The 61,957-nt window shown below is 37.5% G+C and overlaps 1 protein-coding gene across 1 annotated transcript; it reads left to right on the top strand.

Annotated features, from left to right (window-relative positions):
* Positions 1–8,207: 8,207 nt before the first annotated feature.
* On the top strand, positions 8,208–58,539 carry pax7b (paired box 7b). Its single transcript, XM_079803072.1, has 9 exons — positions 8,208–8,731; positions 9,599–9,834; positions 10,109–10,253; positions 10,489–10,617; positions 27,598–27,794; positions 35,493–35,658; positions 36,207–36,403; positions 52,439–52,688; positions 56,499–58,539. The coding sequence occupies exons 1-9, from the start codon at positions 8,647–8,649 to the stop codon at positions 56,612–56,614; spliced, it is 1,521 nt and encodes a 506-aa protein (XP_079659198.1). The 5' UTR covers positions 8,208–8,646; the 3' UTR covers positions 56,615–58,539.
* The last annotated feature ends 3,418 nt before the right edge of the window (positions 58,540–61,957 follow it).

Below are 61,957 nucleotides of genomic sequence, written 5' to 3'. Positions count from 1 at the left end.
CGCTGCTGAACAGTGAATGACACCAAATTGAGACAAATTTTGCAGAGTAATTTGATTGGATTCATCGTCGATGAGTGAGTTGGCATGCATTAAACAGGGCAGACTAATGGGTAAAACTGAGGATTAAATCAATGTTTAGGCTTTCTAGACATATTGATTTAGCTTAACAATTGCTTTTTTATTTTATCGTTGTTACTGTGCATAATGTTATGACTGAATTTACTCTGAGTACACGTTTATCATAAACATTGATTCATCTGTGAAATGAATTAATAGTTTTTTAGTCTTTTTGAAAGCAACTTGAAGCTGAGGAATATTGGTTGCTTGTTTCAGTCGAAGGTTTCTGAGTTTTAAACAGGAACTGACAAGTCATTTGATAAAAGTTGGACACGAATATCATACGTTCTTTTAATGCCCTCGTTTTCTTTTTTCCATAACTCTTCATTTGCCATTTTTAAAAGAGCAAGTACACACGCAAGGGGCAAAAGTCACAGTTAAGGAGAGCCACAAGGGGCATCAAATGATTCTCTGCATGCCCCAGTCTTTCAGATTGATTTAGTGAAACCAATCGGGGCAGCATGTAAAATTGGGGATGTTACTTTCATCTACATGAAACAGACCTCTTTCTTCTCTGACATTTTCTGGGAAGGTCCAGACAAACTGATTATCACAAAAAACAACCAGTCTATCACATGCTGATAAACCTTGAGACATGACTTGTTAGAGGAGGTATAACCTCCACGCTCATGCTACTGATTCCACTCATACAGAACTGTACCCTTACACAGAAGAGATTCAGATGATACGTTTTCTCAGTATTTAATTAAGCCAATTTTGGCCAATTATGTGACACTTATTTGTGATTCTTTTTGTCCTATCTGTTAAATGACTCAAAAATGCATTAAAAATGCAATTCTCCCATACAATGAAAATAACAATGATCATGTATTTCATTTCTGATTTAGAATTGAATATAATTGTATTATATTCAAGGTCAAGGTCAATAAATCTCAACATAAAAGATTAGTTCAGGTGGCAAAATGTCATGTCGTGCAGGGCTATTGTATCATTAACCAAATCTAAAACCAAAAAGTTTTTGTGACTTGAAATAAGAATAATAAATATAAGCTATTACAGTTAGCTATAGTTGCCAAGGCAACGTATCACATTTTCGTTTCGTTTCGTTTAACTAAATAAACTAAAAATATTGTATATAGACATAAAACTAATACAGATGATAAAAACACAGAACTAAATGACTAAAACTTTAACTAAAATGGAAGTGAAATATATATATAAATAAAATCTAGTTTTATGAGTATAAACAAAAACTATGATGGTATATCAATGACACTAAAACACTAATGTGGTGTGACACTAAAGCGCAGTTGTGGGGAAAATAAGACTGAGATGTGTATACATTAAATGTATTGTTTCTTGATTGTTAGACCACATGACATTTTAAAACTTTACTTAAAATTGTATAAAAGGTTATTATTTTTATTATGCTTCACAGCGTGTCATTGACCCATAAACTTGTGTGGTATTATTTTTTATGGGATTTTTTTCCTTTTCCTTTCTCCATGGACACTCATACTCAAATGTGCCTGTAACTTGTCCTAATTTACAATATATCTGGCAGGTGTTCATCCAAAGTGTGTCAAATGCACTGGTCTAAATCTCATTTCCTAGATTGTTTCTCAATTAGTCATTAGACCTCTGTCTACTACATGGTATTATTTATCAGGTTATGAGTGACACAAAGTGATTCCAAATCAGCTACTTAAAATGCCTGCCCATGACCCCTGGTTTGTATGTAGTAAGGAGTTAATAGTCTCAGTGTATTGAGGTTTAAGGGAGAAAGAAACACCCCATGCAGCATGACCTTCCTGGTCGCGACCTATTCACGCTCACACATGCCCCCCCTCCATCAGACTTCACAGCACTCACCAGCACATGAAAGAGTTCGACAAAGGGGAGGTATCATGGCAGAAGACGAGACACAAGAGTTCATAGTGCAGTGGTTTGGTGCTCCATGAAAAGATCACATGCTTGGCATATGGAGGCATCCTGAGAGCCTTCATGGTGCATTTTATGTCTGAATAAAAAATGAAAGGAGAGAGAATAATATATCTGCCATTGTACTAAATTTAAAATTACATACTTTTTTTGTAAGATGAGAGTTTTGGACCTGTAAGAGAATATCAGCACAGACAGTAGTATTCAAATACAGTGTAATGTTTGAATTTTAAAGGAAATGTATTTAAATAAATGTGTGGTTGTTTGAAAATAGTGGCACTCTTCATTGTGTACCTCGATTTAACAGTAATTTGCATTATTTTATCAACCGATCTACTGACATATGCTTGTGATGGAGTATTAGTTCTCTGTTTATTGTAATTTTTTTTCCTGTTTTATTTTAACCTTTTGATTTATCTGTTTTTGCCTTAAAAATGTTTTATGACTTACACTACCGTTCAAAGGTTTGGAGTCTGTAAGACATTTTCTAATGTTTTATTATCCTTATGCTCACCAAGACTGCATTTATTTGATCAAAAGTACAGTAATTATTGCATACAGTAATATACATTACAATATTGTGAAATATTATTACAATTTAAGATAACTGATTTCTATTTGAGTATTTAAATGTAATTTATGCCTGTGATGGCAAGTGTCACATGACCCTTCAGAAATCATGCTGATTTGGTGAAAAAAAAGATTTTTTATTATTATTATTATTATCATCAATGTTGAAAAAAGTTGTGCTGCTTAATATTTTTTGTGGAAATCATTATCCTTTTCCCCCATGATTCTTTGAATAGAAAGTTCAAATGAACCATATTTGAAAACTTTTAATAGTATTAATAGTACTGAATAAATAAATAAATAAATAAGCTGAATAGTATTAAAATATATGGGATAAATAAAATGTACATAATATATATATATATATATATATATATATATATATATATATATATATATATATATATATATATATATATATATATATATATATATATATATATATATATATATATATATATATATATATATATATTAGGGCTGGGCAAACGGGCGATTAATTTTTTCAGCTTAACGCAATTAAAATATTTAACGCAAATAACGCAGCGTCCGTTTTTATATCCATTTTTACTTAGCGTTACATGATCATCACGCTCTTATTCATGTAAATGCTTCCAAGCGTGACAAGACACGAGCGAACGCGCTGTATGCCAATGTCCTGTGTGTGTGTGTGTGTGTGTGTGTGTGTGTGTGTGTGTGTGTGTGTGTGTGTGTGCAGAGGTGGACAAAGTACACAACTCCATTACTCGAGTGAAAGTAAAAGTATTACTGGTCAAATATTACTCTGTTACAAGTGAAAGTTGTTAAAAACAATTTTTACTTAAGTAAAAGTACAGAAGTACTTGCTTTTAAAAGTACTTAAGTATCAAAGTAAATTTCCTTTTTTATGTCAATGCATTATTTTATTATTATTATTTTTTGTATAAATGCACGCTATGCCATGGTAGTTTAAGCCAGTTAGTGATGCTCCATACGACTACCTTGAACTAATTTAAATGCTTAAAAGTTAGAAAGCTTTTTACAAAGCTGCTGTCACTTTAAGGCAGAATGCACAAATCCTACACACTGATACACATCCGATATTCCCCCAACTGTTTACGTTCACTTAAGACATAATCAACTTTGTTTACGTGAATACTTTCCAAAATGAAAATGTTTACATTTTGTGTGTATTGGTCTGTTTAAGTGCGAAAAAAACACAAAAGAAGGCTCTATTCAGTACTCGTGCTCTGGCATTTGAGAGGCACAAAAGCCAGACTGAACTGAGCTCTTTCATCATGCTTTTTCAGATTCATCCATATGTCTATGCTTCTCTTTCTCCCAGACATTTACATTTTGCAAAAAAAAAAAAAAACTTTTAAAGAAGAAACAAAATCATCCACTGACTTGCAAAGCTGCTACAGAAACGACTTTTGACTTTGAGGACCTTGATAGAAATGTAGTGGAGTAAAAAGTACGATATTTGTCTTTCAAATGTAGTGAAGTTAAAGTAAAAGTTTCCCTAAAAAATAATACTTCAGTAAAGTACAGATACTCAAAAAGTGTACTTAAGTACAGTACTCAAGTAAATGTACTTCGTTACTGTCCACCTCTGTGTGTGTGTGTGTGTGTGTGTGTGTGTGTGTGTGTGTGTGTGTGTGTCCTGTCTGTGTGGATGCGTCTCATGTCAGCTAATCAAGGGACACACACACACACTCGACGCATAGATAGACTCGCGTCAGTTTCCTGCTCACATCGAGTTCTTTTTTGCTCTTGAACAAACAATAACACAGAAGATTTTGAGTATTCTCATATTAGGAGTCTTAAATTAGTTAAATAACGTCTTAAATGAACTTAAAGAGTTGTGAGGAAATGAGATGCGCGGGACAGCATGTGAGATCCGCGGCTGTTCTTAAAGTGACAGGAGCACTGATGATGATGTCATTAATGTTCATCAAAGAACAACGGGAACAGAGAAAATTTTAGCTTTAATGATGATTCATCTATATTTAATTTATTATTTATGCAGTTAAGAAAGATAACTATTACATTTCTGTATATGTATAACAGGGAAGGCCATGGGTAAATATAACATTTATTATTTTGGGTTTATGTAAAGATTGTTTTAAGTTCACTTAAATTAAAAGTAGTTTTTTTTAAGCCTAATAAATGTTGAAATTGGGAGCTTTCAGTTATACTGTAATGTAACGTCATTAATGTTTCATAGACACTTTAGTATCAGTGATAATGGCCTTCATTCATAAAAATATGACAATGCAACACATATTTAAAATATGATGTCTTTAAATTGTTTATACATTAATTTGGAGAGTAACTGAAATTATTACAATATCAAAATATTAAAAACGTAAAATATTAAAAACTTGCGTTTAATCGCGATTAATTGCAGAAAAAAAGTGTGATTAATTAGTAAAAAAATTTTAATCGATGCCCAGCACTAATATATATATATATATATATATATATATATATATATATATATATATATATATATATGTGTGTGTGTGTGTGTGTGTGTGTGTTTGTGTGTGACCCTGGACCACAAAACCAGTCATAATTTGCATGCATATTTGTGGCAATAGCCAATTGTATGGGTCAAAATTATTGATTTTTCTTTTTTGGTTTTGTGGTCCAGGGCCATTATAAATAAGTATATATATTATAAATAAGTATTAATTTATTTAAAAAAAATCTTACTGACCCCAGAACAGTAGGCAAGTACATAATTTAGATAATTGTGGTTTGGTTTAAAGGCTGGATTCGTTATTTGCGATAGCCGAGTAGAATAAAAAGGGCTTGAAAAGCTGCACCAGACCTCATCTGTTTTGCTAGTTATTATGAAGCATATCTACATTCATCTACGCTACTGTGCAGTGGAAATAGCTAGGAATGCCTGAGAAAGACAGGACTACCTCACAGACATTCCTTGCCTCGCTTTCAGTGATGTATGGGGACAAAATGTCATTACCAAGCCAGTGATTTAACACTCTTAAATGTTTCCAGCTGGAATGTTATTCTGCCCCAATGCTAAAAGTGTCATATGGAACTCAACCATAGTCTGCTGGGCTTTGTGTGATCTGGTGCACCTGCTCGCTTTCCCTCTTCCTCTCTCTCCTGTCTCCTCTTGCATTCATGCTTCAGATATGCACTTTCCTTTGCTCTTCTTCTCACTGTCTCATAGGACAACAATACAAGACTTGTGAGATATATTATGATTTAAAACCTTTTACTATAGAAGCAATGGCTAACTATGATTACAGAACCACAGTATATCAGTAAGTCAGTACAGTAAGTCAGCTCTTTGTATGACTGTGTATGCTGGGACATAAAGTGGAGTGAAATCCTAGTGAAAACTGAGGAAATCCTGAGGAATTACATGGTTCTTTATCGCCATCTTGTGGCATATCGGTTAAAAGTAGAAATCCTATGATTTATGTCATTCGTAGATGACGAAGACGTAATATGCAACATGGTTTTCACATTAGACCAACAATGGCCACGTGTGAATCTACATATATTTGCATACACGTCGTGTATCTCCTTGTATAATTCTGGAGAAAGAAGTCAAAAGAAAGAAGGGTCTTCAGGACATAGTTTCTAGCAAGTGGTGTGTTTCTTAGAAGAAGTTTATTGTAGACCATATTTAAATGATATTTAATGCAGGCACATGCAACCTAACTGGAAGTTATACTTTTTCAATCTATTTTGTAGGTTTGTTATCCATTCATGCAGTACACGTTGTTCACTAATTGATTACTGAGTTGGTAACCAAAATGTATATATATATATATATATATATATATATATATATATATATATATATATATATATATATATATATATATATATATATATATATATATGTATATATATATATATATATATATATATATATGTATATATATATATATATATATATATATATATATATATATATATATATATATATATATATATATATATATATATATATATATATATATATATATATATATATATATATATATATTTCAATAATGAATGACATGGACCAGGCCATATGAGCGATGTAAAAAAATAAGGGACACATTAAAGCAAGTGTCTTTGAAATGTGATGATGATCCCCAGACAATATATATGTCTTCTACTCACAATTAAAGTAGATGTTGTTACACCTTAATCTCCTCACTCTTTATAGACTGATATGGGGAAGTCTTTGCCAAAATGACTCGTGGCAACAGCAGTGCTGTCTTGCTTCACCCCGATCTCTGTTTAAGAGACCACAAAGGCATTCAAACGACTGGTCCCTTGGGATGTGACATGCTTAGTCATGTGGAAGTAGCCTATGCCTATATATTAACCAGCAATGCACACAAATTAACGATGCCATTATTAACACCAAAGCGAAGTTTTCAAGTCATTTCTGCATGCATGTTCTTAAAGTTGAATTCCAATGTCCTTGCACACAAAGGGACGCCTATAAACAATCACTGATCATTTAGTGTTTCATCACAGGGACCCTAAACGTTATAATTCAATGCGATTCTCCCTGAACAAGAAGGTTGATTTTGAACAGTCAATGTATGTTTATAGACATGGATGAATTTATGATAATGAATAATCTGATTCAAGGAAGAGCTATTTCAGGAGACACTTCTAACCTTTAAAGATACCATTAACATTAGATTTATACAATTATATAAATAATAGGCCTATATAAAATGTAATGGAATATTATTCCAATTTGAATGTAAATTAATTGTTGATGTTAAGTTATGATTTAGGCTATTATTGAAAATTATTATTAGGCGTATTCGCCTTCATGACCCGCACATGTTTTAAAATGCAATTGCTCTAACTGTTTTCTTTTTCACTGTTTAATCTGAAGACTGAACATGATAATTGTGACATTTAAATGGTCCCGATAAAACAAAACAATTATTGTCCACAATACGAATTCTTGTACTGTCTTATTTTTTGTAAAGTATAATTTTCGTTTAGTGCTGTTCTGTTCAGTTTCTGCTTATGTTTTTTTTTTTCAAACATAGTTTTTTCTTGGGTTTTCAGTCGTGCTAAACTATTGTAAACTGATTAAAACGACAGCTAATCATTGCTGTGCGCAATTCCCGGTTCGAACGTTCAAGTCCTACCGGGAACATTAGCTTATCTGTAGCCTACTTTAATTAAAGGTTCTATGTTACTGTAAAACAGAACAAATCAATTAGCACAGACACCAGATTTGTTTTATTCGACGGACTAGGTAAACTAACCCATGAGCCTGTTGCAATTGTCCAAGTCCAAGTGATTTGAGAGACTATGAATGACCAAAACACACTTATCTATAATTTTATTTGGAGGTTTATATGGAGGGAAAAAATATTTAAGTATAATTATCTAAAGACGTGATTCTTTATTAGCTTATGACTTTTAGGCCTTGTCAACAAATAGCAGGCGATCAATCAAATGTTTGCTTTGTATTCTGCTCAAAGGCAATCTGATGGAGTGAATAAAAAGCTAGGCACTCCGCGTGTTCGTGCGTGTTTGTCTTACCCTGTGCTTTTTGTGATTGGTCGAAAAAAAACTTGCTTGTTCCCCTCCATGCCCACATGAATAAAAGAAGCCTGCGAGAGCCTATCGGCGCGCGCGACACCCCTCCTACACCGCGCGCTAAAGTTATCCACTTCAACTACTCCCAACCCCTAAGCAGACTTTGTCATCCAAAACTATCAGACCTTTTAAGAAAACACTGCAAAGAATTAAGTAACCTTTGTTCACTCGAGAGCGTTTGGAGTACCCCCTCCCTGGCGCGCGCTGCATCTTGTTCTTGCGGTAGTTATTTTGCTCATGACCCCCTCCACACGAAACGACAGTGTTTATCTTTGTTTGATTTTTTTGGAGCTTTCACATCCCCGCGATAGTCTGGCTGGATATCAATTTTTTTAAATCATTTTCCCACTTTTTGAAAAGAGGACTTCGGTGCATTTTTAGTCATTAAGGAAACATCCATCAACAAGTCTGGACTTGCTTTCGCAGTTTAATCATCAGCCTCACTGTGCCTCGTCATTTCTTAAAAGTAGAATGTCATCTTTACCGGGAACAGTACCGCGAATGATGCGACCGGCTCCAGGACAGAACTATCCCCGCACTGGATTCCCCTTGGAAGGTTGGTCGGACAGGTGTAGGGTAGCTACTTTGTTTTGTTGTAAATATTTGTTGTAAACAAAATCAGGCCTGCAAGATACAGATTTATTCTAGCCAAAAATGGTTTTAAATACTTTAAAGTGTCTATTTTCACTGGCGAGAAGGCTATACCAAATTATCGAATTAGACTGTACGCAATTTCCGAGATTTCGATTCTGGAAGTTGTTTAAGTTCTAATTTTGTGGCTTTATTACATTCTGATGTATTTAGTGCATCAGAATAAATTATTTTTTTTCAGGGACATTTTCTTGCTGGCAAAATTCGTCTTAATGTGGTTCAAATCTAATGAAACTTCCAAATACTAAGCCTACCCGTCACTGTAGGATTTGTTGACTTGATCTAATGGCGCAAGTGAATGCAGAATGCACAAAGGATTATACATAATAATTGCACAACATGCGAATGAAGCAGGACGCATGCAGGACACATCAGGCCGAGAGGACCACTCAAGAGAGATCTGTTAAATTGCATTAAATGCACAATTCTCTGGTAGATTTTCTTTCAGTAATTTACAGAAAACACAATTCAAAACAACTAAGAATTTGTCAAGAAATTCAAGTAGCAAGAGCATTAAGTTCAATTTATTCAATTTGGGGTTATTTTTGTTTTAATTGGAAGAATAAAACAAATATTTATTATTGTGTTTTTTAAGATATTTAGGCTAAACTAAAAAGTGTGATTCCATAATTCAAAGTGCTTCTCATGTAGGCTATTTGTTATATTTGTATATCAAATATATTATTATTATTACCCTATTATTTGACTCGTTTTGCCTGGATTTAGTGATAGCTTGCCAGAGTTAGATTTAATTCCCATTTCTCTACTGCAGTTTCAACTCCTCTGGGTCAAGGTCGAGTGAATCAGCTTGGCGGAGTATTCATCAATGGCAGGCCTTTGCCAAATCATATCCGCCACAAAATTGTTGAAATGGCTCACCACGGCATCCGTCCCTGCGTGATCTCCCGACAACTTCGCGTTTCCCACGGTTGTGTGTCCAAGATCCTCTGCCGGTATCAAGAAACTGGTTCGATTCGTCCTGGAGCAATAGGAGGAAGTAAACCCAGAGTAGGTTTATTATTATTATTATTATTATTATTATTATTATTATTACTATGCAGGGTATTTTGTATAATTTTATTTGTCTAGCTTATGAATGATTTCATTTTAAATCCTACGTTTTGAGATAAGATGATAGCCTAAAAGTAAAAGGAAGAAAAGATACACTGGGCACGTTAATGTAGCCTAAAATTTGTCCTGCGTCTTTTTTCCCCTCTTCACCCACACTTTATGTTTTCCCTTTCTTTTTGTATCTCCTCGCCTTTTTAATCAAACACAAAAGCAGGTGGCAACACCTGACGTGGAAAAACGTATCGAAGAATACAAGCGCGAAAATCCCGGCATGTTCAGTTGGGAGATTCGGGACAAACTGTTGAAGGACGGTGTGTGTGACAGAAGTACAGTTCCCTCAGGTGAGGCCTCATCTGGTAAGCAACCCCCTTTTTTTTTATCATGTCCTCCAGCTTAATTTCTATCACAATTATTTTATACATAATTTAACAAATTGAACAGAAAATAAAATAATGATAATTGATTAGATAACTAGTTTTATTATTTGTATCATACTTATATTAATTATAAATTACAGGTATAGCTAATGTTAGCATTATTATTATTTCCCTACTATAATTAGTATTTTTGTTTTTTAAATTATCCCATCAGTAAGTTCTATCAGCCGGGTTCTGCGTGCGCGTTTCGGCAAAAAAGACGATGAGGACGATTGCGACAAAAAAGATGACAGTGGGGAGAAAAAAACCAAGCACAGCATTGACGGCATACTAGGAGACAAAGGTAAATCGTTTAAATTGTCTTCTGATTGTAGGCTATATGCAGAAAAAAAAAACTGACTACTTGTTTAAGTAAACTTTGCGCTTGAGTTCATTGGGCATCTGCACGGTGTATGATTTTTGTGTCAGTGCTCAGCGTCTTTCCCAATCGCTTGAGATTTCTGCTTGTTCAACTGTCATTTAGTCATTTGATTTAGTGTGTATTTATACTGGCTCTGACGGATGGTATTTAGGCCTTGATCTATTTGTATAACAGACTCATTTGATTTGACGCTGAGGAAACGGTCCCTTGAAAACGGTAACTGACAGATGACCGATGTGGCAATCAATATCAATTACAGCCCATAAGTTCAACATTGCCGGCTGGTTCTCGCGATAATTCGGCACGCTTATTTCGCACGTTAACAGACCTTTCCATCTGGCAGCGAGTAATGAGCATTTCCCCTGCAATAATTTGAATCATTTTTAGATGTTTTTTGTCGTGTCTGATGACTCATCTCGGTAGAAAAAAATGATCTCAATAAGACAAGAGTCGAATTGTTTGCTTAAAATAATAGGCTACTACAAAACGTTTTCGTTTTGTGACAGTCACTTTTTTAAACTTGAAGATGAACCTCAGTCCAAAGATCTCTGCTTCACTGAAGTTCTTTTGGAGCGAGGAATCTAAAGCAAAGCCTTCGATAGAAGGAATGAACCCTTCCTTTCACATTCAAAAATCCGTAAAGGGGGGAAAACTTTTAACAAAGAGCCAAGAGGAGAACTATGGAGAGATGAATTATTCAATACACCCTGCTGGTAGATAGTTTTGTAATATTATGGAATCGTCTGTTGGAATAGAATGAGATTTGGAGGGTGCAAAATGTTTTATTCTTGTTTGGAAATGCCCACTGCTCTTTTTGGAATCACTATTGTGTTTCTTAGCTGACGTTTAGAGAGATGGTTTATAGAGGTGCTCGGCCCGTCATTACGTTTATGTTATTCCAATATTAAAATTATTTTAGCATTACTACGCGGTTATGGGAAATTCGCCGTTTTTTATTGGTATTCAAGAAACATGTTTTTAATACATGGAACAACAAATTGGATGTTCTCGGGCTTTTCTCTAGAGAATGCGTCCTATTTTGCACTATTTAAAATGGCCTTTAACACGACTGTGTGCACGATTGAACTAAAATGTGTAGCTCTATTGTTTTAGAACCCATGTTTGTTTGTGTGTACGTGTATGTGTGCTTACGCGCGCAAACTCAGCCCTCATGCAACCTCTGTGGACTTTCTTCAGAGGCCAGCAGGAGCCACAGCTATTGGATTACGGATATGCGAAGTGACAATCCGTGATTAGAAATTTTTGCCATTGCCCTAAACGTTGTGCGTTGAGAATATGAATATGCATAGCCTATTTCAAACTTGCATGCATTTCTGCTAGGATTCATGAATAATTTGTGTAAATATCCGTGATGTTTATTTACATTCCACATTTGTCTTACGTTTTGTGAAACGTCCTTTCACATTTAGCTTTATATACAGTGTCATGCAAGAGAGCTGGAGCTAAAATGCAATCTTTTTCAAGACTTTTTTTTTTCTCGGGGCTTGTTTCACTTGATCATCCAACTGGCATTTAATAATGTTAAGACTTATTAGAGTTCGTAATGAAAACGTGTCTTTTGAACAAGCGGCTGTGTTGGAGATGGGTGTAATAGCTCACAGGCATAGCAAGAAACTTATTTATCCCCAATCAGCTCTCACTCCCTGAGTTCCAAGCACAACGTTATTTTGAAAGGTTTTTAAAGCAGATTAAATTGAGCCTTTTCTTTCTCTTCGCTTTCATCTTTAAACGGCCCTCACTAGCTTGCCTTCGGCACAATTTCTTGTTAAAAATTTTTCTCACACTTGTTCGTATATTTGTTTTATTGTATTTTTGGTCTATTTTAGTTGATTTGACGCACAAACACATCGAAAATGAATGAGACCCCAAGCAGACTATTTGTGCACAAATTGGGCAGTTTTGTATTACTATGGGTGTGAAATTATTGAACAAAGAGAGAAGAGCCCTGGCTTCATAACCAAGCCAAAACTCCACTCTTTGTTCATAATCATGCTGGTTTAAAACACAAGTCTGTCTATTTAACTTCTGAAATTACCTGTCAGATCTACCTGTCATTTTGTATTTAACGAATTTTCACAGTTGTTGTGCTCCTATTTTTCATGTTCTGACATTTATGCCCCCCTTAACTCACAGTGTTTTGATCCGAGCACGAAAGGCGGGCGCACATGCGGTGCTTTACTCGACCAATAAAGTGTCATTTGACCCAGAGAAAAAGTTGTCGGCCAATTAATGGAGATTGACTGATTTCCCCATTTGGCGTTTAGGGACTAATCCCACAAGAACGAAATAGATTATTTAAACGATTCGGTGCATTTCTTACCTGATAGGGCCTAAGTGTGTTAGATTTAGTAAATGACTAAAAATTACTATGACTCTTTCAACACGACCCTATGGGGTGGCAGTGGCACTACCACCTCAATAAATCAATTAATTCGTTAAGTGATCACGTTGAACGTAAATCGTTTGGCTGGAGAAGCACATTTTCAAAAATACAATATTTATAGCCTACAATATTTTTTCCGTGTGGCGGATATTTCATAAAGGCTTAATGAGCATTCGTCATTCGTTTCGAGAATGCTGCAAAAGGCTAATTGCATCGAGAGAATGAAATGCAAACGGGTAGCTCTCAGATATTTGTAGAGAAACAAAGTTATATACTGTATATTTGAGACTTTGAAATAAGCCTCGTTTGAAGAAAGAAGACCATAGGATGAGTCGGGAGACCACTTCAAACAAATCCATCTGGAATGGGCAGAGAGAGAGAGAGAGAGAGAGAGAGAGAGAGAGAGAGAGAGAGAGAGAGAGAGAGAGAGAGAGAGAGAGAGAGAGAGAGAGAGAGAGAGAGAGATTTAGTGAAAGTATGGGGAAGTTATTTAGCTATTAATATTTTTTCCTCAGGCATCGAGAGTCACTCCATCTGCACTTTCTCGCAGCTATTTGGCTGGGCTGAAATTGAGGGAGACCCAAATGTTGGGAAGAGATAACACAATCATCACAGCCGCGGTCCTGCGCTCTGCATCAATGTATTAAACTCGGATTAACCTCCCCTTTCCCCAACACATTTCATTGGAATTTTGAGGTGGGGGGCGTTTTGTAGTAGTAGTAGTATAGTAATAATAATAATAATAATTAATATTAGAGTATTCAAATAAATGTGTATTCACAGAATTATAATTTAATGCAAAATAAATTAGAATTAGTTAACGTGCAAGCATTTTGTGGAGCTTGGTAATTATAGCCAATTTTTTTCACTGTAGTAGACCAAGCCTAATTAATCAAAGTAAAATGTAATGTTGCAACTTGGACACTGCTATGTTAAGCGTTTCCTGCTATTATTTAGTTGAATTAGCTGTAATTAAAATGCACAAAACTGTTGTTGGGCAGTAATGGAAGACAGTAGATTTCTGCCGATTAATAGAACAAGTCTGACGTTTGTATAACCAATCGCTTTGCAAGGTCATCGTCTAACGACGAGATCCTGTGAAAATGCTAATCCAGAGATCATGACACCAGAGCGCCTGTTTAGTGTCAACGGCGTTGCCTCGTGAAACATTTGCAGTGTAACTGAATTACATGCTAGTTAACTTCAGTCCAGCACTTCGCTGAGGAAATTATTTTTCCAAACGTTCACCCAGGATGAAATTCATACAAAAACTAGGCCTGCACCAAATGCAGGTCCTTAATTCGTGGAACGAATCGAATGTCGATTCCAGTATTAGTTCTGTTTTTTCCTGCATCTTTTGACAGCTTTTTAAAACCATGTCTTGCACCTCTCTCTTTGAATTCGTTTTGGGACAGTTTTGACAGATCTATCATTGATTATGTGGAGTATTATTAATTTACATATAGTCGTAAATATTCGACTCAAAGTGTCTGAATAGCGACGAATAGTATTTGACGTTAATCATTAAAATGTCAAAAGATTGCACTAGAACAGAATATTAATATGCAATTATTTTCAACAGCTTTGCTGACCTGTTAACCTGGGGCGGATCAATGAAGAGGATTTTGTGTGTTTCAGATGTTTAAGGGAGAGAGGGGAAGAAAAAATAGAAAGTAGGTGCAGAAAAGTAGAGGCGTCTGGAGGAAATTGAGAGGCTTATAGTCTTTGATCCTTGGGTGCTTTTTCTTATCGGAAACATTTGTGGTGACACCACGACAATGGGAGTTCATCATATTACAGACTGCCAGTGCTGCTTTTAAGACGGCCTGTCTATTAATTAAAATATGTATTGCCATGTGGGACAAGGACTATCTCAGTGCACATATTACTGTGCGAATGGCTTTTAGATATCAGCCGGGTTTTTTTCCCCCTAATTCATTTATTCATTCATTAAATCATTCATTCATTTTATTTATTTATTTGGTTGGTTGGTCCTGACATGCAACATATGGGATGTTTTGGGCAATCATACAATTAGATTTAAGAGATTTGCACTGTGCTGTAGAGTGGGGGGCATCCTGTTAGACCAGAAGAACAAAACGAACAAACGACTAGGGAAAACTCCTGCTGACACTAATAAAAGTATTGGCCTCCGGGCTTCCTATGTAATGTCACAAAAGTGTTTTTGATGCCCTGGACTCGCCATCGCTTTAGTGCTGTATTTGTGCCCTGTATAATTGAAAGAGCACGGAGCTCTTGGTGGCCCCATATAAAAACCCATGTTAAAAACCTAGATGTTTCATTCGTTAGTCTAAAATATGTTAAATACCATTTCGAACGCGGATTGGTTGCGAACGGTTGCGAACGATTAGCCTAAATTAAAATAAATTAAGCCAATTGTTATCCGAAACAACGTGAATGTAGCATTATATATTATAGCAGGCTAGCCTATCTACAAAATACTAGACTAAATTCTACCAGCGCATTGTAAAATAAACGCATTTCACCCAACAATATAGGATATAGCTACGGAATATGCCCAAAAAAAAGAAGAAGAAGAAGCAATTAGCTAATATATGTAGCCTATACTTTAATTGCCCGGAAACAAGCAAAGACTAGCAAACGTTCAACATACGACTCGACTTGTTGATTTTGATCGTATTGTTCGTATCGCTTTCAAACCAGCTTTAATGGCCTCTTTGGGAATACAAATATACGAAAAGAGGAGTTACCAAAGTGGAAGAGGGGGGTTTGAATCGGGGGAATTGCTGCCCACTCCTTTACCATGGAGTGTTCAGTAGCCATTCCTTAATCCTTCTTTCATTTTTGCCGACAAATGCCAAGAATCCTGTCTGGAGACCCAATGGGAGACTGATCATCTAACAAAAGGGAATCCTTCCACAAAGAAGGAGTGCCAAACGTGGTTCAGGGCACTCATAAACAGACCAAAGGAAAAGTAACCTTTTGCCGATAGATCTTATAACGTTTTGAGCACAAATGTCGAAACGTATAGGTCCATATGTGTGTTTGTGCAAATGATAATTTGCTCCGGCAGTTTTTATCCACTGCAGGTGTCCGTGTACAAATACGATAAATAAACACTATTAATGTAGGGTCATTGAATAGACAAAAATAACGGGATGGGCTCTGTTTGAAAATGTAAGTCAAAACAGCCCATTGGCCATAATGTGTGTAGCCTATATTTATTTTTAATGAAAAAAGTAAGACAAAAGTAGAGTGAATAAGATTGAAAGTTATTTTAAACGAATAAAATGTAAATATTTCAATTAGCCTAACAATTTCAATGTTGTTGTTGTTTTCCTGGCCTGAAGACTACTGTAGTAAACGTTTTTACTTGACCTATTAGACAAAACGTTCTAAATAAAGTAGCCTACTTGAATTTAAGCTGCTCTGACTAAAATCCCATCAAGATTTACATAATGTAGGCCATTAATTATCATTTAGCTCATTAATTACTGTAGGAACAAATCTACCATGTGATGTCAGAGAGTTTAAGCTATGTTTCAAGGTGCACCTTTATCAGTTTAATTTAAAAAGTCAAGTCCTCCATTCTTCTGTGAATTAACTTTTGTTCCTGCTGTGGTTTGTTTTTTTGTTTGGCCAAAAATTATTCTGGTGTCTGACAGCCCTTTTTCCTTATTTAAAGACAGTCACTTCAAAAGGGAGAAAGAAAAGGGGAAAGCCAACCGTCTGTTATTTTGTGTCTTTGGCCTCTCTGCGTTGGCTATTCAGGCAAGTTGATGAACTCCTCCAAAAGTTTATTAAGAGGAGCAAAACAATGGTGTCTAAAGCCTTTAGGCAGCCAAAAGAGACAGTTTATAAACTAGCTGCCATTGTTCCTCAAAAGCAGATGCATGAATACCTTTGAATGGGCTCCCTCAAACTGACACGATCAAGCTAGACAACAGCATGTTAAAAGGAACTGCCTTCCTTTCTGCTGCCCAGATTTGTATTTTTCCTGCATTAATGTACATCTGCGGTTGGAGGGGTCCAAGCTGGACTAGCTCAGGGCAGTCAATACCCAAACCCACAGCCCTTTGGGCTGTTTGAAGTAAAGTCCTATGTTCTGCACGCCCTCAGTGGGCTGCAGGTGTCACAAGCCTGAGAGAAATATGGTAATCTAAGAGCAAAAGAAAAGAGTCACCCTCCTTTTGACGTTTTAAACAGAGCATTTTCCAAGTGAATGACTTGAAATTGCCTGTTTGTAGGATTTGAATTTTGTCTTAATGCAGTCAATGGGATTTATAGGGCCTCCATGTAAAGGTTTAAGGTTTCAAAACAAGGCTGTGTGTTTAATTTTTCAACTTTAATGCCATATGGTTAAATAGCACTGTTTGAATAAAATAGGAATCTACATTTTCCAAAATAATTTAAAACCTGCATTCTGCTTTATTTTCATATGCTTAAAGAGCATGAGACTACTTTTTATTTAAAAAAATATTTTATTTATTTATTTACTGGTTTAGATTATTGGTAGTGTTTAATGTTCGTCTTATTTTGAGTTTGTTGTGATGTGCTACTAAAAGTTTACAGATCAGGTTGATGTTGTAAACACAGAAAGGGCCAGATTAAGGAAAGCTTAAAAACATAAACTATTATTTTTCTATGTAACTTCATCTTTGTTTTATACTAGCATTCATTCATACCATCTGCTTGTCTTCTCGGTCTCATTGTCAAGCAGCCTTGTTTACTTGTTCCTTTACACAAACAACATATCATGTCTATAATGAGTTATTTATTGAGGACCCATAAAGAGGCTAGTGAAAGCTTAGGGAGCATGCATTGCTTTCTGTCTGGCACGAGAAGTATAATTGCATTCTCCTCCGGTCCACAATGACTCTGTTTAGACATGAATAAAAGCAATTTAGTTTTGGCTGAATATCGAGAATGGCTTTCACACTGCCAAATGAAGTCTTTCAGATGCAGAGCAATGTGTACGAACAAGTGATTTCTAGGTTTTCCTCATTACTGCCCTAATTTGACCTAGTTACATCGATGATAAACCTGTTGTTTTAGTTGGGGTTTTTTTTCTCGTGATTTTGTGTAACTTAATGGATATTATGCTATATTTCTAAGAGAACTGATATTGAAAGTAGATTTATGCCTTCATTGCAGCAATGTTTACATCATTATAATTTAATAGCTGTCTGTATCCACAAGTTGATGAATCTCTCTGGGATGAAATAACTTATCTATTGTGAAAATATAACACTATGCACTATGATAATATAAGGCTGTTGATTTGATCATTGTTTTAGTCTTGAGCAATAATTTAGTCACTTGAGCTTGAATATGATTGTTTACAGCATGTTATAGTCTGGCACAAGATAAAGTAAGTCAAAGGGAAGTAAATCAAAAAAAGTAATCGAAGGGTACATTTACATGACAACGATGAACTAAAAATACTTTGCGTTCTTTGTGCACAGACGACAACGTTGTCAAAATGATCCTCATTCAAACGGATCCGCAAAAACGACTAAAAACGCTGTATTCTGCTGTATTCACAAACTATGCGCCTAAGACGTCACCATTTTCACAAATTCATCTTTTTGTAGTGTACACGGAAACGATAACAATATTACATTCAAAAACCTGACATTTGAGGTCTCCAAAATGCTGTTGACGTGTAAATTAACGACCAAAAGGCATAAAAAAATTTTCATTTTTAGTTGAAAACAGTGTAGCGTTAACACCTCCTAAAAGGTCTCTAACCCTAAATGTCTCATGGTGGAAGTTAGATTTTCAATCTGAAGACCATGATTATTTCCGTAATCGGTTCTGGTAACACAAACACCCTTAGAAAACTGTCCAGTTTTGATGACTAAAGCATGGCCCATTTTATAGGTAACAGTAATTAAGTGAGGAGGGCAATTGCGCTGCATCCGTCCAATGATTAGTGCCGAACAACATGGTCCAATGGCTTAAAAATCACCATCAGCCCACGCTACTTATGGCCATAAAATTTCTCATTTTATGCTCTTTAGCGGCTTCACCCCGAGATTCTTCATTAGCTTTATTTATATGTGTGTTTTGCACTCGCACAAAGACAATAAACATGTTCCTAGAGTGTTGCAAATCAGAAATTTGCTCAGATTTTTTCCACCAACTTAAATGGTGAATGTGCTGGGCAGTGTGAGAGCTGCAGAGGGGCCAGGCAGCTGTGAGGGAGTCTACCCCGCTCCCCTCTCCCCACACAGGCTTCAAACAGGGCACTTGTCGTACATTTTTAACTAATGGGCTTATTTATGCAGCCATTGTCAGTTTTTCTTCAGGCTACTCTTTCCACATGGACTTTTTTCTCTCACCCTGCAGTATACAAAAGGAAGTACCGCTCACAGTTTTTTTTTGGCATCCCTTGATATGAGATTTGTCATTTAAAAACAACTGTTCTGGATGCAGCGTTGAGCTATTGCGGCCCCCATTGAATTGTGTTTAGCGGGTTTGCACGTTAACACATCAGAGCCCCTCATTCATGTTATAGGGTCTGTGTTTTGACAGACCGCTCAAAGAAAAGCTTACCTCTTCTTTAAGATGCACTATATGGATGCATTTCAAATCACTTTTTCTCCATCTCTGACTATTTATTTGCTTTTCTTTTGGAAATATGATTATGCCTTTTTATTTATTTTCACTTTTGGCATTTGTATTTAAGCCCTAGGCTGTCCACTTAAAGCTCACATTGATATATTAAGATTTCCCATAAGCTAAGTCAGTGGTAAAATTGACATTCAGCATTTTTTTGTTTACGCAACTGTTTTATCTCAAGAAGAGACACACGCCACCGCTGTGGGAAAAGCGGATAAAGGCTTTGCATTTAATAAATGGTAGTTTGCTAAGACATAAAGCCATGATAACACAAACATCTTTGTGAGGATGGAATTAAGTTCAGCCTCAGTTTTACTCTAAGTATTTACAGGGAAGGCCTCACATGGAGAAGCATAAAGTTTTCTGCAAATTTACTTTATTGCAGTAATGCAAGGAAACTTTTATCTGAGGCCAACCCCGCCCCACGCACTTTTTTTAATAGATCTGTAATGGTTTTTCAGTTCAGCCATTCATTTGACACAAGACAATGGCTATTAACAATAGCATTTTGTGCTTCTAATATTTATCACTGTATGTGGAACATCTGGATAGTTTATTCAGAAACTGAAAATTCATTTATTCACTAAAAATGTCATTCCAAACCTGTATTACTTTCTTTTTTCTTCTGTGAAATAAAACAACTGGGCCCAAAATGACATTGTACCAAATTGATTTTCAATGAATGAACAAAAAGGATATTTTTCAAAACTATCTTCATTTGCATTCCACAGAAGACAGAAAGATTATTGGAGCACGTTTTATAAGAAAATACTATTATAGTCTTTCCACTGTTTCACTTGCCATTTCTTTGCAATTATTTGTAGAATTTACTAGCAATTTCTGGGTGAAATTTGTTTTTTTAAGTTTGAAACAAAATGACGATGAGTAAATTAATTTTCTGCTTATAATGTATCATGTGGGGCACCTTACATGGTGCACAGATTCTTGTTCCAACTGAAATGTGCTAAAGGATAAATTATGCTCATCTTTTTTGTCCTCACACACGCGCACGCACGCACGCACGCACGCACACACATTGTAGTTTAATAAGCTAAAGGCATGGAAGTTTAAATGGCTGATTTTGTCGTCTTTCTCACCTTTTAGATATTTGATTAAGTTCCACAGTGCTGATTGCTTTTGACCTCAATTAGCAAGATCTCAATCCCAGGAAATGAAAACTCAATATGAAAAAGAAAGAATGAGACGGGAAGTAAACGAACACCTGCCTTTCAGTTTCTCTCAGCTAGAAACTAAATTAGAGCTCTCTCCGGCTTCCATTGACCAAGTTAAGTCAGCACTTCCCACCAAATCGACTGCGCTGCACATATCTATAAAGAATCCCAACTGCCTAAAGATATTTTAAGAACCATTTCAGAGTTGTTCTTAAACAGCAGTGCGGTGAAATTCAGCTAATACAGCAGAACAGATGCGATCTTCACATTCATGTCCTGTGTGGATCTGATAACTTTGACATGACTTCCGAAGTAAGTCTTATTATCCTAACATATTCCATCTTCCACATTCTTTATCCTATCTGTCAATAGTTATAGTTTCGTTGTCAAAACATCTTTTCAGTCACCACATTCCAGAACATTCAAAACCCAAAAGACACAAGCCATCCTTAGAGTGTCCCTCTCGCTGTCTCTCTGCACTGCCACCCCCTTTTCCCTGCCATTAAATGGATTCATATTCAGGCAGCATTTTCCAGTGGTGCTTGGGCACAGAGAGTCAATATGTCAGCATTTATTGATGCCCTCAGAGCTGCACAGGGTTGTCAGGCCTCTTTTCAGGCTTAAATGGCCCCCTAAGGTGCGTCTTCTATTGGGCCTGAAAGGCCACGGAGGCCCCTGAGTCTCTCTGTTGTTTAAGGTGAGCACACTCTCACACAGGCACGGTAGACAAAAAGCCCACTGAGCCTTCATGCACATGACAAGACCTATAAAAGAGCATCACCCATCACCTCTCCTTCACATCTTCCCTCTCTTTCTCTCAAATGTTTTTGAATGCTACAAAAAGAAAGGAGGGCTAATTGTTTGTTGTGGGAGCCAAAATGACGCCGCTTTCCCTCCTTTATCCCATGGAAAGAAATTAATGAATGTGGAGCAGAAAGCAAATCTGAACGGAGCGCATTTTAGCACAGGACTATTGTGTTTTGGTTTTGTATGTATTATTTGGTTTCATTCTAAACACAAATCTGAACGCATTATGGTTAACAGTGTTATATCTTTAATGTTGAATAATAAATGCTATTAAGTTTGAGCATCATCAGATTTTCTGCATTGTCATGTATTTGATTTGGCTCATCTTTGGAATAACGCAAAAAAAATGTATTAGTAACATCACCATTACTTTACTTTTGCTCATACTTATGCTAAATTCCTAACCAGGCATTACACTTTGGCACATAGCTCATGCTATACAAACATGAATGATTAATCAAATTGTGTGGCTTTTTAAATCAAATGTATGATTATTGGACAATAAGGCAGTGAAAACAATCCCTTTGACTGTCCTGAGACTTATGTATGGCCCACAATATCATAGAAACTATGGGATAGCATCTTTTGACTTAGGTCAGTAAGTATACCACATAGCAACCGACTTACAGCTAAATTAATACACCAATTTATTCTTTTAGCCAAAAACTGTAAAGACATTTTCTTTTTAAATTTGGGTGATTGGGTAATTGTACTCATGCTGTTCAGGTTGTCATATTTAAAGGTGAGAAACCATTTACAGTTTTCAGCAATGAGCCGCCTCTCGATATTGCATTTGAACAAATGTTATTGCGATTCAAGCATCATTTTTGGTCACTGTGTAGTGTGTCTACACTGCTAACATGTTTACTTGTTTTCCGTATCCATGTTGTGTGCACAAAATGTGTCATTTTTGTTGCTGTTGTTGCGGTCAAATATTTTTGGCTACCAAAATTTAGGTGCGTCACTAATGGTAACTACCTAGAACCTCCTTGCATTGTGGAGATTGGCCAACAGAAAATGGGAAGTTATAGTTTTTTTTTTAGCCTTGCAACTCTTAAATCACAAAGATTCTTTGGAAGCAAGTGCAAATAAATGTATAAAATAATAGAATATATCTATACAGTATTTTATTCATATGGCCCGAGAGTGCAGATATGTTTGGATGACAACGTGAATGATAAAGTAGATGTAAATAGATCCACAAATGAATTTATACCTGTAATAATTTAGAAATAAATGGGACAATCATTGGTGTGATTACCCAGTTAGACTCTCAAAGATGAGTACATATGTTTCAGAAACAAGGAGGCCAGTTGTTGCTCCTCAGTAAATACCGGACCGACCTGAGTATTATATTGTTTTGAGAGCCAACTCTGATGAAGACAAATGTGTAAATGTGTGCTACCATGCTAAGCTTAGTGGAATGTGCAGCTGTGGACGAACACTTTACCCCAGGCCCTTTAGCTCTTTACACAGAGACTGTGGCAGGAAAGGTTAGGAGGGGAGAGAGAGAGCGAGAACGAGGGAATGAAAATAAAAAGACAACAGAGAGGAGAAAGAGGTCTGAGTGTGGCCGTGATGATGAATATCCCATCTGCTCACAGGCTCATCGGTGATGGAAGTGGTCTGAAGGCTTATGTTGGGTGGTCATGACTTCTCTTTGGCCTCACTCCTCACCCGTAGCGGTTAATCACTGTCCGCCATGTAGCCTCTCTCGGTTTTACGCCCAGCTGTCAACAAAAAGCTCAGTCAGGTTGGCTGCATGGAGCGAAAGTGTTACAGCGACTCTTCTGGTTCAGTTTGTTTCACCAAAGGCCTTTTAATCAAATTCTTATTCAAGATATATTAGGCCAATTCTCCTCTGATTAACTGCCTTTGATGTGTAAGTGCTACAAATCAGGTTGATCCCATGGGGCACGTTCACTCTTAATAACTGATGGGATGCAAAGAGACGATTTTAAGTTCAGAAAATAATAGGATTTGGGTACTTGTCAGAGCTTGTTTGAAAGAAAACATCACTCATTTGCTGTCAGATTATCTTGTTCGGTTTCGAAAATTCATGCCGTGTTTTTGCATCCTTTTGCTTGAAACATTGAATTGAACAATACCACGAACCCTGGAGGACTACATGGATAAAGGAGTAATATTCACAGGGAATTTTTAATTAAGCCCACATTTTAAGATAAAAACATTTTATCAGCATTCCTTTAACTTTTTAATAGATTTAAGAGTGTCGTCTTATTGCAATTAAATGTTCCTGTTCTTTTCTGATTAGCGGTTTGGCTTTTATTTTTAAAACTCAGCTTTTGCTCTATTTACCTTTATTCAAAAGCTTTTGCTGCCGTCTGCTCCAGGCCATCTCAGACAAAATGGGACATATTCAGTTACATTTATGCCGCAGCACATTCGACAGATCTGGGTACTTGCCATGGTCTCATTCGTGTGATGGGACCCAGCATGTCAATCGTGGGATCTCGCAGAGACAAAGATGAGGTCCAGGTTTAGACGCGTATCTGCATCAGCGTCTGTTTCATTTCCATAATCCTGTCCTCATTATACTACGAGTAGGAGAGCGATAGATGCTGACCTTTAGCAGGAGAGTGCTGTCAAACTTATTCTGGTTTTATCTGTCTCTGCAGGGCTGGCTGAGGAGCAGCTTGTGGGTTTTCTGTTATGGCAGCTATATGACATTGTAATTGTTGTGACAAGGGCAGAATGAGATGTGGCAGAATACATACTCATCAGTCATGCAGGGACCACTGCATCAAGCTTGCAGTCTTTCAAATTGCGTTTTTTGAGATTTGTACCCCTGATTTTCATTCATCTGTCTGACGATAAAATCGTGCGGAAATTGAGAAGTTGATTGCTTGTTTCGAAAAAATTCTGCTCGAATAATTGTGGACGGAATTACACTGTTTAAAAGTTTGGGGTCGGTTAGATTGAAAAAAAAAATGTTTTTGCTGATTTGTTGCTCAAGAAACATTTCTTATCAATGTTGAAAATAGTTATGCTCTTTTGAAATATAAATCTTTTGTAACATAAATGTCTTTACTGTCACTTTTGATCAATTTATTGCATCCATGCTGAATAAAAGTAATAATTTAAGTAATAAAAAAAAACAAAAAAACCTGGGATTGTTGATCGGATAATTGATTTTTATCCAATCTAAAATATAGTTTTTATGGCAGTTTTGTTTTGGACTCCATTGACGTTCATTGCATGGTCAAAAACATTCTTCAAAATGTATTTTGTGTTCCATAGAAGAAAAGAAATACAGGTTTGAAACTGCATGAGGGGAATAAATAATGTTCGAATTTTCCTTTTTGGGTGAACTATCGCTAGCAGCACGTAGGGAAGAAAATATACATTCAATGTTGTGTCTTCAATGAAAGTGGTGGCTACCTTTTGGAAAAACAATCAGTATAGATCCCCGCACCAGCCTTAAGTGGTCGTCATGGCGAGTCAAAACCAAATCACTTTGTCACAATTTCTCCAAAACCAACAAAGGGATTTAAAGAACATGAGTTCCAATATATATGTACACTTGGGTATGTTTTTAGCTGAGTGTTTGGATGAGGGGAGAATTCTGGCAAAATGAATCTTAAAAGAAAAGGCAAAAGAATTGATTTAATTAATGCGGCCTCATGTCCTACGGCCATGTGTAATCCGTCGAGAATTCCTGAGCGCGAGCTCTGGGAGACAAAAAGACATCTACCAGAGGACTCCTCAAGTGGCCTGTAATGAGAACCTCTCTGTAATCCCATAATTCCTTGTTTAATTAAAAGACAGAGCTGGCCTGGAGTCGAAGCCACTTTGATGGCTCTTTCATTGTTGTGCTTTTGTTTGGAGGCTATTTTTGTCCAACAGTCCAACAAACAAATATAGTGACGTGCAAAAATATTCATTCTGTAATCTGGTGTTGCCCTTGGTTAGCATTTATTGTTGTAACCACACCAATGTCAGGGGACAGGGGCAAAGTAAAAACAAAGTTTTCACATAAAAATGTAGAATCATTCAGAATCATTTGAACACGTATCTGGGGAATAGAACCATATTTTGATTTCTTCTGCGGAACAAAAATAAACATTAGGAGTTTGTGTAAGAATATATTTCTCTAATTTCTCTATATTTGCCTCATTGCTGTCCCCTATGGTGTAGAATTGGAGTGAACAGATATGCTGTGTCTATAAGTTTTACTGTCATCGAATTACCTCTCAAATCCCTCTTGTGTTTCACCTAGCTTGAAAAACCAGTTCTTACTGTACTGAGTCTTTCCAATGACCCCGGTAAAAAGTGGATGTTCAGGGTGTAGAATATATGTTCTGAAGCTCACTGTTAAATTGTGTAGGGCTGGGCACTGATACAGATTTCCTGTTTCAATTAAATTTGGATTGGATTCCAGATTCATTCAGTTAACATCCCTTTTGTTTTAAAAATGGAAGAAATTCTCATTCTGCTAATGCTGTGAAGTATACAGGGAAGAGTTTCAGCCAAAAAGGTTTTTTTTTTTCACAGCAAAGCCATAGACCATTTTTCAGTGCCCCAAATAACCTCAATGAACAGTTCTTAAATTAACCATTTTGTTTTATGATCTGAAGAGCCGTTTTCCACTATAAAGAACCTTTTGTGCATTGAAACTGTTCAATGAATGTTGAAGGTTAATTTAAATAGATTTATTTTTAAATCATTAAAAAAAAATCAATATCAGAATAATTTAAATGAATCCCGATTATTTGTGAAAAAACATCCCTAATATAAGGAAAAGCAGAACGCAACCCACTCGGTTCCTATATATATAATCAACCATATTCAGAGGGGCCAGTCTTGGAAGCCCACACCAGCATTAGCCAATAAGAAGCCAGGGTTCAGCCATCACTAATGTAGAATTGCTTCAATTTAGCGGGAAGTCATGGCCTGGATTAAGGCCAGTGTCTGCAGAGCTAGGCCCCCAATGCTGCTGAAGGGATTTTCAAGGATCAGCCCAGTGCCAGCCAAACTGGAAATAAATAAGGAATCAACTCAAATGAAATGATAAAAACCGGCTGTAAGATCTTCCCTGTTATATGTGGAAAGGGTTTTGATGTGACTAAAGAATGGGATGAAGGAATCTCTATTGTTTGTGAGGTTTTTTCATCAATCTTATCAATCTTTTATCATTCAGTATGTTTACACTTATTAATATTAATGTCGGCTGGGCTGTAATTATTTGCAAAGTTTGCAATAACATTCACACACCTGTATAAAGGTCACTCTTTTGCACAGCATGGATAAGCTAATGTGTCATTTTCGTTTCATCACTAAGCTACTCAGCTTGAATTGCCACCCACACACCTCTGGTTTGCATTAGATCAGATTTGGGCTCATTGTTTCTCATCTTTTCTCCAGCTAACCACTAAACAGAAATGCTATAGTTGACATGGCTGCATTTGACAGATAATCCACCGCTCGTATTTTAAAGACGGCAAGAATATATTGCAGATGGCATTTAATTAAATGAACTCAATCGAACACTTGAGTTATGTGCAAAGTGCCAGTTTTGTTTCATTTTAGCACAGAATACCAGTACGAGGATCGCTAAGGTGGTCTGTGGAGATTAACTCCCCCCTTTTCCCTCTATGGCCTCGGGGCGAACTGGGATGCGCACTGATGTGGGATTGTATTTACAAGAGCTTCGCTTATATAAATAGCTGTGCATTGAAATAATATTCGCTTGAAAGACACATGAATCTGTATTATTTCACCATACCGCCATCCGTCTGTTTTTTGGGTCTACATTCATTCTCACATCAAAATCGGTATTCATGAACAGAGAGCTTTCTGGGAAGTGCGTCTCTATAGAAAGTAGATGCCTGATACTCCTACAGTAACGTTCGCATCGCACTCAGTTCTTTCATTCTCTATCCTCTCTGATAGGTCGAATGGACGAAGGCTCGGACGTGGAGTCTGAACCGGACCTGCCCCTGAAGAGGAAGCAGAGGCGCAGTCGGACCACTTTCACAGCCGAGCAGCTGGAAGAGCTGGAGAAGGCCTTCGAAAGGACACACTATCCAGACATCTACACCAGAGAGGAACTAGCCCAGAGAACCAAGCTCACCGAGGCCAGAGTACAGGTACAACACCATCAAATACTAAAGTAGTTTCTGCAGTTGCTAGAGATACACATGGTTTGTCTGAAAAGCAGTTCAAAATGTGTTCATTATCTTCATAATTCTGTATCTAAAACCTAAGGAGATAGTTCACCTAAAGTGAAATCGTTTACTCACCCTTATGTCATTCCAAATCTGTATGACCCACATGGTGAATGTGATTTCACTAAGTATGTTCCTGGATCAACATCATCTTTGATCCTGGAACAACATTCCAATCAACCAATCAGATTTGTTGGACAACTTTACGGTTTATGTCAAGTTTAGGCTTACAACCAGGGTTAGGTGCTTCGACATCAGTGTTATTCACCTATTATTTCTCTTTGATTTTAGGGTTAGGGTAGTTATGGGTAGGGTTAGAAATAATTGAAAATATGTCATTGGAATGACATGAGGTTCATGACATGAGGTTCAGAATTTCCATTATTTTGTGTGAACTATCCATTTACAGTTTTTCTCAGTCGCTTTGGTACATTTATCGAATCATCCTCGACATTTGCAAAACAGTAAATGCATTTCTCAAAACAATTCGTACAAATAGCAAAACACCATGGATTACCTGCAAAAGCCAGTCTCTTGCTCAAAATCCTTAGTTCATCTCTCAAAAGTAAATATCTGTGTCAATGAACATGTCAGTGCCATCAGAATGACAAGTCCTTGTATCATTGTGTACGGATAAGACAGTCAAATTGCTTAGTCGTGTTGTCAATATAACAGTGTACTCTGGAGGGATGTTCTGATGTAAACTATGGCTAAAGTTTTGATGACAATTATTGTAATTTGTTGGTTACACCTTAGTGTATGTTTGAGTTTGATTGTAAGAGACTGGACAAGATTCACATTTACGCTTTTACTGTTTGTACTGTAATTTGTTGACAGACCATGTCATTGCGATACAGAGAGAAAAAGACAGCACTGCATAGCACAAAAGAAAAAAATAAGAAAAACAAAAGTAGAAATATGAACGTCTAACGAAAATGTATAGAAATATGCTTGACATATTATGACAACTTGTTCAACCATTTTGCATGTAAAGGCTTATGCTATAAACTAATGCCTAAATGTTGTGGGGGGTAAGACTATTCAACAGAGACCCAATATAATACATTTTGATCAACATGACATAAGCAACTGATAATGTAGGAAACAGCAGAAAATTGTACATAATCATTTGCATGGATGTACACAAGCATTTGCAACTTGTTCAAAGAAATGAGAAACTGCTTTTTTGATGTGCACAAGTGACACAATGATGTGAGAATTGAACAGGTAGTTTTGAGAATTTCAATTCTGATCTGAGAAATGTACCAAAGCGACTGAGAAAAACTGTAATTGTGCTCATCTATGAAGGTTAAAGTATGGAGACTGATGCTTTCAGTTGGAGATGTAGATGGCACAATAGGAGCTCAGTAAGAGTTCAGCTATGTGCTCTGAGGTCTATAGAGCTCTAAAGTGCCACTGGATCTGTTGGACTAAGGTCCTCTGATTGATGATGCGTGTAACAATGCAACTGCTCATCTCAAAGAAAGTGCTAAAAAACACAGCAGGCCTCTTCCTGTCAGCCATATCGGAGAGAAACACGATCAGGTGGCTAACATGGCACTTCACTCTTAAAAAAAGGTTCTTTGGCGGGGTGTATGGTTCCTTGAAGAACCAAAGAACCTTTCCATTGCACAGTGAAAAAAGGTTTGTAGTGAAAAAAGGTTCTTTAGACTATAAAATGGTTAGAAAAAATGGTTCTTTAAAGAATCATTCACAAAACGGTTCTTCAGGGAACCAAAAATGGTTCTTCTATGGCATCACCGTGAAAACCATTTTTTGGTTCTCACTGGCACCTTTATTTTTAAGAGTGTACTTCTGTTAAAGTTGGCAGTTGATTCGCCCAATCTATTTTCTAAATGCATGCAATTTATCTTATTGTGAACGTGCAGGTTTCATTTGATTTCTTTCTCTTTTTGTTTTGTTTTTGACCTCTTAATTCTTTTCAATCTAAATGTCATAACTCCATCTTCTGGCGAAACAACAGACTTCTCTGATGTTTGCTGAACTTCTCCAATCATTTAATTTGTGTAAACTCCGCCTTTTTCTTACAACTGCAAATTTGCATTCGCATCTGCCTCTATCCAACCGATGAGTTGAACCATGTCCCTACATTTCTTTTCTTTTTGATGACTCTGATATAAGTCACAATATTTGCTTCTTTCATTACATTACAACTTTAATACTCCTTTGAACCTTTTGGAGGAAAACTCTTGATTTTTTCAAATTTATTTATAGTATAAAAATGTAAATGTAAATGTATCAAAATTACAAAACTATTTTTTAAAGATTATCTGAGGGATCAAAGTGCTTTGAACTTTTAAAGTGAGGATAACAAACATTTTACATGCAAAGGCTTTGGCTCCTCCCACCACTGGTCCTGACAGCTTGTCAACCATGTGGATAGTTGAAACAATGAGAGGGGGGAAATACAGTAGAGTTATGGCAGCAGCTGTTGGGAGCGAAGGGAGGGGGATAAAAAGAGCTAGAGTGCATTCCTGATGGATTTCTCACTTCAGCTTTTGGCTGGGATCTTTTCTTCCCACCACTTTCAAGCCCACCACCGCTCCTTGTAAAATTTGCTGCATATCAGAGAGCATCCCACACACTCTCTTGGGAACCCATCTCCACCAGTTACATTAATCAATCGAGAGCTTGTAAAAAATATGACCGCTCGCCATGCCCCTACTGCCTGCTTCACCTCTGTAGTGGTACAGGATTGTGCCCTTTAAATGCTAATGCTCTGGACATTACATTAATGTTGTAATGCATAGTGAAATGGCATGTAAGGTCAATCTGACTTGGTTATTCAATTTTGTAATACAATATTATATGTTTAAATATGTAAACACTGTATGTTTGCAAGCTGCCTAAATGACATCATTGCATAATTGAAATGCAGCTGTCTCTCTCTCTCTCTTTCCCTCTTTCATGTTGCCAAATATCTTACTCTTCCTGCGATTAGACCACTTAACAAAGCTGCAGACACTTACATTTTCTTTGTGTTAATTGGCTGTTTTGGATTTGTGTTCCAAACAAGCAAAACAAATCTTGGTATAAAAAGGATCTAAAACATTGAGGAATGACTCAATTTTGGAAAAAGTTGACCCATAGTGGCCTCGTGCCAGGCTTTCTTAGTAAAGAGAAGATCTCTCGCTGGCAGTGTCAGAGATCCTGCTGATTTTTCTGCCATGTCAGTGATTCGGCTCTCCCTGAAAGGAGCCCCATGGGACATTTGGCCCTTTTGTGTGTTTATGGTGACTGATGCTAATTAGACAAGTGAATAAACATTATATCACTTCTGACCTGCATATGTCAGACCTGAATTATGTTTGTAAAAAACGGACAATCCAATCATGACTGTAAATTCAAATGTTCTTTTGCACTATTTTGGCACCTTGTTGGATGGAACGTCCGGATCATTCAAAGATCATATGATACCACCGCATCCTCGATATATTGGCCCAACAGCTTATGTTTTGTTTTCTCAACCCTGTCAGAGCCCAGCAGTTGGTTCTTGAGAGGCCAAGCTTATGATGTGTGAGGATCTCGAGATAGCTCACATGGAGATGCCAGGGCTCTGGGATCATTGCTTTTGTGGAGGGGAAGGTGTCTGACCCTGTTGGCTTTTGGCAGACCCTGCGGCCTCAGTGTCAACCCACTTGAGTGCAGCTGCGCTGACACAGTATCCAGATGTCAGAGAGAGAGAGAGAGAGAGAGAGAGAGAGAGAGAGAGAGAGGGAAGGACTGGTCCTGCTGCCAAAGAGAGGAAGTCAGACATGGATCAGTGATGATGTCAAAGGCGTTAATTTATGTGTTTGGTGCTTTTCTATTAGGTGTCATCTGTCTTCATTGAGCACTGTCACTGTGGTTATTCTTAACCACAGACATGTTACTCATGCTTCCACTGTTTTACTGCTCCATATGACAAATCAGAGGAAGTGATCCATATCTGACTAAGCACCGGGATAAGTGCTTCCAGGTCTCACAGCACTGCTGCCTGTCTGTCTGTCTGGTTTACAGCAATCGTAAGGCCAGAAGGAGAAACAAGATGAATTCACTTTAGATTTACAGGAAATTTAATTGGCAGTGGCAGTTTTGTCACTTTAAACTCAGTTAGACACAAAATCTTTGTGATGTGCTAAAGTGTCAGGTCTTGGGTTGTGGTATGACAACTCTGAAATATGAGGAGGAGATGGAGAGAGGAACCTAGACGTAGTACATTATCGCAATGAAAACTTCCTCTTTAGATTATTGTATGAATACTGAATTAAACTAGATGCTATGGCTTAGGTTTGACATACATTACTGTTCAAAAGGTCGGCAAGATTAAACATACAGTAAAAGAGTAATATTGTGACATCTTATTACAATTTAAATATATTTTAAAATAGAATGTATTCCTGGGATTCCAAAACTGAATCTTCAGCATCATTACTCCAGTCTTCAGTGTCACATGATCCTTCAGAAATCATTCTGATATGCTGATTTGGTGCTCAAGAAATATTTATAATAATTTGAAAACAGTTGTGCTGCTAAATATTCTTTTGTGGAAACTGATACATTTTTGGCATCAATTATTTAATGAATAGAACAGTATTTATTTGAAATAGAAATATTTTGTAACGTTAAAAATACTTTAAAAAATAAAAATGGCAGTGTATACTTGTGAGGCATGGACTGAGGAGAGTTAGTCCTTCCACATGTTACACACAAGCAGGTTTGAAGATGTCTCCACTTCCCTTCTATAATCTGGCCCCCTCTGATCCAATCTGGAAACAAGACTTCCAGGGCACAAGTGTCAGCCCCCTGATGTGGAGTCATATCACATGCATTTTGATTGATCCTTGCAAAATCTGGAGCCAATAATACTGTATTTATGCTGACCTACATACAAAATATGGGATTTCAAGGAATAGGTCGAATAAATATATGTATATTTATGATTACAAAAGGAAAGAGGATGTGCATGTACTTAACAGTCTTCTTCAATTCAACCATGGCACCTGGGTGTAGTAAAAGTTGAATTTTGCAGATGTTTCTGCTGAAGAGGCACCCCATTATATAGACCTTGCTTACCTTCAGGGCTCAGCCCAGCCCGTCTCAACCCTTCATCCCAACCCATCCAGTCCCACTGCCCATCCAGATTCCCTAAATCCCTGGATGGAGCCATGCACTGAGATTGATGTCGGCCTTTTTTACGCTTCTCAGCCACTGTTATGTTCTTTTTTGCTGTGAAATTCAATCACGTTATCCAGGTTTTACTCCTCGTCTTCCTGTCTGTTCACCAACCACCCAGCGCATGGCAAACGGTAATCCTAGGAAGATATATAACCATCGCCGTCCGAGAGAGACGGTGAAAAAGAAAGCAAGGGGAACTGATAGGGTGGCCTGGATGATTGATATTGGATGAGAGCTTGAGATGCTGGCCGAATGTGGAATGTGAAATCGTGACACAGTCCACAATCAGATTTGTCTTCCATTTACCTCCCTTCCTTTTGTCTCTTCCACTCTCCCTGTACACTCGGAGATTGAGAGTATATTGAATTGAATTTTTCGACTTCCATTCCCTCCGAACCGAATGCAATCAGACAACAGCTCCTTCAGCCACACTCCACGAAATCTCCTCTCTTAAATGTTTCGCCAAGTGACTCCGTTCACTTTTAAGGAAATTATTTGAACTCTTTCAGAAATATGAAATGAGTTGGCCATCTCAGTTGGGCAGTGTGCTTTGTGTCTCGGCTTGAGCAGGGAAATGAGAAGAGTGGGGAATTAGAAGGAACGGCAGAGAGAAAATCCCTGCTCAAGGTGCCTTTGCCATCGGGTTCCAGAATGGCGCATTCAGAAGCCCCAGCTCGCAGCAAGCCTCTTAGGAGATCCATTGAGCGTGGGGCGGCAGGCACTCTAGCCTCTAACACTGAGATACGCGCCTTCTAATGCCTTGTGCTACTCTCCAGTTCTCACTAATACCAGAAGCCATCCTAACCTAAGACATGTAAAGTAATGGGGCTCGTGTCAGCGGGACTTTTGGTTTTATGGGAAGGGTCATTGATGCACCCATTGTTGAAGGAGCAGTGTGGAACAGCTAATGGGGATAGTTGAGTACTGCTGACTTTTATTTGATTTAAACTGGTTTTTATTACCATTTATTGCTTAATTCTGAAAAAGAAAACATCTGTTAAGGAAAATTCCAGTAGTGTAATGTTGAGGTAAGGAAGAGTATTGGGAACGGGCTTACTCAAGGCAGTTGATAACCATGTGTGTAATTAGTCCCCCGCGGTGTGTTAATAAGAGTAATTATATAGGTCTTATAGGTGTTTCCAAAGTCTTATAGGTGTTTCCTAGGTTTTGTTTAGATATGGGAATGGAACAGGAAGTTTTTAAAGGAATGCCAACTATGTATGCTTTTGTCCCATGGGTGGGATTTTAAATGATTTTTTTTATTTGATCCATTCAAAGACATATTTTTGAGAATCAATTGCATATATCAAAAATACCTTGTTGTAGACAGCTCTGTTGCCTGCATAAGCTGCAATATGAATTTCAGATTTTATGAAAAATAATTAGACTTTTTATCTTTCTTTGTCAAGTTGTATAGAAAGACTGAAGGGCAGCCTGGGAGGATAAAAGAGAGAGGCAGAGAAAGAGTGTGTACTCATACAGTATGTCTACGCCAGCCCCTTGATCAATGCCCGGGCTGAAAGCGTCATTCTTGAGGAGCTGTTTAAAAAGGGACGCCCTCTCTTTGTGGTCTGATTCATTGAAGGGCCATTGTCCCCCTCTTTCACTTCCACTCACAATGGTGGGGACCATTTGAAAAACAACAGTAGATTAACTGCACTGCCAGTGTATTAAAGTCTGAAGAATGGCCCCTCTGAGGCATAGATCAATGTCATTCACTCTTTTGCATACACAGGGGCAGAGCCTCGGCCCCAGAGAGGTGCAGGTTACTGGCCGTGCTCCCCCTTTCAATGAGTCACATTAGAATGAAACTTTGAAAATGTGTCTTAATGTGGCAGAGGCATTTCTTCTTTCTTTCTCTTTCTTTCTTTCTTTCTTTCTTTCTTTCTTTCTTTCTTTCTTTCTTTCTTTCAATAAAGACAGGCTTTTTTTCATTTAAAATATCTCTAAAATATCATATCCAGACATATTTCTGTTTGTCATTTTAAGTTTTCTTTTAGTTGGCGGCACATTGGTTCTCGGCCTATTATAGCTATAGGTTTCATTTATCATTATCTGCCATAATTGGATATTTATTATATGATTTTAGGTTTAGATAACTTTGCACTAAATTAACTCATTTTTGAATAAAATCTTATTTTATTTCAGTTAATGTTTTTTTTTATTTATTTGTATTAAGTTTTAGTTAACAAATGAATAATAACCTAGTTTATTTTCTTAGATTTTAAAATAAATATTTCTCTATCTTTAATAATATTGTGGTGCCTAAATTGTCTTGTAGCAAACAATCTATTTAATTTTTCAGTATTTTAATTTTCTTTCTCCCCCCTCAATAATAAAAAAGTATAATACATTTATAATATCACCCATTTACTAAATAATTAGCTTATCGTATTGGCCAGAAATTCGGTGCATTTATTAATAATCTTTTTTCTTATTTAGGTTTGGTTCAGCAATCGACGAGCCAGGTGGCGTAAACAAGCTGGAGCTAATCAACTGGCGGCATTTAACCACCTGCTACCTGGAGGATTCCCACCCACAGGCATGCCCACTCTACCAACATACCAGCTTCCTGAGTCCACCTATCCTTCAACAACATTACCACAAGGTAAGCTAACCAATGTTTTTGAGCCGGTTTACAACTGGTCACTTCATGCGTTTTCTCTGATCAGATAACTATCCGATCATGAAAAGACCAGGTGTAAAGGCCCTCCGAAAAGCTTTTGAGGTGGACTCAAATCTGATCACTCAAACCACTTCAGGAGGTGGTTTGAGACGCATTCCAGGTGAAACTGGACATCTGGTTGTTGAAGACACATATGTAAATACATATTCATTAAAAGTATAATGAGACTAAATGATCTTACCAGTTCTAAGGGTGCTTTCTCTCCTATTGCTGATGATAAATAAAATGCAGCTCATATCTGTTGCATTTATGTGGCCGAGTGTAAATATAACCAGTTTTAACTAACCAGATAGCTATCCGATCAGTAAAAACACTTGAAGTGACCAGGTGTAAACGGCCCCTTTGTGAAGAATTTTACCTTTTTTTAATGTTTATTTAATATCTAATACAGGGATGGCAATACAATTAAAGCTACAATGATGCACTTGAGAATAGTTTTCTGAACTAATTAAATATGCTGTTCTTCTCAGATGTCAGTGGCACACTGCATCGACCCCAGCCCTTGCCTCCCTCCACCATGCATCAGGGCGGGCTCTCGAGCGACAGCAGCTCCGCCTATGGCCTCTCGTCCAACCGCCACGGTTTCTCCAGCTACACCGACACCTTCATGAGCCAGTCAGCGTCCAGTAATCACATGAATCCCGTGAGCAATGGACTATCTCCACAGGTCAGTAAGGGTCACTGGCCGCAGTGTTTAAATACTCTTCTCTATAGCCACATGTCAAGGAGTCTTTCAAGTGGAATTACGAGACCTCTCTGAAGATAAAACAGCATATTCTTTGTGCGCTACCGTGTACGTTTGGTGATTAGATGCGTCTCATGTGTACTGAGCAGATATGTTTTGGAGAAATCGTCTTCTAGTGGTTGATACCCCCCTTGTGCTTGTGAAGTGCTCATAAGATAATGCGTTCTAATTAATATTCCTTTGTTTTACCCACTCTCCTAATTAAAATAAAGATTTAATTGTTTGATTCTAAGAAAATTAGTTTCAGACAATACAGGATACCCTAAAGAGAATAAATCCCGAATGCAGTCAAAGAGCTGCCAGCACTGCGTCGCGTTCAGAAAAGAGCATAATCTCACCAAACTAATGGATCTGTATGTTTAATTGTCTGGAAGTAATTTTCAAGAGTTAACAGACGATTAAATAAGTCAGGATGTTTTAATTAACTGGAACAGAGCAAAAACGTATTGCCTTGTGTGGCTCTGATACGTCTTTGAATGTTCAGTTTGAGTAAAGTATAAAACGGGAAACCAGTAAATTCAATTTCAGGCATGTGGTGTTTTTTGTGTTTGTTTCATAGAATTCAAATAGACAGGTTTTGTTTCTGTGTAAAGGTTCTTGTTTTTGATATCTTATAGCATTGTTACCTGCTATAAATAATGCAGGTAAAAAATAAGACTCTTCGCTCAGGGTTGATTCTATATCTTGAGCTAAATAATAGGAAAACGGCTGCTATTGATGCACATCATTGGCGAGGAGTATATTACAAGCAATTATTCACCATTAGTGGGCAGTTCTGCCCACCATAACCAAGAAGATCTGACTAACAGGCAGAAAATAAGATTGAAATGGTGTGTAAGGAGTTGAAGATGAAATTCAATACTGCATTTGTCCACAATTACCCCCTTGTTCACACGTTTTATGGCCACTCCCCCCCCCCCCCCCCTCACCAAATATTTCTCAAAGCAGATTGGAAACTGGTATTACTCCATTTTTTCCAAAAGAGAGGAAAGAATTAGGGATTTGATGACAAAAAAGAGATTTTCTCTTGTACTGCGGAGTTGGGGATAACATAAGCGTTTCTCAGCATGTTTGATTGTTAATCGTGGTGGAGGGGCTTTAAGTACTAATGCTCTCGCTGCAAACCTGCATAAATAACTGAACATGGTTGGAGCATTTCTGTGCAATTTTGGGGGGAGTACTTGCAGCCAGAAATGGATAAAATATAAAATAATTGCTCTCCATTGTTTTACACTATAGATTATGTAATTTGTTCATTTTATTCTGAATTAATATAAATTCCATGGCAGAATTTGTTTTATTGTACTATTTTATTGCTACAGCATATTCCCTTTCTTTTTATTAATAAAATAATGCATTACTTTTAATTTTCTATACATTTAAAGAGGATAAAAGAGCAGTTATACTGATGATTTTTAAAATTATATTTTTCTTCTTTCTATGGGTTTTGAACGAATATCACTAAAATGAAGATGGCTCACCCTCCATCCGACCCCTCCTCAGCCCCCTAACCTCCCCACCCCTGTCCAGCCCCTCTCACCCATCTCCACATGTCACATGTGGCTATTCCATCAGGCCCTTATTGTAGGAAAAATTAATGTTCTTTTTGACAGGAGTATCATAGTTCAACCCAAGCATCACACTGTGCCTCAATGTCCATGAAAGGGCCGCCAATGCCCCACAAGGCAACCCCCCCCCCCCCATTCTTCTCAGCTACAGGGAGTCCACATGGCAGTCCTTACAAGCTTGTTTTTGTACATCACGATTTTCTCCATCATTTGTCTATTCTACTGTCTTTCTTTTACTTATAATCCCCCATCGACTAATTTATTTTAACACATTAATTTTGCCTTCAATGAAGACAGTTCATGCAAATCAATGCAAATAAGTGTGTGCAAGATTCTGTAGAGAATACTGAGAGTGCAGTTGTAGCTTAATTTTCCAAATGCTTATCAAGAGGACTGTGGGATTGCACAGAGAGCTTTTTGTTTGGTTTATTTGCTTGGGAAATCTTAACAGCCATTTTTAAAAGCTTTATAGCCTAAAGTTGTCATAGTAGTGTAAGGCCTTTTCTCATTTGCCTGGACAAACCCTTCTTTGATGCTGGTGAACTTGAATTTTCACTGCTTCTTTGAGGCACATCTAACTGACAGCTTCAAATGATTAACTTTTTATTTAGTGTCCAGACTTTGAAGTGCCTGGCTCCATTGTAAAATCACTGTCCCATGCTTAGAAATGGACAGAAATAAAACAAATATTTCTGTTTATGCCACTGGTTTATTCCTATTATGGAGTAACTTTTGAGCACTGCATTTGTAGACATTTTTTGAAATATTCTCATGTACATAAACATTATTAATTGTAACTTGATTGTCTACGCAATAGCAAGAAAACAAATCGCATGATGGAAAAATGAGCTAAAATCCACCATTGCTCCATGAGTTTATTTATATATTTTTTAACCATCATTTTGGTCTCAAATGTCACATTGATTTTTTTTTATCAGTGTAATTGTATAAAGCAGAATAAAATGTTTTACAGTCAAAGCAACTAAAGTTTTAGAAGTTAGAGCACCTGGTGTCAACAAAAATGGCCACATTCACTCAAAGAAGGTGGTGAAATGCTTCAAAATATACCACTATAATCATTACGCTTAATATTTTATCCATTGTATTAAGATACACATGAAAATGTACTACATGATAGGACATGTGAGAGAGCATGCTCATTTTTAGATGTGCAATTGTGTGGATGGCCTGCTTTACAGCCGCTATCGAGGGGAGAAAATGTGCTGTGAATCAGTAAATGTGCTATGATGGCTGTGTGCCAGAATGAAATGCAACCCTGCTGGGTTCACAACACCAACAGGTGCACACCCCACTCTCACTCTTCTCATGTGCCAGCAGAACCAGAGCGCTTTCTCACTGCAACCTCTGGAAAACACATTAAACAGCACTGCAGCTTAGTTCGGATGAAAATTATGCAATGCCAGACCTAATCTCCATTAAGCCCACTTTTGGACCGGGTCAGAGCTATGGACAGATTTCTATGGCCTTGAATGCATGTCTTTTCAGTGTTTCATCCGCTGGTGGACATTGAGACCAGTCCAAACATTGGACACGTGGAGAAGGAATGAATGCGGTAATAAAGCTGTAGGCTGCTTTACTACTACAGTCATTCCTCCTCCTACAACAGATGCTTTGTGCAGGTGGGTGATTGGGTTTTACAATGGGAGACGTTCTGTTATGGTGTGTCTGATACGTGCAGGTTTGTTTTGTTGTTGTCAGATGTCGTAACTGGAGAGGAAAACAACACACACCCGTTTTAATGAACAGGTTTAACTAAAACCAACCATTCAGTATAATCAGTCATGCTTTTTGTTTTTGGCCTCGTAGCAACAACGCCACCCCTCAAGGCACTCGAGTCATCTAGTAAAGCTTCTAGTGTCTCATTATTAATAAGCATTACTGCAATTTCTCTCTGTAACATTAGTGTCAGGTTGATTGGGCCATAGTTATGAGTGCATTATTAACAAAATAATTTTATTATTTCTGTTTATTCCTCTTGAAGATTTTTATATTTATAAACATTTAAATTTTAGGTAACACTTTACTTTACAGTGCTATTGTTACACATGATACATGCAGTTACTATAGTAATAACTATAAATTATGCATAATAATATGCAACTAACCCTAACCCTAAACCAAACCAAACCAAACCCTAGTCCAATAAGTATATGTAGTTACTTCAGTACTTAAATGTATAATACTGTGCAACAAAGACACCTTAAAATAAAAGTGTAACCAAATTTTGCATATTTTATTATAGCAGCACATGCAGAAACAATAAATGAAACAATATAAGTGATTCGTTATAAGTGACAGACAATATAAATATACTATAAATGTAAAAAATAAATTGAGTAATACAGTGCACTTGTCCAGCGAGGGTACGTTTACACGACAACGATATACTAAAACCAAAAGTTTTTCCTTCGCATTTTGTCACATACAGATGACACCATTGTCAAAACAATCCCGTTCACACGCATCAGCGAAACGATTAAAAGTGCTGTGTTCACTTTGTCACTTTGTAAAGAAACTACGCACCTATAGACACGTAATACGCATGCGCATGATGTCACAAATTTTCACAAATTCGCATTTTTATAGTTTACACAGAGACGATAACGGTATCGTTGTCAAAAACGTGCACTTTGAAACCCTTTTTCAAAAGTTTGCAATTTCAAAACACCGTTGTCATGTTAAATTTTTAGTTGAAAATGGTGTCGTGTAAACGGCCCCTGAATCAAGTGAACTTTATTTTTTGGAAGGGGATTTGTTGTTTGTTTATATATATATATAGGATTTTTGATCCATTGTGTTTTTAAAGTGTTATTCCATTTCATTCATTTTGCCTTTTTTTCATTTATTTTACACAGATTTCAACAGAAAATTAAGCATTTAAAAAAAACATATCCGAATATGATATGTAAGTAAATGAGTATTACAACAAAACAAAAAAAAATCAGTCCTTTATCAAGCAAATACATCCACACACTTGTAACAGAATTGAAAGAAAAAAATGGCAAAGGTATCTTTTTTTTGTGTGTGCCCCACTCCATTGCAGTTGGAAGATTTGTGTTTTGGAATGAAGGAACTTTGGCTAGCATTTGATGTGAGGAAGGGAGAGCGAATAGGCTGGGTTTCAGCACTGGGGGATCAGAGGCAGAGCAGTGCTCACCAGCACTCCCTTTGATCCGTATCCCCAGGCCTCCCTGCCTGAGCCACGCGCAAAACTCAGGCCTCACCAGTGATTCCTGACAACTGTCTGCTAGAGATAAGGGAGGGGGGACTCCAACCTCTCTCCTCTTCTCCATTAGCACAGCAGCCACTTTAAACTGGATGAATTATATTTAAGAAGCCTGCACAGGGGTTGCCAAAAAAAATGATATATATATGACATATATATATGAGTGAGAGAGAGAGGGTGAGGAAAAGGGAGAGAGAAGGAGGAAGAGGAAGAATGAGTTTTGGTTCAGTCCATTTCCCTTCTTTTTGACTAGACATTGTGCACCTGAATGTCAGTGAGTGAATCTATGTGCCGTCTCTGCCGTTATTAAGACTGCGGTATTAAGCTGCTCGCCGGGCACGGTGTCAGCTGGCACGTGTCACCATCGACAAATCAAAAGACTAAATAAATGCATATTTACATCACCCCCATGCTCCGAGAGCTGAGGAGAAATACTTGTTAATTAGAACCCGTCTTAAATACAGATGCTGTTTCAATTTGGCAAGAGTTAAAAAGTAAGAGGCTTTAAAAAAAAAAGGATGAGACCTGCTCAGAAGCTGCCAAGAAAATCAGGGGAATTTAAATCATATCCACTGGCAGAATGTTTTCTGTATGAATTTATTTAGTTTCTCTCTTTCTCACTCTCTCCCTCTCTTCCTATCTTTTTCCCCCTTCACTAGCGCAAGCTGAGTGAAATTGGAGTCTTGTGCACGTGTTAATGAAACATAGCAGGTTTCTCGGGTCACTCAAATACATATGTAAATTCCCTATTCAACATCTCCAATGGCTCTAGACGGAAAATAGTTTTTCAGAGGTTCTGTCGTTTAACCGAATGTGGGGAAAAACAGAAGAAAAAAATTATTAAGGATTTAATTATCTCCACAACATAGGCAAGTTTCAGCTCTGGGGTTCAGAGAACTTGAATATCTGGAGTGCATGAATCTGAATTGCATGAATCTGAACCTTAAAATAAATAGCTTGCGCTATTGTTTTGATGGCAAATGCCTTTTATAATATTTCGCGAATGAGAACAAGGCTGTTATGTTGTAACGTTTTTAACTTTGTTTTTGTCTAGTTTTCATTCATGATAGTGTGGTCTAATTTCTCAGCCTCCTTTCTTTCCTATATTTCTTTTCAGCATCTATTTCACTCTTTTACTCTCTCTTATCTTTTACACAGAGAGGGATTCTTATTCTCGTATGTAGATGAAAGGCTGCAGAAGACAATAAAAGCAGAATTTAAATTCAAGAGCGTTTGTGTGTGTGAGAGAAAGTGAGCTGTTGCATCCTGAAAAATACAGGATATAAGAGAATGTGAATTACATTCATCTCGCTGGAGATGAGGATGAGCGCAAGGCCAGTACACATTGCATTGTGGGTGAATTAAAATACTTTTACCTTTTAGTATTAGCTCAGCATTTACAAACAATGTTTTTGTGTTTTTACGATGTGTTGATTTTTGGTGTGGATGGATATAAACATGATAAAATAGCTAAAATATTTTATAAACAGAAATGTAAAGGGTCTAGATTGATGTTTCCTTTTTCCCCTGAATGATGGCTAACCCAATTCTTCAGAAATCTTTCTGAGGAGATGTTCTGTGTCACGACTCACGAGTCACTTTGAACAGGTGCACCTTTCAAAATGAGCAATCTAGCTTTTATTTATTTTGTTTTATTTTATTTACCAGGGTCATGCAGTGAGTGTGTGTGCAGGGTCACTGGGTATGAACAGAAGAACTTCCAACAATTGTGAACCTGCTGAAAACACCATGATTTGGGGGGGGGTCGGCTTTGTGCACATGCTTCCTGTTAGTTCCAGATGCCAGTCTGACAGGTGTGAAGTTATGATTAATACTACAGCCTCGCAAAACTACAACTGCCACTCACCCTGCTCACACCTCAGTTTATGACAGACTTTTGTACGCTTGTCTCATTGTTTTGGATTTTGTATGTAAAGCTACAATAGTTTTACAGTTTCTGTGATGTGGTTTTATAAGATCGGAGATTTTCCGCCTCCGTATCCTTCCCTCCCCCTCCCTCACATCCTTAGTGATGGAGTCCCCAGCTGGCTGACACTAACTGCCCCGCTCTCTCCTCTCAGAGTCCAGCTGAGAGCTATTTCACTATTTATTTACATGTAATTATCCCTATGAGGTGCAGATATTAACTCTGTCAAGAACAATTTGACTTGACATTCTTCACTAGGCTTGCTCCCTGCTGTTTTTAGCAAACAAACACCCCCACCTCCCGCCTCCTATGCCAACTCTCCACCTTGCATTATTCTTGGACGGCGTTAGCTGCTGCCGAGACGCTCCTTGTGAAATCATTTAAAGCAGACGTTTCATTTGGCAGAAGCGGAGGCGGCGGCAGCGCGAGGCGTGAAAAGACCGGCGGGTGGGATGAGAGGTCAGAGGGGGATGTTTTTTTCCTTGTGACTGAATCTATCTCACACATCCGCAAACACTGAATAAAATAATCAGATTGCACCTCGCACTTTTCCCTATATCAGCTCATTAACCTTTGGTTAACTCCAGGCCTTGTAGCACTTTAGGACATTTAGGGTCCGGTGGAACTGAAAAGCCTTGTCCGTATTGCACTAGAACTGACTAACAGTGATTGTTATGCAAGATATTTAAAAAAAATTGAGGATATGGTAATGTATATAAAACAAAGGGCTATAGCCTATAGTGACACATGGACAGAGAACCAGACAAAGCTATCTATTCCTTCCTTTCTTCCATTATGCCATCCACTCATTCAGCAACATTTCACATATTCTGCACACAAATCAGCATAGAAAATTTGAAAGAAGTCTGCAGATTCTATATTCTTTTGAAAGGAGTGCATTTGTAGCACACTGCACAATCATCTAAAATATTCAATAAACAAACATGCAAGTGTTAGATGACATTTAAAACATATTTAATGAAAGTGTTACAATTTTACGGAATCCTGCAGAGCTTTTTGTTGCTTTACATAATACATTAATAATAATATATAGTTTGCACCTATTTGCCATGTGTTAACTCTTTACAAAAAAACTTTACAAAAAATACTTCTATTTAATCTTACATAATAATTTCATAATGTACTTATTATTAAAATCAAAAGTTGTTTCTGTTAATATTATTTAATGGACCTGAGCAAAAATGAACTAACAATGATCAGTTGTATTTTTATTAACCAACATTAACACAGATGAATAAATGCTGTAACAAATGTATTGCTCATTGTTAGTTGATATTACCCGTATATGCATTAACCAACTTTAACAAATGGGACATTATTGTCAAGTGTGACCCATCATGTTTGATTTATGTAACTTTATTGTATTGAATGACAACTGTCAGTGTAAGTGGTTTTTAAGTGATTTGATTTCTATCATTTCAGAATCCTGGGTTACTATACAGGGTTAAAAGAGCCATATGCATAATATTTCCCACAGATAACATGTTGCGAGAAGTGACAGCTTGTCTGGTTGCACGCTAATCGCTCTCATCTGGGCCCAGCTTGTCAATGCCCACTTTCTGTCACTGTCAATCACATGCCTAATTTGAAACAATTAAAGACTCCCCAGCCGCCTCACCCTCCGCTTCCACTCTATATCACCGTCTGCGGCATCCCCTCTCACAGTCAAACGCCCACCTCCCACCCTCTCCGTTTTTGGCCGACTCTTCTTTTCACTTTCAATTAATGTGCTGTGGCCAATTAGCGCAGTGACATCGAGCCAGGAGAGGAAATCATCTATGTCATCTGCTCCCTGCCACTAGGGGAGAGAGAGATCCCACAAAGGTCCCGCTGTAAATAGACGGGTCTTCTAATTACCCACCTCTGCCTCCAGCCGTGACAAAACCACTAATTGATTTTATGCAATAGTGTTTATTTCAGAAATGGCCATTTTGTCTCTCGGGTGGGGGTCTTGTGTTGTGTCTCAGGCTGCTCACCTTTCAAGGCGACTGCACTGATGTCATGATGGTCTGATTCGGCTTGTGACTCGAGTTCATGTATATTTAGAAGACTCATGGTGTCTCCCCTAATGATGCCAGCTAATGTTGGTGATGATATATGGAAACAAACTTATATTGCATGATTAGCCCCTTGCACTGTAAAAAAAAAAAAAAAAAAGACTGCCTTACATTTTTAGGTACAATCAACTTGGCTATTTAAGTCAATTCAACTTAAATTACATTAAACTGACTTAAAAAATTAGTTGAATCTTGTATAACATACAAAAAAAGGTTGAATATTGCTTAACATATTTTGATGAGTTAAAGTAATGTAAAATATATGTTGTTAACTTATTGGTTTTTACAGTGTGCATTCTTGATATCTTGAGGCTTTATTGAACAATATCATAAAAGATAGAGTCTTTATAGTGGTTAATGCATTTTTAAAAGTGATTGGTGTAATTTCTGGAATTGCAGAAATTTTTTAAAGAAATTAATACTTTTAAATTGATCAAACGAGACCGTAAAGACATTAATTTATGTGAAAAAAATATTTCTATTTCAAATAAATGCTGTTTTAAACGTTCTATAAATAAATAAATAAATCCTGAAAAAAAAAGTATTATCGTTACCACAAAAATATTAAGTAGTGCAACAGTTTTTTAACATTAATAATGAAAATAATGTTTCTTGAGAGCATCAAATCAGCATATTAGAATGATTTCGGAAGGATCATGTGACCCTGAAGACTGGAGTAATGATGCTGATAAAAATTGAAATAAATTACATTTTGAAATATATTAAGATAGAAAACTGTTATTTAAAATTGTAACAATATTTCACAATATTACTGTTTTACTGTATTTTTGATCAAATAAATGCAGAGACTTCTTTCAAAGACTTTACACAAATTTTACTGAAAAAACTTAATAATAAACTTAATTATTTTTATTTTTAAACTCATTTTATTTTGTGTACTATTATTATTATTATTTGTAATGTTTTTACACTTCTGTATGGTTTCACTCCATAGAAAGAAAGAAAGAAAGAAAGAAAGAAAGAAAGACAGACAGACACACTTTACCCTAACTAATCAGCATTGAGTCATGATTGTGTTGCCCAAATCTGGGTGGAATTACATCACTCATCACAGCATTTTGGAACACCACGCTCAAATGTCCGTTTATGTATTTGCCTGTTTGCTATCTTGCCTCTTGACATTGTCTGCTAGTTGATTATGGCATTGTGGGTGTTGGGATGTTTGAGGATTATGGTTTCTCTCTGGAAAGCGACTTCCCAACAAAGAATGGCAGCGCTTCTTTAATTACTGCGGCATTGCATCAGATATTGCTCCTGAAATGTAATGCCGAAGTCGCTGAGTGTTTTTATACTCGTGTCACTCAAGAGAACATTGCGCTCTGTTTCCTAATCCTCGAATCCAAAATCATTTTTAGAAGCATTGTCTTTTTTATGTATGTAATGTATTCATACCGCATGCATCCCCCTTAAACCAGTTTATTGAGCTGATCTTTGTAAGTATGATATTAAGACTTGAGGTCTAGAAGGGTAGGACATGTAACCTTTAGCTGTGCAGATAGCCTTATGACATCAACCCTTGTAATTCCAGTTTCCTGCACAGGTGACATTTTCCCAACATGCCTACGTATATTCCAGTAAAATGAGAGCCGCTCTCTTACACTCGAGCAAATCCAGTCTTGGACAGATTAAGCTGAGTGTGGATGTGAAAAGAGAGAATTTGTGTGTGTGCAGATGCAGGGCTGAGTTAGCTGGCACATAGACACACACTGTCCTCTTAGAGTCTCCACCCACATTTGTCCTCTCTCTCTCTCTCTCTCTCTCTCTCTCTCTCTCGCTCTCTCTCTCTCGCTCTCTCTCTCTTTCTCTCTCTCTCTCGCTCTCTCTCTCTTTCTCTCTCTCGCTCTCTCTCTCCTAGAGCAGGTGGACAGGCCAGATTCTGGGCTGTATTGTCAAGGATTCTGAGTGTCTTTTTATGCTATTATAGCTCTCTACAGAAAAACCTACAGCATAACATTTGTTATTCTCAGACAAGGGTGTATTTTGGTTTAAATACTGTACAATTTACAATCTATTGACATAATAGCTGGCAGCATGCCATGATTACCACAGAAAGCTACTTTTTTTGATTGTAAAACAAAATGCAAAAAGAGATATATTTCATATAAATTATATACTGTTGTATTAATATATGTTATATGTGTAATATATATGACATACACTTTATATTAGTATAATATATAATAAAATGTATACACAGATCTGAACAAAAAAATTATACTTAGAAATTGCTAGTAAAATGGCAAGTAAGTAGAAAGAATAAAATAGTATTTTCTTGTAAGACATCAATAATTATGATTTTATTTACAACTTAATTTTTTTTTTTACGATGTATGTTTAAAAATAAAATGTATATTTGAAGTAGTTATTTACAGACTGAGTCAGTTATTTTCTCTGGTTATCATTTAACATTTATTTAACATATAACAGGGGAAACCCTTTAACGCCCAAATGTACTGTAACATTGTACCATTTTTCCAGCAAATCCTAAAACTCAGTTATTTTAATTCCCCACCCCCCAAATTACAGTGGTTCATGCTGATTTAGTGATTATTGGCATATCGCATTATTAATAGTGTACTGTTATTAAGCCGTCTTCTGTGGAAGTGTTTAGTTCCAGTTTTGTGAAATTAGCCTCTCCGTTTCCCTCCTTCACCAAAATCACTGTCATCAGTTTTGTTCCAGCTAAGCATGAGCCTGGTTCCATTTCGGCACAAAAAAAAAAAAAATTCCAACAAAGAACCAAGTCACGTCAAACATTGACTCAGACAAAAAATATAATTTGACAGTTAAGGAAATTATGGTAGTGTGAAAAGCTTTCCTTTTTATTGCCACTGCACTGTTTGTTTATCTGAAAGGATGCACATTGTATCAATTTCCAGTTTTACATTTACACTGCTGCAGGCTAGAGGGCTCTGAAGTTGAGAGAATTAATTACTTTTTATTATTATTTATAAAGTAATCTATCTGTCGAGAGACAGAAAGTGAAAAGGAGCGAGAGAGCAAGAGGAGCAAGGGAAAGGAGAAATGCCTGCAGCTATGTCCTTTAAACTGGATCCTGCCTGGCATTATCTGCACTAGCAGCTCTCACACAGACCGACAACAAATGAAAGCCTAGCTACTGGGGGGATGCTTCACAGAATGAAAGAGAGCGCGAGTGAGAGAAAGAGGAAATAGTTGGGTGGGGGGGTTGAGGGTTGTGGGGGTGGGGGGTTACTTTGAAAGGGCTCAAGAAAGTTAAGTGTGTCTCAGCCAGGGTGTACGTACTGTGTGCTTGTGTGTGCCGGGCTGGATTTGTCCTCTGGTGTTTATGGGCCTGGAGAGTCGCACTGCCTGGGGATGTTGTTTGTCAGCCAGATTGATTGGCAAATATTCCAGCTTCCTCCCACCAGCCCTATCAGATACAAAAAAGGTTACACATGTGGAAAGGATATTGATTTTTACTTAGCAATGGTAGTATGGCAGGAAATAATAGATTACAACTGCCTGGGCTGTCGGCTCTTAGGTTCTAACTGCAGGCAAGGTTATCCAAGTTTTTATTTATAGTTTTTGCCCTTTAACAGAAACCTTGACTGATACTTTATTTACAAAATATAAAAATTAAAACAGATAAATATGCCAAATGAATACCACATTTGCCATATTTATCATTCTCGCAAACCCTGATTTATGCTTCTTGGTTTGCTTAACCATAAAAATATACATTGATAGTAACATGAAATGTCTATGGGGGCAAATGTAGGCCTGCTATTTTATTTATGGTGTGTAAATACATAAATGGTGTGTATGGGTTAGGGTTATATAGTTTTTAAATAATTTTTTAACCATTTTATTGTATAATTTTTTAACCATTATTATAATTTTCCACGTAGGTTTCTATGCTCATCGTCTAATTTGTATATCCTGGAACATTTAATTTCATCCACCGAAAAATATTACAGCTTCTAAAAAAGCTGTTTTCTTTTTAATTTAGCACAACGATTCCCATGACAGAATTGTGGCTGAGAAATGAGCCCTTTCTAAAACAGAGCCAGACTTAGTCGTTTCTACCCCTTCTGTTTTGCGGTTGTCCCACTGTGAGTGCAGTAGCCCATGTAAAGAGTTCACAGGCTGTCCTGCTGTTTGTTAGTGTTTGTGTTGTGGCTCCATGTGCACTTTAAGTTGAATGTCCTAATTACAGCTGGCTGGGCGCTGCGGTTTAAGGCAGGCCTCTCTCCGCGGTGCACTGTGCGGCGAGAGGATTGAGCTGACAATAGCCTCACCACGTGCTGCCACTCCTGATAAAAGACAGGCTCTACCTCTCACCGTGCTGGAATATTCTCTGTTTGCCACTTTAATTGATGTCAATAAGGTTATGCTAAATTTGAAGATTTGAATAATTTGTCTTCCAGCACAATAATGGCATCACCCAGGCTACAGGCTGCTTAAGCGCAGGGCTGAATGGAGGTGTCAGGCACCCGGCGCTCTCCCACCTCTATGCCCACATTCTGGGCTGACACCCCTTGTGTTGGCGTTCCCCGCTCATCTGATTAAAACTCCACTCCTGGGGAGATGCTGAACTTACATAGGCTCAAGCTTTACTATTAGCTCAAATTACCTCATATTACAGTGAAACGTCAGTATTTGGGGAATACAGAGGATTACAGAATTTCATGACTTCATTGCGGATTGCTGGAAATTCTTGTTATTCCTAGTTTAAATGGGCAGAGGTAAAGATATAAAAATATTAGCATTTCACAAAAAAAAATCAGTCATTATTTACTCTATTTCCTCACCCTGACCTCTTTCCAAACCCACACTTTTTGCATGAGCTTGCGTTTCCAATCTGACGAATTTGCATGCGTATGAAAGGAAGTCAATGGAACGAAATGTGACGTGTGACCGCCCCGTAAGTGTGTTTATAGTGACCACATCTGTCAATCTGACTGTGTTCATCACAATCATGTGGACATCTTAAATTTAAGACTTCAAAAGACAGTGTCTAATTCATATGGACACCTTTATGATGCTTTTATGGTGTTTTTTTGTTGTTGTTTTTTTAAAGCTCCAAAAGCACAATAAAGGTGTCCATTCGACTATGTCCCAATTATAATAGCTTTTTTTTGTGATAAACACAATTTGTGATAATTTGTTGAATCAGACATTGCACCTATGGTGAAGGTTGAATGTCAGTGCTCGTCTAATGACTAAATGTCATTGTAATATTTTGTTTAACATCGAAGATAAATAAGTCATTACTCTGTTATTTACAGTCGTGATAAAACGGAAGTAGCAACAGATCTTTTCTTCTGTATTGTGATGTATATCTGAGAGAAATGGATTATAAGAAAAGTGAAAATTGTAGTGCGGTGACATGGTTCAATCCATTGGTTGTTGATTGGATGGAGGCAGATCTGAAAGCGAGATCTGTTTAAAGAGTTTAAACGATGGAAGAAGTATATCATCAAAAGAGAGAAATCTGTAATTTCACCGGAAGATCTTATGACATTTTGATTAAAAATTATGGTCAAAAAATTAGAAAAATAAAAAGAAACTTGGCATGCATTTAGAAACTATATAGGTTGAATTTCATTTCATACCGACTTTAAAAACTGCATCCCACACATTCAGCACAATAGTGCTGCATACAGACCTGAGCATATCATTTAACGGCTAGAGCTGAATATAATCAGACCTCAATTAAGCGCCTGTTAAGTCTGTCTCCCCTCCATCTGCCCATTCAGCCCCCTGTCGGGCAGGCGGTTTGCCCCTGACCCATCGCCCCGTGTCCAGGGTCAAACACCAGCACTCAGCGGCGTGACAGCCCGCCATGTGCTGCCCCATTAATTAACACATTTCCCTCTCTCTCTCTCCACTACCTTCATCACAGGAAGTCTGCTTGGCCTTCTCATATCATATATCACATGCACCAAAAAGAGAATTTGAAAAGGGACTTTCCGCACTCGAATAGTCCAACATGCTCCGTTTCAAGTGCCCTTTTATGTATTTAATATGTTTCAAGTGCTGCATATTTTCCTGGAAGCTTTGGGAGGATATTAGTCTAAATTCACTTATCTGTTTAGGCCATGCGTCTGAGCATGTATGCACACTGGTGGGTTGTTTCCTTGCTGTAGTACATTGGTTTATTTCCTAATGTGCAGCTGACAATTCTGAAGTCCTCTGTCAACTCCTGGGTTGTATCAGACTTCAACAAATAGCCTATGGATGTTGTTTTGAGCGGTGCATGTGGGCTTGATTTCGCTCGCAGCAGCTCTGTGATGGGCTAATTGGTTTAGCAGGTTGGGTCCTGAGACGGCCAAAGGGCAGCGGGGCGTAGCGAGCCACAACGTGAACCTGATGTTCAGGAGGATGCTTTGTTTCAGTCTGCGGATGGGGAGCATGTGGCAGGCAGAGCAACCTCCTTTCACACACTTTTTCCCCCTCTGTCTCCACCCCTTCTATCCGGTTGCTTCACATTGGTTTTCAAACAGTTTTTTTTGTGAATAGGTACGTGTGAAAAGGTGTGTGTGCGTATGTATATATAAATGTGATGTAGTTAGTAGGTCCTTTATACCAATTCCAAAATTTGGACTGGTGGTAGCATATTAAAATATTACTTTTGTTATTATTACACAGTACTATTGCAGTTTACTGGGTTAGATTTGCTGTAAACAATATTACAAGAAACAAGGACAGACCTTGTCAAGTGTCTAATCTCCCAATCTCTGGGGGCATCTACTGTAATATGAGTGTTTATTATTTTAATCATTCATGAGGGTTGAGACTGTGGGATGGCTGAAGGCTCCAGATTAAATTCTCCCTGGGAGCTTGTTATAAAGAAAAGCCTTAGGACAGACAATCCTGGCACTCTCTGAACACCCCCCTCTACCACCCAGCCCTACACTGGTCCCTTCTGTCTCTGTTATTTAGGCCGACACTGTTTTCAGGCTGGTAAATGCTCCCTTGGGATGCAGGAAAGGGGTCGTTGTGAAGATGTTTAACCCCTATCAGGGATAAGGCCTTGAACTTTGAGTGACATGCAGTGGCCAAAAATGATTTGTGGCACCGATTTACTGCCTAGGATGAAGTGTTTTCCATGTGTTTTTGCTGATCCTGCCTCTCGTTCCTTTCTACCACCAGGTGATGAGTATCCTCAGCAACCCCAGTGCCGTGGCCCCTCAGCCCCAGCATGAGTTCTCCATCTCCCCCCTGCACAGCAGCCTGGAGGCCTCCAACTCCATCTCAGCCAGCTGCAGCCAGCGCTCCGAGCCTATCAAGACCGCCGACAGCCTCGCCTCCACCCAGTCCTACTGCCCCCCTACGTACAGCACCACCAGCTACAGCGTGGACCCCGTCACTGCAGGCTACCAATACAGTCAATACGGCCAGAGTAAGTGCCTACTCTTTACTTAAATTGCTTTTTTGTCATATTTACCCCCACAGCCCTGGTAGGACTTGTATTCCTCATTTGTAAGTCACTTTAGATAACGTAAACATCAGGTGAATGAATAAATGTAAACATTTTTAATTTAAGTGACCCCTTCATTGACACCAAACCTGAAATGTGTTAGTTTAAACTCCTAATAGTAACTTTATACATTATACTACAGTGATTTCTCAACCAGGGCGTTGAGACCCAGTATGTGGCCTTAGCAAACTTCCAAAAGGGGCTTTAAGATGACTTAAAATGATTTAAAATAAGACAAAACAAGACAACGTCTAAAAAATCAATATGTAAACTGAAATTATATGGTTCCCTCAACAGTTGTCTTTTTATAACAATCAGGATTCTCACATCCAACACAATCTCTCTTCGTTTTAACTTAAAAAGTTACCTGGTTGCCTGGTTTCAATGAACTCAAAATGTTAATATAAAGACATAGATTAGTTTAATCAACATTAGTGAATCCAAGTTAAACTTTTTACAGTGCAAGGTCTTTGATATAAGCTGGATATATGAGGGAATTTAAAAATTGTGATTTCCTGCAAAAATCATGGAAATCTTTATATTAAATATACATTTCCTATTCATGTTAGGCTCAAAATAATTTATCGGGTAAACTGCTATTTGTCTGTAAATAATAATAATGGTTAAAAACAACAACAACAACAACCATGAACTAGAAAAGTTATGTAAAGTTAAGTAAGTTCATTTGTAATAAAAAGTGTAAACCCTGAAGAACATGCAGTTATTTTGGGTACTTTTAGTAAAACATAAGTAGCAGAAATATCTTGTGGTCCTTGTGATTTATTGTCTTTGACAGTGGGGGACCTTGCAGTAAAAAAGGTTCAGAACTGCTGGATTTACTAAAATAATTGAATGTGTTAAAGAGAGAAATTGCTAAAAAAAAAATGTATTAACTTTTGATAAAAACCTTTGCACTACATGTGAAGTTTAATAAAAACCTTTAATAAAAAGTGTATTAATTTAAATCATCCGTGTGTTGTTTCCAAACCATATGACTTTCTCTTTTCTATGGAAAACAAAGGGACAATCTTTAGTTAAATATCTTAGCTGTAAAGCTCCAAAATATCCAGAAAAGCACAATAAAAGTGGTCCATACAACTTGTACACTACTATATCCTAAGTATTTTAAAGCCAAACTATATAGCTTTGTGTGAGAAATAGACTGACATTTAAGTCAAATTAAATCATGCACCTTAGATCATGAGAGTTCATGAGAAAAGTAACAGCTCTTTTCAATCACTCAGTTGATCTGGTTTACAAAACTGATGTGAATGATTCATTAATTAATTAATTAAGCAGATCTGTTTCTCAGGAGTGGCAGTGGTTCACACTTTTATGATACTTTTGTGGCTTCTCTTTCTATTATATGGAAAAGTGTTCCTATTAAGTTATGAATTCATTTTATTTACAGTTAATCATTTTAGTTAGTCATTTTAGTACAGACATTTGGTTTAACTGTTCCTTTAAATGCTCTCTGGGGTGCGAAATCACAGATTTACCCCACTTGTCTAATATTTCATTAAAATTCGGGAGACAGCTTAGGGGCGCACTTTGTAGAGGCGCGTGTTTGCTGTGACCGTGAGTGTCAGAGAGCAGATTCGGGTGCTTCTTTTAGGGTAGGTAGAGATTCAGTCTGAGTGGGATTTAAGGAGTAAACGGTGCTGACAGGAGAGGAAGGCTTCCTGAGGGAGAGAGGTTAAATGAGCTGTGATTACTCTCTCTGCTAGCTGTCAGCACCAGTGTCTCCTGTACAGACAGCTAGCCCACCCACAGGTATGCGGCTGCTACCGTACGTAGCGCCGTTCCCTGACAGCTTCCTTTTTGCTCTTGCTTACAGACGCTAACGTGCGGCGCTTACTGTCACACTGACAGATGTCTGGCACCGTCCGCGCACACCCTCGCTCTGCCCCGCCTCAACACTTCTGCTAATGATGAATAAAGGAAGGAGAGGTTCAAATAACACCTCCTCGACTGGGGGAATCAAAGGGCCTCCGACCAAAAAACATCTGAGAGACTTGACATCCCAGCAGCTAATGCCAGCGTGCTAATACTCACCTTCAGAAGCCTTTTTTATATCCATTAGTCATAGACGTCTCTGTCGTGATGCATTTTGTCATTATTGTTGACATTTTGATCAAATGATCACTGTGTTTACCGCTTGTCGGAAAAGGAGTGGCTGTGTTCGCAATGCCAACTCCAAAAAAAAAAAAAAACCCAGTCAAGTAGTGAAAACTCGATCCTGTCAATTTCAAAATGTAAAGCCCTCAGGTTTAACCTCCTCCGCTCGACTGTTTCCACTTTCATTTTTTCCATTTCGGCTTTGAGGATGTAGGTGGGAAACGTCTATGCAAATAATTACCTGAAGGTTACAGCTTGCGCAGTGCTAACTTAATAAGTTAGCCAATTCCAGTTGGACTCAGCGAGGGTTGCTTTTCTGTTTTAAAAGGGAAGTGGCTAGAGGGGTTAATTGGAGAATCCCCGGTTTTTGCGCCGCACCACTTCCATCCTGTCCTTGGTATGTCCTCGCAACCCCAAACCCGATTCACTGTCTTTTTCCACCAATCAAATGTCCCTAATGTCTTTAGCTTGTGTATTTAAATTGAAACAGTGTGAGATGGGAGGCAGATCAATGCTGAGGTCCTGGGTTGCGAGCGGGACTCGGGGTGCCCTCTGACCCTGGATTAGCCCGCGGGATAGAGTCGACACGTGCTCCTGATAAAGATCTCCCAGTAAAGCCAGACTCCAGATCAATCCAGTGAGAGCCATGCCCTCAGGTGACATGTTAGTCACACCATTTTGTGTGCTACACCTATCTGGTGGGAATCTCTTCACTCTTTCTGCCGTCTCTCTCCTCTCTCTATTGCATTTTGCCCAGCCGTACAGATACAGATCTCGATCAACAGAAACCTTTCTCACAGGCGTAGAAAATCGAGTGGACTCTTTATCTAAATCTACTCAGTACAGCTGAAAAAGTTTTAGCTTCACCAACCGAACTTTGAAAAGGCTCTTTTTAGCGCGTTTATTTATTTACACTTTGTTTATGGTGTTTTGGGTGGCATTTTTTAAAGAAAGATGGATAGATGGAATAGACTGGCCGGTCACAATATGATGTAAAGTGTGGAATTCTGAGAACAGGGATGACAGACATAATGAGGAATGTGCTGAGGAATACTCACTATGACAGGAATGAGTGACAGTGGGGAACAGGTGCTCCGTGTCTCTGGAATCAGCAGCGTATACATGAGAGCTCAGTGATGCGAAATGTCTGCGCTGAAACTCAACCCGAAACTAAACCCATCGCAGTTTGCTTATGTAGATCAATGACAAATAAAGATGTCTGAGATGAAAATGTATTAGGGAAAAAATACAACAGCTGTGTTTTTGTTTTATATATATATTTTTAGTTTACAGTAGATTCAGAGATACTAAAATGTCAAGTGGTGTAACCCACAAGTGTTAGCTATACCACACTGACTTATATTGATATTAATTTTAAAAATGTGTCTTTTTATTGCTTTAAAAAAAAAAAAAATCTGACATTTTAATCACCTACACATCACAAAAAACCAACAGAATTTGAATGTGTTCATCGTAGAACATGTGTATTCAAGTAATTATCTGTGTGAATTGCGTGCACTTTACAGATCCAGGCAAAAATTGTCACGTCAGTAACTTGCGCATGAGTTTCATATCTCAGAGAAATAAATGAGTTGTTTTGGTCTCTGTGTGCAGCTGCGGTGGATTACCTGGCTAAGAACGTGAGCTTGTCCACGCAGAGAAGGATGAAGCTCGGAGAGCACTCGGCTGTGCTCGGACTGCTACAGGTGGAGACGGGACAGGCGTATTGATGGATCTCGAACTGAACATCCACCCATGTGTTTCACCAGCATCCCTCCATTCTTTCAGCAGCGCCCACACGCGGACCATCTGACTAGGAGTAAACGAGACCAAGAGAAATTATAAAAACACAGGCAGTCCTAGACTTTCTACCTATAGCAGTGTGAATACAAAAGCCATTCCACACACACACACACACAAAAAAAAAAACAGACACTATTGTGCTGCATCTCCTTATTCGTCCCGATCCTTTTTCTCTTTCACAACAAAGAGACCCTTTCAGGGCTTCAGAAAGAAGCCGAGGGAAAATGAACATCAATTGTCTGATCCCAAATCACTAAAGCCCTGCCTGTCGGCATCCAGTGTTAGCGCACATAGGCTACTGCTGCAGCCGCTTGCCCATTCCAAACGGTTCGGACCATGTTGTTTATAGGACTGAAAATGATGGTATTATAATTATATTTGTTATTATAAATGTGGTTGTTCCTATTGCTGTTGCATTTACTATTGTAATTACTCTTTGTTTACATGTTTCATTTTAATTTGTTATCATGTTTAGTTCCTGTTTCTATTTTAACCACAAGGCCTTGCTCTGCAACATTACATTTCTGATGGATATACATGGAGAGACGCTGAAGAGCTACAACGGGCATATACAATTGGCTCATTTAGATCTTAAACCAGACATTCCACAAAACCTGGGCTAGTCATTGGGGCATCTTGGAGGAACCTTGATATGGGGCAAAACAGCAGTCTGTGACCTGCTCTATATGGGTATCAGTATTATTTATGATAATTTTATCTTAAAAACTTACATTGTTCTGGAATATGATGATGACCAAATGACAAAAATAAGTATTCTTTGCAATGAACACAGACTAATTCTTCTCTGTGGTCACTATAATTACCATTATAATGAGCCCTTATGGGCAAATGCCATTTTTAGCATTTTATGGCTTTTTATATACTTTCCCATATGCTTCTTGGCTATTCATGGAAAGATATAGCTTACAATTTATCCAAGAACTTAAAAGCAATCAGATTTTAGCCATTAGGCTGAAGGGCGATTTGTGAATTCATGTTTCAGATATTTTGAAAGGGGATTTACTAAATTGGTAGCACTTTTTTATTCATGAGGAACTCTCTGGTCACTATAAAATAATGGACTGAAACTGTACAATGGGAATGTGATTTTTCCCAGTTTGTAGAGAGAAATTGACTTTTACGTCTTACGCCAGGTTACATTTTTCAAAAGTGTGATGGTCTCTGAATAATTGTCTTAAAAATGGCCAAGATATTATATTGAGAGATGGAATATATGACCACATTTATGGATTCTGTGTTTACATTTAATGTTTGCCACAATGGCTCCTTATTCCACATTTTCTCAGCTGTGTTTTTAACCTCAAGATGAACTGAAACTAAACTGTGCTCCTGTGTCACTACAGACGTGCCCTAAAATGCCATATATATTCAGGACAATAACTGAAACATGAACACATGACCATGTGCCAACTTAATACTGAGGACATTTCCATTTTAACACTAAGAATCTTTTGTAGTAAATAAAAAAGACAAAAAAGAAATGTGAAAAAAAAAATCATGTTTTTTAGTGTGTAGCACTCATTTCTACTGCAATCATTAATCTATCTTTGGGGTATTAAAAGCACTATCCGACTAGGGGATACACCTTTCCCAAATATCTTTTCAACCTCAGTTGCTCTTTATTCTTTCGTTGTTTACCTTTTTGCGCATATGTATTTTCCTTTGATATATTTCCGTTCAGCATGTGTGTATATTATCATGGCATAATTTATTCAGCTGTATGAAATACTAGCGTAGTGGGAACTTGTATTGGCATTTACTACCTTCAGCCTGTTGGTGTCTTTACTGTAGCACTGGCATATCTGTTATGGATTAAAACTCAAAAAAGTGGACAAAGAAACACAGACTGCTTCTTTCTTTCTCAACACTCACTAAATGCATCATGCAATAGTCAAATATATGCTCACAAGCATTTTATTAAGCATTCAATAGTTCAATTAATGATGATATATGTGGCCAGAAGTATCATGTACGCTTGCTTTACCATCTACTAAATTTATGAAGAGCTTTTGAATCTGAAATGTTCATTTTCTGTAATACTTAAAACATGAAAATCTATTGGCATTTATCATATACACTCTATTCACTGCTTTGATGTTGCTGTCAACTATAATCATGATTTAATCCCCATCTTAACAATGCTGTATTTTTATAGCCACTTTGAAGTCAAGAGCATCATGACAGTTGTGGTGATTTAAGATACTAAAAATATCAGTTTCAGTAATTGAGTTGCGCTGGAAGTGAATAGAGCGAAGTGTTGCAGACAGTGTCACAACAGAGACTCTCAGAGCAGTGCATTCACAGAAGAGCTGCAGGGCCCGAGGGAATTTGCTGCACTTCTTATGGGGGCACAGGCTGGGTACTGAATACCAGCCAATGTGTAATGCCATTAATGCTTCAAGATGGGGAAGATGCGTGCGTGCCTTGCACCTCCAATCCGAACGAGCACCTCTCTGGTGATGGATTTTAAACTCTCGGGTTTAATTAAGAACTTTAAAGGAATATTCATTTTAAACAAGTTTGAGAGCGGCCATCTGGGTTCATTTAAAGGATTCACACAGTGAGGGAATGTCTCTGGAATGTGATTTTTGCTCCTCTTTATAATTCAGCTGTCCTCAATGTAGTGTGATGTCATAAAATGCCATTTCAGATATTTACAATATTACTATTATGGGAGCAGCTGCATGGATGATCCGATAAACAAACTTGCTTTTTGGATGGTCATGATTTATTTGTCCTCATTTATAGACGCCATATATTATATTATATTATATACTCTTAAGAAAAATGGTTCTAAACAGTGCCAAATTAGGGTTCTTTGGCTTGTAACAAAAGCAGAACCCTTTTTTGGTGCTAAATAGAACCCTTTTTATAAGGTTCCATATGAACCATGCTTTGAAAGTGTTATATAGGAGCGTAATGGTGTTATATAACCTTTTTAATGATAGTTTATTTTCATTAATATTAGTATCTTCACATTAATAATGTTAATATTATTAATATAATTTTAATATATATTATATTTTAGTCCTCTATCTGCCTGTTCTTATAATATCTTGTTGCCTCTATTTGGGTTTTACATAAAAATAAAAACATAAACCCCAGGATGTTGTGTCAAGTAGGTACTTTTATTTTTTATTCACATGGCAAATTGTAGTAAAAATGACAGTGCTCGAACAACAGTTGTTAACTGAATACACAATTGACATTGAACCTGATAGATGTAATGAAGAAGACCAAGTGAAATATCTTCAAAATCCTCAATGTCATATGATGTCTTTACGTCCTTCATTATGTGTGTATTTTGACTGGCAGTTTCTCTCTGCAGATGATGAGGATACAGCATCTGAAATACACAATTGAGTTTAGAGTTACAGTTTGTCTGTACATTAGATTGCTAAAACACAATTGTTTATGAAGGCCAAAATAAGCAAAAATTAACAGTAACTATATGGATCATAAATTCAATATCTCTGTTACCCTACTTTGTGGAGAAGAGAAGATGAGTATCCTTAACTGAACAGAGCTGCTCACACTCTTAAAATGCTGGGTTGTTTCAACCCAAATGTGGGTAAAATATGGACAAACCCTGCCGTTGGGTTACATTATTTGACCCAAAATTGGGTTAAAACAACTCATAATTTTATATAGTGAAGTGAATCATATGTGCAAATGAAAAATAAAATTGTCATATAGATGTGCATACATGCGTTTGATTCAACACTCTAAAAAATGCTGGGTTATTTCATCCCCAATTTGCTTCAAATATGGACAAATCCAACTCTTGGGTTAATTTTTATTTTATTTAAAAATTTTAACCCAATGGTTGTCCATATTTGACCCAAATAAACAACCCAGCATTTTTAAGAGTGCATGTTCTGTTAAACTAAAAAGAGAAAAAGACATGATAGGAAACCAGTTATAAGTTATAATTTATAGACATTTTAAGAAAGAAATCATTTACCTGTTGAGAGTGTTGGCAGTCTGTGTGGTTGTATAGCTGCTGAGCTCCAGAAAATTAGTAATGAGGTGGCCTTGACAGTTAATAATAATAATAATTTGTTACATTTATATAGCGCTTTTCAAGGCACTCAAAGCGCTTTACATAGAAGGTGGGGAATCTCCTCAACCACCACCAACGTGCAGCATCCACCTGGATGATGCGACGGCAGCCATATTGCGCCAGAACGCTCACCACACACCAGCTGATTGGTGGAGAGGAGACAGCGTGATGAAGCCAATTGTATATGGGGATGATTAGGAGGCCATGATGAACAGAGAACAATGGGCAAATTTGGCCAGGATGCCGGGGTTACACCCCTACTCTTTATCGAAGGACATCCTGGGATTTTTAATGACCACAGAGAGTCAGGACCTCGGTTTAATGTCTCATCCGAAGTTACAGATTTGAAAAATAAAAAGGAGGGAATAAAGAACTATAAACTCTAACACAAAGAACCATTTCAGCAAAAGTGTTCTTCAGGACAATACGGTTCTAAATAGAACTGTTATAGCCTACGCGTAAAGAACCTTTAAAGAACCATCTTTTTTTTTTTTTTGTGTATTATATTATATTATATTATATTATATATTATTACGCATGCGATTCATTTCAAAATCTGTGAAACTGCATCATTAACGTAATTTACCTCATGCAGTTAGATGATCTGAGAAGTCGGGAGTTTATCACACGGAGCGTATACATGTAACCCTGTTAGGAGGAAATTTACATTCTAACCCTTTAACCCGATTCTGCTTCTCTGTTTGTCACCATTTTACGTTAAACCATTTTAAGTTAGACCATTTTAAGCCGTTAAACTCTTGGAAAGTTTTCAGTGATCCAGTAATCGAATTCAGTCAAACAATCAGTCCAAAACAGCGCTAATGTCAAGAAGGCCATTAGACCATGCTCATTAGCCCAAAGATATATCATAGAAAATAGAGACTCACATTGCATTTTTTGTGAATTATTCATTCCAGTGTGTGCTTTGCTTTAAAACACGAGCTCTGTTGTATTCTGTGATTGTTTCTGATGAACGCAATTTTGGTGACGTACAGGAGTGGTACAGTAAGCGCATGAGAGTCTGTTATATTGAAGCACAAACAACAAACCCTGCACTCTCGCACGCTGCATTTGTGTACAGACACATTTCAGTAGGACATTCGCGTTATTTCAACACACGCTCAGGATAGTTTAATTTTTCATGTGTAGGCCAATGGAAGTAACATTGCGATATTTAGATAATCGT

The sequence above is a fragment of the Gobio gobio genome, assembly GCF_949357685.1.
Source record: "Gobio gobio genome assembly, chromosome: 21".
Lineage (NCBI taxonomy): Eukaryota > Metazoa > Chordata > Actinopteri > Cypriniformes > Gobionidae > Gobio > Gobio gobio.
Note: the sequence above shows the minus strand (reverse complement) of the source record. Positions and strands in the feature narration are given on the sequence as shown.

Excerpts from the sequence above, each read along its gene's own strand:
- pax7b (XM_079803072.1), top strand. The coding sequence starts at position 8,647 with ATGTCATCTTTACCGGGAACAGTACCGCGAATGATGCGACCGGCTCCA. Across the intron at positions 10,254-10,488 it reads CTCAGGTGAGGCCTCATCTG|TAAGTTCTATCAGCCGGGTT; the intron begins GTAAGCAACCCC and ends TTATCCCATCAG. Across the intron at positions 27,795-35,492 it reads TCACCGAGGCCAGAGTACAG|GTTTGGTTCAGCAATCGACG; the intron begins GTACAACACCAT and ends TTTCTTATTTAG.